Here is a 72,089-nt window from a genome sequence, read left to right as displayed (position 1 = left end):
TTTTGTCGTTATACGAATTTCTCCTTCCACGTGCTTTTGCAGCATTTGAGCCGTAAGTTAAAGTCTACGAAGGCGCCCCACATTACACAAAGGTTGTTGCCGAGGTTAGTACTGTTTGTCAACCTTATTTTATACGTTTACCATCTATTTTAGTTCTATTTTACTGATTTTTTGGTTGTATTTGTGACTGTAGATGTGGATTGGGTTATATATTGTTGAGAAATTTTTGTTATTTTTAATTTTACGGTTATTTTAACATTAATGTTAGGTACTTTGAATGTTATTTTAGTTATTTTAATTCTTGTTTACTGCTGCGTGTATCTTCAAATTTTGTCCCCTAATCTTTTAATAATTTATAAGTTCATAATTTTAGACAGTGAGTATGTTGGAATGCAAGGAATTCGGAAAAGAAAGAGAATGAACATTGAACACAGTAGAGGCAATAAGAACAAGGGCATTACAATTGCACTGCTGAGAAATCTTAGGATTTGGGAGTTTGAATTAATGAATTAGGTACGGCTACAGGTAGAGGCAATGAAAGCTCAATGGGTGGGAATGGCTGGTAAATTGGTAGATGCTTCCCCATTGGTCTCATTCTGGTGAATACTTAGAATTTTTTTTTGGGTATTTTTGTGTGAGCCACTGTTTCTGCTTCTTCCTTTGCATCTGTCCAAAACTGATCAATTTCACGTCTCTAGCTATAATGGCCTTTTGAATAAAATAGAATAAAAGATTTGGCACAATGTAGTGAGTTCAAATATGGATGACGAAAAATATAATGGATGATTACACTTTTAGTTTTAAATTGTATCCTTATATTATTTGACTGCGAATGTAATCTTGTGCATCTTGGCTAATGTCTCTGAATTAACAGGAAGTATATTCTTGTATCTTCTACAGGTTTTTATATTGAAATGTTACAAGTTTCACGATTGTTGTATATTTTACAATATGCTTTAAAAGACCCTTTGTTCCTTTAACGCAAAGGAAGTTCTCATTAAAAAAAGAAAAGTAGAGACCAAGAGTTAAAAAAAAAAATAGAGAGAAAGAGAGATGCTCAGTTTGATTAAGAGGTGTTTAAAATAACGCTTTATTTATTCTATTAACAACACCATGTTATTAGGTTCTGAAATTCAATAAAGTGAGTACTGGGTGGTGCTATTCCATAATCTTTTGATCTCATTTAGGTTGTTATTATTTTTCAATTTCCAATGTCACAAATATAATTTAGCCATATGTCTTAATATTTACCCATGTGTTGGCATGTAGTTAATTTTAAATGATGTTGATGATCTTTTACTTCCTTATGATAGCTAGGTTTATTATAGGCTTATGTACTATAAACTGTTGCTTATGTTGGGTTTATTATTGTTTGATACAGTGTTTTTTCGTTTGTTCTTTATAGAGAATTTTTAGCTAAGTTTATTATAGGTTTATGTACTATAAATTGTTGCTTATGTTTATGTTTATTTTTGTTTGATATAGTTTTTTTTTCCTTTTTTCTTTGTAGATAATTCTTTTAGTTAAGTTATTCTATATGGATAAGTCATGGATGAAAAGAGATAGAATGTCAATGGAATATAACTTAGGTGTTGAGAAATTCATTGAAAATGGACTACGACATTCAAAAGGGTCAAACTGCATATAGTGTCCTTGTTTGAACTTTGCAAATGCAGTTCTACAAGAGTTGAACATAGTTAGAGAACACTTATTTATTTATGGTATTGATAAGAGTTATAAGATATGGATTTGGCATGGTGAGCAACTACCTAAGGATGAAAGTGGTACTAGTAAGGGAAAAGAAGATTATGATGATGATGACATAAAGAACACAACTAATATGTTTGAAGCTGTACAAGACTATTTTTCAAATAAGTTTGAAAACTTTGAACAACTATTAAGTGCGACATGTTTAAGATAGTGGACCCATCTGAAGTTGTGAAAGAAAGTTATTCCTCACCAGACGAACGTGCAAAAAAGTTGGCTAACATTTTCGCTTTAGTACAAACAAACCAAAAAATAATGATATCTTACAATAGCGGGTAAGAAACAATGTTTTTTAAAACATGTGGTTATCATAATTTAGTTATTTTATATTTGTTTTGATGATGTTAACTTTTTTTCTTATAAGAATCATTGGGCATTATGTGTTGTTGATGTGCATAATAATATGATTTATGCTGTAGACTCTTTGCAACCGTGCTATTAAGGAAGACATTAAATATGTTGTGAATAGGTAAGTATTATCTATATTTTTAGTTTGATACATTAATGTGTAGGATTGATCACTTTTTTTTTTTAAATATATTTAGGGCTCTGAGAAAAAATCCTACTTAGCTTCTTCTACGGGTAAGTATAACTATATTACTTTATGTTATTATTTTTTAATAAGTTCTAAAACTTAGCATTTTTATATATGTATAGTGCCCACGTCAATTAGGATCGGTTGAGTGTAGATGTTATGTCATGAGGAAAATTTGACAGATAATGCATAATCGAGACACTCCAATACCTAATCTTGTATGTCTTTCATGCACACTCAAAACACAACTCTACTTTTCATATTCGAATTATATACTTATATTATTTATGCTTTGTTACATGTAGTTCAATTCAAAAAAGCCGTATACTCAAGCCGAACTTGATGAGGTACAGGATGAACGGATCAGACGCTTAGTTTGGGTTAGATAGTAAATATAGTTTTATCGTTTTAGCCTTTTAATATGTAAAACTTTGAACCATTTATATGTTATTTCAATATGCATTGGTTGTATTTGTGAGCTGCTCAACATTTTGCTTAGTTTGTTCATTTAACACTTCTAAATATTGCTTACTTAATGAATTAGATATTATAGAAGGATTACCGTGTGTTGTAGTTGCTGAATTTCTGAATTCTATTGAAGATGTGTATTAGAATTTCTACTGATTGTATTGGTGGTATGCTGATGATTGTGTTTGTGATGTGCTGATATAGATCTTTTAATTATTAATTTATTTTGTACGATTTTTTGGCTAAAAATATTTTGATACAGGTCTTTTAGGTATTACGGTATGTGGAATATTTTATTCATATTTTTGTTTCAGTAATTTTGAAACCGTGGGGTTGAATGGAGGAAGAAGAAGATGATGGTTTGTTATTGGAAGAGAGAGAGTAATTTTGAAATAAAATTAAGAAAAGAAAAAGGAATTTGGTAAAAGTAAACGGACACGTGAATGAATTGAGAGAGAGAAATTGAAGGGTTGTTGTGGGTCCCACTTTATAAGTAATACGAGAGACAAGAAAAGTGGATTTTTAACCCAGAGAGAGAATGAGTTATTAATTTGAAAGATAATTATGTGATTTATGTTGGAAATAATAATATATTGAATTTTTATTGGATTAAAGCATGAATTAATTTGGATGAGGTGATATTTCAGGTCAGACAAAAATTGGAATAGAGGACGATCCAGTTTAAAGAATTATTTTATCGTTTTAGATATTATTATTGACTTGTGAGTGATTATTTAATTAGATGTTTTCTAGATCTATTAATATAGAATTTCGAGAAAATTATCTATATTAGATATGTTTTAGTATTTGTGTTGAGAATGATATAACTCTGGTTGTTTGAGATTTTAGAGATATTTTAGAATTTGGAGAAATGTTTTGTGATTTAGAAAAAATGTTTGTAGTTTATGTAATATTTGATTTAGAACGAAAGTAACTAGATTGAATTGAGAATTTATAAATACCTTATGATTCCATATAAAAGTTTGAAGTTTATTGAATGTTGTTAGAAAGAATGATTTTAGAAAGGTTGCGAGAATAATTGTATTCAATAAGAATTAGAAATGTTTTATGTTTTTAAAGAATTGTACAAAATTTTTAGAAAGAAAGATTTCAGAAAGAATTTGAGAAACTTTTATGAAATTTTATTAGGACCGAAAGATTTCAGAAATTGTTTTAGAATATTTATGAAATCAATATTTGGAAATAGTTTGAGAAATAGAATTTTATGAAATGTTCTTGTAAAGAAATATTTGAGGAAGTTAGAAAGAAATATGTTAGAAGTGGTCTCAGAAAGGAAAGTTTTTAGAAGAAAGAAAATAAAAATTTCATAATTGTTTACGAGATTGAGAATTTTATGCGGAAAGAAATTTTCAAACCACCATATTATTTTATCCAGGTGATTACATGTTATATGAATGTGTTTCTATATTATAGCCAGAAATAGAAGATCTTTAGAACCATTTTACTCCGCACGTTGAGAGAATTATTCTACTGTGTGTATTGAGATTACTCTATGCCAGTAGACCAAAAATAAAATTATTCTACTATGTGTATTGAGATTACTCTACGTCAGCAGACCAGAACAAGAATAGAATATGGATATATATGTGGTGTTGAGTTCCTTAACCTACTTTATGGTTGAAAGAAGAAATTTTATGTGTGTTTAGAAATTGATTTTAGAAAATGTTTTCCTAGTTCTATTTATATTTCAGGAGAACAATTTACAAATTTATTTAGAAAGGGTGTGTTGTTACAAGATTATCATGAGAAAAAGTTTTTAGTGGTCCAAATTTTACGAAATTTAAATGAGAATGTTTATTATTTTGAAGTTTGTTTGCGGAGCTTCGAAACTTGGTTTTTTTATGAAAAAGTGTTTTACAATATTATTTTCGTATTAACTTCATAACGAACCGACTTTTTCAGACTTAAACTTCTAAGGGACATTACTACATGCATGTTTTCAATATTTTAAAATCCTTTAAAAAAAATAAATGATAATAAATAAAATAAAATACAACCTCATAACATAATTTTATAAAATAAAATTAAAAAAAAACTTTAGGTATCCCATAAATAGTTACATAAAACATAATATTAAGATAAATGACTCCTAATAAAAATAAAAATAAAAACATCAAACTAAAGCAGAAGCGAAAACCCATGGCATAGCTTGCAGATATCCTCGTCACACATCATGTACGTCTTTGTTATTCCCTAAAAAAAATAAGGGGAAAGGGGTGAGTATTAAAAATACCCAGTAAGTAACCTAGCTAACAGGGTCAGACATGCATACACATACAACATGAACATGTGAGACCTAAATATTTATTCAGTCAAATTCTTTTCCTAATCCTTTTCATTTTCCTTTTCCTTTTCTTTCCTTTCTCTTTGGTCAAAGTGAGCAATTAACTCAACCTTACACAGACGATATCAACTCCATTATGGTACATAGGTGGGTTTTCTGGGAGACTCTACCCAAACTGATGGTAGTTGGCACCCAGTCAGCAGAGCCAAGTCTCACCCACCTAGGTCCTCAATTTCAGTCTGTGCATTACAGTAGGGTAGTTGCCACAAACCCTTTATATAAAAAACATTTTTCACATTCATATCATGCATGAGGTCCCATGACTAAACACTTTGTAATGCAGCACAACAATTTCACATAACATTCAATTAACAAACAGCAATGATCATATAGTCATTCAAAACATCATATAAAAATTCCAACCTAGCCCTAAGGCATTCCAAAAGCTGAGCCACTTACCTCAATAGCGACCTAAAATAATTGTTGGCTCAATCTACGAAATTTACTAGCTTAGCTTAAATCAATTTCCCAAAAATTAACAATAAGATTCAATTGATAAAATTAACACGGCTGGTATAAGGATTTCCAAACAAAAATTTATTCCTGACTTACCGGACTGATGTTGGATGCGTGTGCGAGGGTGGAGAAAATATAACAGTTTTGACAGAGTGAAAATTGAGAGGGAGGAAAGGGAACGATATAACCTAGGGTTTTGTGATATTCTCTTTTAACTAATTTTAAGCCTAACCCATCTTTTATTCGTTTTTATTTTAATTTATTTTATCTTTCTTTCCTTTTATTTATTTTTCATCTTTTCATTTTTTTTTCAATTAATTCTATTTTTTTCTTAATCTACTTTCTCTAATCCAAACTTACCTGATAAATATTATTTTTTTTAAAGATAAGAGCACAGAAAAAAAACAAAATTAGAAAAAAAAAAACAAAATCTCTATTGATAAAGAAAATTTTTTTAGAAAATAATTCTCTAGTTAATACATTTAAACTACTAAAATATTATATAAAAAAATACGGGACGTTACAAACTTACCACCCACCGAGCTTTCCAGCTCACTCTTTATCCTTTGTTGCTTCCCCCATGTTGTATCTGAGTTTCAAAGAGATAGTTGACAAGCTTGTGTCACTTCGAGTAGTTCAAGTATTGCATATCATCGTGTAATCTGCATTTAGTTTGATTTGTAAAGAAAATTGGTTCGTAAAAGTTTAAGTTTTTCTTAGTTGTGCATTTAGAGTTCGTCAGTCAAAGTTTGGGTCATATTTAGAAAGAGGTTTGACTACAAACTCCATTGCTAGCGGGGGCCTGTGGTCAGCGCGACTCAGTCTACGACCAGTAGGTGTTTTTGGACGGGTCGTGTCAATTTGTGTCGATAAAGTCAAGTTTAAAAAAATTATATATATTCAAATTTAAAATATTACAAAGTTTAAATAAGTAATTTAATTAAAAATTAAAACTAAATAGTAATTAAAAATTAAAATTAAATTATTTTCGGTAATTGGTACCTGTCTCTAACCAAAAGGTCATGAGTTCGAATCCCCGCCGCACTTGTTGTACTAAAAGAAAAAGTAATTTATCTTGAAATTCTATAAGATCATATTGTAATTTTGATAAGCGTCACGGTTGTTCGGGTTTACAAAGCTAGAGGTTCTTCTAGGATCCTTGCAAACTTTCACAGAAATAGCTAACCTACTGAATGTTTCCAATCAAGAGTAAGGTTAGAAGATGAATCACTCTAAGATCAAACCTAGAATCTATGATGGTCACTCCTAGATCCTAAGACGACTCACTTCAGAATTAGCTTGAACGAGACTAATCCAATGAATCAGTTTAACATCAAACCTGTTGATGCAAAAAATGGCCTCTTGGGATTCCACCAAATTCGCACCAATCTTCAAGAATAAAATGGATCGACGAGACCTGCAAAACAGAATAGCATTACAAACCGGTATGGCTCTTGCCTCACAGACTCTGATGCTTAAGTCAGAATCGGAATAGTTGAGTATAAAGTGTGGGGTGTTGTGAGCATATCTTTAAGGTTTAGCTTACTCTCCTATTTATAAAAGTCAAATCCTAATCCCTTCAGGATTTACATTAGTTGAATCATACTTCCTTTAGGATTTACATAAATTGAATCCTAATTCACTTAAGAGATCTAGACGGAACGAGCCTCATGCTTGCTTTGCATCCGTTCGTTTCACTACGGGCTTAAGGTCGAATCAAGAGTCGAAGCAGGATGGTGCAGGATGAACCATTAGGGTTCTCGGTCGGGGGGCTGAGAACTGCTCGGCGCCAAGGAGGTCTTAATGCCAAGGCCTGGTCGGCCGGGGGCCGGCTCGGGTCGCCAGGTGCCGGCCCCCTTTTGTGGTTCCTGCTCACTTCTTGGCTTTCTTCCCATCTCTTGTCGCCTAGCTGGACCTCGCTTATTTCCCTCTATAACAGTAGCCCCCACTCTCAACACAAAAGGCAAAATATTAGGTCTTCTATATTGAGAGTTCTTTGTCGATTGACCATTCCATGAATGGCTATTTTGTGGAATAATCCCCTTATTATCTTGTCGTTCGTTGGTTGTCATCTCATGGGTTGATCTTCTTAGCCACATACCCTTTTGTCGTAGTTGGCTGTAGTAAAGTCTCTTAGGCTCTACCGTACAGTTATTTTTAACTGTTTAGGTTTTTGCCTTGGGATCTAACTTTTACTTGGACTAGTTGTACCCCCTTGAGTTTTTAACCTGTTTGGATTTTACCATGGGTTTTATACTCTATGGTTTACTATTGGTTTTCCAACCTATTTGGCTTTTGCCAATGGTTTCATACCTTAAGTCCAGTCGATACCCTTTTGTTGTTGTTGGTTGTCGTTTCATGGGCTGGCTTCATAGCCCTCATTCTCTTTTGTTGTTGACTGCAATCAAGTCTCTTAGGCACTGTTATATGATTAATTTTAACAGTTAGAATTTGGCCTTGGGATCTAACTTCTCATCAGGGCCAATGGTACTCTGTTTGGGTTTCTAACCTATTTGGCTTTTACCCATGTTTTATACCCCAGGGTTTACTCTCGAGTTTCTAACCTATTTGACTTTTGCCAATGGTTTTTATACCGTGAGTTTAGTCGGCACCCTTAGGTTTCTAACATATTTGGCTTCTGCCGATTTTTTACCCCAAGTTCAATCAACACCCTTGGGTTTCTAACCTATTTTGGCTTTTGCCAAATGGTTTTATACCTGTGGGTTTCATTGATTGGTTAGACTTGTTTGCTTTTTGTTTTAACCTTGTTGTGCCTATACGCATGCCTTTTTCAGCATCTTGGGATTCTCTTCCCTGGTTTCACTGATTGGCTTCTAGTTTATCGGCTTGCTTCTAGGTTTGTCCCTATTCGAGTTCTTTGACCAGCTGTTGATTTACTTACCCATACCTCCACTTGAGGGATTTTCATTTATAATAAAAGATAAATTCTCAAGTAGTAAAGATTTAATTATATTTCAAATGTCAAAAGTCTTATTTAGAAATAAAGAGATAATTGCTCAAGTAATAAGAAAATAATTAAATTTCAGATGCTATGAGCTTTTTTTAAATCACAAACAGTAAGTATCTTTGGAAACATAATATTTTGCTTTATCAACATGCAGTTACCAAAAAATCAGTCCTTAAATTATGCGATCTACCAAATATGTGATTACCAGAAAATCAAACCTAAACTTTCGTAATTATAAACAACCAGAATTACATAGCAAACTTACCATTGTCTGAAGTTGAAACTTCATATGTTAATCAGTTGCTTTTCAAGGTAGTGTAGTAGCATTCTCGTGATACTCGTCATTTTTTATTATTATTATTATTAGATTCTCATCCTGCAGGTCCTCTTAATATTATCCTTATCTCCCTAGTGGGAAACTTTGTCGTTGTAGCTGTTGTTAAGAGTTACCTTGAAGTTTTCAACGAATTTCTTGAGGTAACCCTTGCAGATGAGATCTTTCCTCTTTTCCTTGAGACCATGATGTCCTTTGTCACTCCATAGATGTCAATCCAGTAATCAGTAGGAACTGTCGAGTCGTCGTATTATTTGATAGCAGAGAATTTTGACCTTTAGAGGGACTATCTTTTCCATGAGTGGTGAATCTACCTAGTAAGCGGAAGAGACTTGGTCGACATAAGAGATCTGGTTGGCCGAAGACACCTGGTCCGCGGAAGAGACCTGGTCAGTATAAGAGACCTGGTCGGCGTAAGAGACCTGGTCGATCGAAGACACCTGGTTCGCGAAGAGACTTGGTCGGTAGAAATGACCTGGTCGGCCGAAGGGACATTACCGGTGGAAGAAACCTAGTGGGCATAAGAGACTTAATCGGTCGAAGAGACCTGCTCAGTCGACACTTGGTTATGCCTTGGATCCAGTCATGCCCTGGAGTCTGTTCATGTCTTAGATTGGTTATGACCAGTTATGTAGTTGCTTGTCAGGTCTTTGCAGTAGCTTTGTTCTTCCGTGGACCACAGATAAGTGTAGGTTGTTTTTTTCTTTTCAGGGATTTGTTAACTCATTTATCTCGAAGTTTGTTTTGGAATCCGTCGATTTACCTCATCCAGGATCTGTCCTAGAATTTGTTAATTCGTTCATTTTGGGTCCTGCTTCAGAACTAATTGATTTTATTTTCTTTTTCTACTACCTTAGGTAGGGGAAACCCCTAAGTCGTATGGTATTTGTCGTTAGAAAGTTGTGGTCTGCCTCCAGAATACATGTCAGTTTGTTTCTCCTGAGATCTCCTTGTATCTAAGCAGTTATCGGTCAATTCATCATCAATCGTCTAGACTTTTAGATCTTAGTCGTCCCCACAGACGGCGCCAATTGTTGATGCACAAATTTGGCCTCCTGGGATTCCGCCAAATTCGCATCAATCTTCAATAATAAAAGGGATTGACGGGACCTGCAAAACAAAATAGTATTAAAGACTGGTGTGGCTCTTGCCACACAGGCTCCGATGCTTAAGTCAGAATCGAAATAGTTGAGTATATAAAGTGAGCAGTGTTGTGAGCATACCTTTAGGGTTTAGCTTACTCTCCTATTTATTGAGGTCGAATTCTGATCCCTTCAAGATTTACAACAGTTGAATCTTATTCCCTTTAGAATTTATATAAGTTGAATTCTAATGCACTCAGGAGATCTAAACAAAGTGGGTCTCATGCTTTCTTCGAGTCCGTTCGTTTCATTGTGGGCTTAAGGTTGAATCGAGAGTCAAGGTGGGATGGTTCGGGATGAACTGTTAGGGTTCTCGGTCGGGGGGGCGAGAACTGCTCGACGCTAAGGCCTGGTCAGTTGAGGGCCGGCTCGGGTCGCTAGGTGTCGACCCCCTTTCGTGGTTCGTGCCCACTTCTTAGCTTTCTTTCGGTCTCCTGTCGCCTAGCTGGATCTCGATTATTTCCTTATAACAAAACCTAAAGCAAGATTTGAAAGAGACAACACCAAATGTGTTAAGGAACAAAAGTTCTTGATTTCAATATGTTAAATCTGTCATAACAAGGTCATTACAAGTATATAAATAGGTCGAAGGGATGTTCAACAAAGAAATACCAAAAGTCTTTAGTCAGAGTCCTAAATTGAAGAAAATAAGAAATACAAACTTAAAAGTTGATTGCACATCAATCTAGAAGCCTAAATACGGATCAGCAAACATAGGCACGCTCTGTCTTAATTATCATCTGTAAGAGCTGCTTCACATTTGGATAAGTTTTGACCAACTTTGACATCACAAACTCTCAAAAGCTTCAATCTACAAAGGCACCCGTTCACAATTCTGCACACTCTTTTGGTCCTCCATATCATCTCTCAAAATAGACAACTTTTTTTGTGTCATCTTTGCTTCATTCTCTTTTTGACTCATTGAAGTAACATTATAAAGAATTTTGGGTTCAAAACTTTTTGTTGGTTCTTGTGTATTGATCAGCCTTTGAAGATGTAGTGTAAAAACCTCTTGAATCCTCTTTGCGTTGCTTTTTGTAATTGCTCCCTCGGGTACATCCAATGGATCATTGGTGGGATTTACATCAAATTCTTTTCGTAGAAACATAATTTAAAGTCTCATCATATTCTTTTCGTAGAAACATAATTTAAAGTCTCATCATAATCTTTCATGTAATAACAAATATTGGACTTCATTTCTAAAATAATAACAATATAATTAATTTGATATTCATCCAGATTTGGAATCACATAGAATCTAAACCAAACATATACTTTTGCATTTTAAATTTTAAAACCTAAGTTAATTGTTTTATCCTATACATTATTAGAAATGTATGGGTGGAAATTCACTCTGTCATTCAATCTCAAATCAAGAGTACTTTTAAAATGGAATAACATAAAATTTTAGGAACAAAATAGAATATAAATCTAAAAGTTATGCCGAAAGTAGACTACCTCCCAATGAAGAGAGAACACATCCATAATAAAGTTAAATATTCCAAACTAGACTTCCATTTTTAGAGAGAGAGGAGAGAGAAAGAGGACAATTTAGAGCCAAAGGCAATTTTAATTAACTTTCTACTAAAAATGGGAAAGATCACACAGAACTTGTAACAGTAGTTTGAAAAGTGGGGTATGGTGGTCATGCATGAGATGCAGCAATAAAGTCTAAAGGAAACTCCAAAATGCTATACAGGTCAGAGCTTTCCCTTATCCCTCCATTCAAAAACACAAAAACATAATATTATTTAAACTTCTCTATTAACAATTTTTAAAATGAATTAAATTCTATGGTTTTCATGTTAGAGCAACCGCCTCGCCGTGGTCATAAATATTCATCGCCGCAAACGCCTTGTTTTCCTCCTCGGCCACCTTCCACGGCGGGTACTGCCCGTACTCCCACGGCGGAGAAGCCACCGGAGCCCAGCTGAAGTTGCACATCATCTTCTCATCATCACAAACAGTTTGATCGATGTCTCTCCAAATATCATCCATGCTGTAATCCTCTTCCTCTTCTGTGTTTTCGACTCGATGTCCCCCGGTGTCGTAGAAGCTTTCTTCTCCGATCTCCACCGAGGGAAGCGAGTCGATGGCCGGGTTGTTCGAGGCCAAGGAGCAGTTGGAGGAGGACGATGGAGAGAGGATGACGGTGGTGGCTGCAGCCGCTTTCTTCTTCTCCTGCGCTATCTTTCTCATGTGGGTTCGCCAGAAGTTCTTTATCTCGTTATCTGTTCGTCCTGGCAGCTTCCTAGCAATCCTCGACCATCTGCAAAACCATAACACTCCATCAATATATATATTATTATATAAGATCGATAATTAAGAGAGAAAAATGCAAAAACAAGTACTTTTTATAAAAATTAACGAGTCGTCAATTTTTCAACGACAACGAGGACAAAATTTGGTCTTTACCATTAAATGAGTCTGAGTATTTTCCTATTATATATATAAATAGTTAGAACGTAAAATTTAGAACGAACCTGTTACCCCATTTGGAGTGCAGGTCGAGAACGAGGTGCTCCTCTTGGGGAGTCATCTTGCCGCGCTTGAGACCGGGGTGGAGGTAATTGACCCAACGGAGACGGCAGCTTTTGCCGGTTCTTTTGAGGCCTGGGAGAGAGAGGAGAAGGAAGTTAAAAAGGGTTTCAAAATGGGATTAATATTAATATTAATTAATAATATATGAATATTGATGTGTTCTAATTAACGAATTGATGAATTTTAATGAAACAAAAAAGAAAAAAAAGAAAAAAGCCCTACCTAGCTAGGACTTGAACAAGGTATTTCTCCCGCCACCTTCAAACCTGATACTTTGGCGATGAAATCCCACCGGCGATCGCCAAATAACCCCACAAAGCACACCAGTTGGAAATCTTCTTGCTCTGTCCATGGCCCTTTTCTCATACTTTCCTCTTCAATAACCATCTTCTCTCTCTCCCTCCCTTTTGTTGGATTCTTCTTGCTTTCTATGGTGGACTTTGGGTGTGTACCAGTGACATTTATATAAGCCAAGTCTATGGACCTAACAATTCTCTCTCTCTCTCCTTAAAATAACAATATAACGCACGCTCTCTTTCTTTTTTTTATGTTCTTTTATTGTGGTTTACATTAACTTTTTTTTCTTTTCGAATCATGTCGTGTGTCTTGTACTAATGGATCTTTATAATTGGAATGTGTTGTCTAGATTGAATAGTGACCCATGCAAGATTAAAACTTGAGATGTTAAGTAGGTATAGTACCTCAAGATCCTAAGCGTTTGAGATTGTGCCATCCTTCATGGAATTCTACTTAATTAGCATTAATTATTCAACTCTACGGACTTAATTAGCATAGTTTGAGATTTTATTAAATATGATGTTGATCATATATATATGTTGAATAGTTAAACGTATTAAATTAACTTTCTAACGTCAAAGCGAGCATAGCTTAGTGGTAATTGGCATATATCTCCAACCAAGAATTTGTAAGTTCAATCTTCCACCTCCACATATTGTATTAAAAAATAAATAAATAACTTTTAAATTAACTCGTGGAAATTCAAAGTGTATACTCAACAAAGATATTTATGTTTTAACAATTAACCATATTGAGATTGAGTTAATAATCACATATTACATCATTTTAATTCAACCTCCCACCTCTAAGAAGCCAGATCAAGATTTTGTTTTAATCGCTAAGCTATGTTCATGTTGACAAATTTTCGTACTTATTTTAAAAATGTAACAACACATATTTTACCATTTAATCTTTAACTAATGACAAACATTAAATAAGCTTTATACAAAATTATGGAGGACAAAAACCAAAACTTTTAAAAGGGTAATCAATCTTTTTTTAGTACAATAATTTGGAGATATATGGAAGATCAAACTTTCAACCTCGAGTAAAGGAATACATGTTAATTACTATGTCACGTATTGGTAGTAACAAAATCTTATTATATTAAGATTAACTTTTTCTTTAATTTATTACCAGATTTAAAAGATGTATCTATGGTGATTTAATTTTGTTTCCATTAATATATTATATATGTGATCTCACACTATTGCGTCCACTTGCCTTATCCTATTATTATTAATGTATGTTTTAAAAAATTTGGTATTTTGATTAATTTAATGGAAATGTCAATGTAATAAGATTCATATAATCTTGAAAACTAATATAAACCATAGGGTTAAAATAATGTGGATGTGTCCCAATGTGAAAGCAGATATTTTTTGTCCATTACAAGAGCCCCCTTGTGTTTATCTTTAAACAGATTGTGCTGTATTTTGTGGAATTCAATAAAAGTATATATCTAAAAGCATAAGGGATAAAGAAAATTTGTGAGAAAAGGACAAATGGAATTAGCTCAGCCACAATTGGATGAAAGGGAATAACTTCATAATTGAACCCTAGACTTCGTCTTTCTCTCTTCCTTTCCTTCTCTTTTTCTTTTCCTATTTTTTTATTAAGTAATATACCATTTAATATGAAAATATTGATCCAATCAATTAATAAAGTATATGCCTTTTAGCATTTGGAATAGCCAGTTTTATGTCAGTTAAAAATATTGAGAGGTTTTAATTTATGGGAATGTAAATGAAAAGATAGATAAAATATTAATAATAATGAATATTTTAAAGAAAATAATTAAATATTATAATAAATATTTTAAATAACCAATAAATATTTTAGTCTAGTGTTAAGGAATTTTAATGTTAATATTATGTCTATATTAACTATTAGTGATATTTTATTATTTTTTTTATATTTTGTCTTTTTTTTTAATAATAGAAATGTAGATTCATCCTGCATGTTCATGTCGAATAATGGACTATGAAAATGTCAAACATATCAAAACAAAAATAAATACTTTAGATAGATTCAGTCCAAAAAGATGAAATTATAATACATACGAACAAATTCATTTAAATTTGAAAAAGAAATAAACGGTGAATAATGGAACCCTTTTTCCAGGTACCTTTGAATGTGAATCTTTTTTTTCTTTTTTCTCTTATAAAAGACAAATATATTATTAGATTCAAATTGGTCTAATATTACTAGATAAATGAATGCATTCACGGACCACAATTTCCAATAATTGTGTGCATTATAGGAAAATATTTCGCTCTTTTTATATATATGTATATTTGTATATGTATATACTTTCTCTTTCAATGTTGAGTAGTAACTTTGTTCTAACTCCATTAAATATTTGACAATGAAGAATGAGAAATGTAAAATATAGATTTTTTTAAAAAAAATAATAAGTTGTCATTTTTTCTAGACGTGGTAAGGACAAGATTTGGTCCTCACCAAAGAGCTAAGTGACCGTTTGTTTCATGAGAATCCAAGATTCTCATTAGACGGACATCTCAATTCCCACATTGTTTCGAGATACCTAAATATCCTAGGATGTTCATACTGGAGGCATCATATGAGTTTTGGATGCCCTTTTGAAACACGGGTTTCCAAGATTCTTGTATTTAGGGCATCAACTTTTTACATTTTCGCCCTCCATTTTTTTTTCTCTATATATTTTATTGTGTCAATTTTTTTAATTTTTCCTCAAAAAATTCTTTATTTTTATTTTTAAATTTATAATTAAAATAAATTAATATACTCATCGTCTAATAAATAATTTTATGCTATTAAGTATATTTGTACATTAGATTTACATGTAAAATAAACTACAATTAAATTATATAACATCTCCATTTATTTTTAATATTTCGAAGGAATTACATTATTAATAATATTTATTATCATAAATATATAATTGTAAAGCAACATTTTTTTTACCGCCAACATACCCGTGATATTTTTCCTCTTAAAGACAATATAATGTGATGATAAGATAAATAAATTTCACCCAAGGTAACATAAATTATATAATTGTCCTTTTAGAAAACTATTAAAGTTGGAAATGAGACTTATATTAAATTAATAATGAATTAATTTGTTGTTCAAAATAACATATAAAAAATAAATAAAAATAAATAAAAATCAATTCAAATAAATATATTATATTATATGAATTTGTAAATTATATAAATATTTGTGATGACATTTTTGGAACATTTTATAAATTTAACACATTCCTGAGAATAAATCTGGAAAACAAATCTGGGTATCCAAATATTCTCGGATATCCTTAAAAATCTATCTACGAAACAAACATGGTTATCTAAAGATGTTGGACATCTAAAATTCCGAGCATCTGAAATTTTGGACATCTTTAGATGCTAGTCATCTATATTCTCGAAAAACAAATGACACTAAAAGTTTTCTATATATATAGTAAACAAAAAAAAATTTTAAAGAAAAATACTTGATCTTTGACAATAAGGAGAGAATCGTATTCTTACCACTATTATATATTTGACAATTAAGAGAGAGAAATACAAGAACCACTTTTTATAAAAATTAATGAATTATCAAATTTTCAATGATGATGAAAATATGATTTGATTATTACGGGAGCCAAGTATTTTTTTTTTTTTTCCAAACCGTTGCAAACAACTCAATTATAGACTAGATTTTAGAAAGGAAAAAAAGTCGAGCCAAAGTTCAGAATTATCCGGCCAAAGTTCAGAATTATATCAAGGTATTTCGAAAAAAGAAAAAATGTATATCATAGCAAGAAGAAATTGTTGATTAAAGATATTTTGTGGTCTAGAGCCCAAGAGCTTACTTTAGTCAACAAATATGATTAGAAAAACTTTGGCCTAAATGTAACTTTAGACTATGTTTTTAAAATTATACCATTGTTAAAAATCAACTATGATTTTACTTTAGACCATGGTCAATTTTTTTAACAATAGTCTAAAAATCAACTTCAAAAAATTGATGGTCGTCTTGAATTAAATTATGGGTTTCCTTTATATTATAAATTCATAGTTTAAAAACACTTTGGTCTAAAATTCAACAACTCGTGATTAAAATGTAAATTAAACAACATAAAAGTATATAAGAGTGAAATTTTTACGAGTGAGACATATATATAGAAGCAAATTGTTCTCTTTTCTATAGAACTTTGCATAATATGAACATATGCTATGGTAAAAAAAAATGTTGATTGCCGAGATCAAATACAATACAACCATAATTCATAACATTATATTGTCAAAGAAGTGCATGTATGATGACAAATTACAAATTTTCATTTTATTATTAATTGATAATTAATGTATAGGTATTGTGGTGGTTGTTTTGTACTAGTAAAAATGTGTCACTGCCTAACTTTTTTTTAATTAGTAACCTCTAACTATTTGATCTATACGTAGTTAGAAATAAAATAATTTTAAAATTATAGATCTCAATGTTCGTATATTGTATTTTATGAACTAATCTTAATTTAAAAACAATGTAAACACTCGACATGTCGCTATCATGTTCTAATTAAAACAACATATTTGTTGGGTATGACCTAATTAACTATATAATAAAACATGCTTGTGGAGTTTTTATAAGTTGGCAATATAAGTAAGCCAATGGCCTATATAAGTAAAAGCATTTATTTATAGTGATCATTTTCTTGAATTTAATTAAATGGATGGTTTTGCTTTACCAAGAATTTATAGGACCACACAGTCACACACACACCATTAATATCTCAAACATATAAAAGTTAAATTTAAAATTAAAATAAAAGAAAAGCCTTTGTTCTTATTTACTGTTGATTTGACTGACAGCTTTCATGGGTCATATATTATAATATGTAGATAGTGGAATTTGGCATCATATGGGGTTATGTGGTTAAATTATATTTGTCATTGTGCATTTTAAAAAATAGTGTTTTTTTAATATAATAATATGAGTAAATGAGCACGATATTTTAGATGGAGATATACTCTTTAAAAAAAATTGTGTTGAATTTTCATGTTTATTTCATTTTTTTATTTTTAAATACTTTATTTTAATATCTAATTTTTACATAAAATTATTTTAGTATATATTATTAAATTTGTAGTAACTTAAATATCTATATGAACCAATATTTAGTGAATCAAAATTATATTAAATAATTAATTTTGTTTTTCTCATACACAATTGAGGTGGAGGATTCATCGTTCTATATTAATAATGGTCTTGTTCACCTAGCAATATTCATATCAATATTCTAAGGATACAACAATTCGTATTTTTGGTAATAAGTCATATAAAAAATCTTATAATAATTTTAAAAATTAAAACAAAAACTTATTTAAAACATAATCTTTAATACACTTTGGAAAATAAATTTCACTTGATCGTGCCCTTGAAACAAAAAATAATTTTTTAATACAACAACTGTTTATGCGAGGTGGGATATGTGTGAGCTACATAGGTGAGTCGAATAAGAACGAGCTAAACAGGAAGACTTGCATGCAAAGAATAAACACTCTGATACTCAAGTTACTCCAAAGTTCAAATTTCGAGGTTGATTTCAGACATAATTGCATACATGATTGAGTGGAGTTATGATGTATTTACAGGGGTTAGGTCGATATGTTTCCGCTATGGCAAGCGTTAGTTTGTTACTAAGGTTGTTGAACTACTCCCAATTGTACAAGAAAAATGTCGGAATCTTAACTTGGATCAGATGAACTATGGATCCTTGACATTTATTTGAGGTTCTAAGTCGTAGGTGGCGATCTTTGCAGGTCGTGATAGACCTCAACTCTTGGTCCACGTGCCACGCTGTAATTTTTCATCCCAACACTATACAAAATCTCTCTCCAAACAAAATGGTAATATTCAAATCAATCTTGACTCTCTTGGGGACTTTTGAAGCGAAGGAGTTCACAAGAGTGAAGTTGAGTGAGAAACTCCACCCCTTCTTGGAGTGAAGAATTTTAAAACTACAAATTTGAAGAATAAATTTACAATTCAACTCCCCCAATTTACTATTTAATTTCTCACTTTATTTTATTTTATCTCTCTTCTCTTTCTTCACGTGTCCCGCATCAAATCATATATTTTTTCTCTTATCTCTATCCTCACCATGTGACCACATCCTCTCAAATTTGGTGGTCCCACCATTTTTTCTTTTTTTATTTATTTATTTTAAATTTTGGTGAGTTAGTACAATTTTTCTCTTATATATTTTTTTACGGAAAATACTTAACATCTTCAGCAATGAGGAGGAACCTTATCCTTCTCACCATTAAATGTTTGATAGCTAGAAAAGATAAATACAAAAATATAAACTTTTTTTGTTAATAATAATGAATTGTCAAATATATTTAATGGTGAAGAGGACAAGGTTCTCCTCAATAAGGAGGTAAGTAATTTTCTTTTTTACTACTCTTCCCTAGTGACATCTCTCTTCTTCTAATTTCCAATTATTCAATTTTATTTTTTTACAATTTAATTGTTTTTGTTTCATCTCCTTCCATACTCACAATAATACATACTGAAGTTTTTTAAATTGTAATGCAAATTTATTTTTTTAATTCATAGAAATATATAATTTTCAATTATTATATATTAAATGAATTATAATTCAATTTTATATATATGTAGTTTTTTTTCCTAAAGATATGTAGACGTAGTCATGTCTCGATGTAAAACAGAATTTAAAATGTCAAGCTTAAATAATTAAATTTAAAAATTTAAATTTAAACATGTGATGAAATCAAATTAATTAAGTACTTAAATAATCTTAATTCTTTATTAAAGAATTATTATTTTTATTTTAATTATTGTTTTCTCTTATACATGTTTAAATAATTATAGTTTGTAAAACGAGTGACTTTAAATTAAGAATAATAGTTTATTTTGAATTTATGAAGATGAAGATATTTAATTTCAAGCGAGCATATATTAAAATAAAATTTTTTATTTATTTTTAAATTAGTAATATTCAAAATAACAAAATAAATTGTATTGTATTTTTAACTTACTCAAATAAAATCTATATTAAAAAAACATTTAATTCTTAAATTAGACATAATAAAAATAAGAAATATAGATGTATGGTATTTCAATTGAAGTTGGTCAATTAAAATAATCTAAATATGTATTACTTTATTTTTAATAGAGTGAATTTAAAAGAGTTAGAGAATGTATTTTGTTTTCAAAGTAATCAAATTAAAATAACAAAAAGTATAAGAAAAATTAAAGTAAGATCATTACTTAAATAAAATTCTAAGACAATTATGTAAGAAAAAAAAAGGAAATAAACAATTATATTATAAAATCTTATTAGGTTCCTTATCTTTTCAATATGAGATCCTTAACATGTCTCCTATAAATGGTGACTCTTTTGGGTTCACCAATCGTGGTCGAATCTCATTTCTTGAGAGGATACTTGTTTTAGCTTTTGGGCTCTAATACTATATTAATATTTATAGAGTTACATCTCAAAACTAATTGTGACGTCTCTTATATTTTCAATGTGCAATCCCTAATAACAATATTGGGTAAGAGTAGTGTGATTTTCGTACCTCTACTGCTTTGGGAACACATATTTATAGGGATCCTTTTGCTTAAGTAAACTTGAAGAGCAAGTTTGCTTGGGAGATTGTACTACACTGTCAACTGTAGATGGATAACTATGATTGATATATATATACACACACATATACCTCTAATTTATTACTGATATACAGTTTATATAACTATGATATTCACTAATATAACTTCTTATAGGATCATATTATCTATTAAATTATTATAAAAAATAAAGAAATTTAATTAAAATTATAAGTTGAAATTATTAATTCATATATCGACAAAAAAAATTTAATCGTATATTTTATGAGTGAAAGCTAAAATTGGAAAATGAAAAAATTAGCCAAATCGGCTTAATTCGATCAGTGGAACTGTAACGGTGATTTAGTTCAATTTTCTTAAACTTATATGTCAACTTTGACAAAAACCAACCTAATCATTTCATTTATACCTATTATAAACTCCATGTTTTAGAAGAATTATAATGATAAATTTATATGCAATAATCTATTTACACACTTTAGTCCGATTTCGAAAAATACTTTTAAAAATTAATAACAAAACTAATTAAATATTGACTTCACACAGTAATTACTAAAAAACATTAGATTAATAATTAGATTAAAAATAACTTATTCATACTCACAAAATAAATATTATTACATTTTTAATCACATATATATAAATAATCTAAACTGTTTAATTTTAAATTCAAAATTCAATCCAGGTCATACAATCTAACAAGTTCATTTCTCTAAATCCATAATTTTATGGAACTCTTTTTACTAGTTAAAAGTCAAATTAGCGTAATTAATTAAAGAAATGTATTTTATACGATAAATGAATTTAACTATTTTGGTTAGTTTATTTTGAAGATAATTACTTTTAAATAATTATTGTTTAAAACGTGTTAACTTTTTAATCAAATACATTAATTATGTAAAAAAGAAAAAAAGAAGTTAAGTTTATTTTTTAATGGTAATTAGCATAACAAGAAATGAACAAAGATTAAATAAACCATGGATAATACTTATTTTCTGATAAATTACATGTCAGATATAAAACAATTATCGAAAAAATTAAGCAAACAAATGTATTATTTTTTTATGCTTCCTAATTTCATACGGAAACAAAAATTTTAATTTAATTTTAATAATTTCAATAAAATAGTTAATATATGAAGTATCTATTATTTATTAAAAATTCAAAATCTACCAAAAAAAACACACTTTTATGCTTAATAAACCCAAATTTAATAACCATGCTTAAACTTCCAACCAAACACGAGGTGACTCAAATGACCTTTAAAAGTTTTTGAAATGCTCAAATGATCCACCCGTCAAGAATGTGTCCAAATGACCTACTTTAAACATTAATGATGTGTCAGAGGAAATGAAATGACCAAAATGCCCTTAATTATAAGACATGACTGCTGGAAAAAACTTCGGTCGGGGTCATATTAATTCTCGCCCGAGAATCATTTAATTCGCAACAACCATTGCCCTTGATTTTGCTGCTTTTGATTTCTTCCTAAGATTGGACTACATTTGAAAAGCAATTTTATTGTTTTGTTTGCTTTTTTTGCTTTGATTTTGAAAGAGGTTGTCATTTTTAAATTTAGTTTCGTATTTCGGCATGATTCTGTGAAGGTTGACTATGAACCTCGAGCGGGAGTTATGGTTTCCCAGCCGAGTTTCATAAGAAACGATGAACCTCGGGTGGGGTTTCGTAGGTTTCGCTCGAGGTCAACGGTTGGTGATAGAAAAAGTTGACTCAACCTCGAAGTTTTTAAGCTTCTGTAGTCATTTTTCTCGGGTTCGACCTCAGGCGAGGTTGAGCCCGAGGTAATTGAAACCCTACGAGTCTAAAGAGGATATTGCTCTCAATCAAAATTGAAGATTCGAATCACCACTCATACACCTAATTCAACTAAAAAATGTAAATATAGTAAAATATAATTAGAACACAAAGATTATCATGTCAACAAAAATATTGACAGAACCGTTGATACTATGAATTCATAATAAAAATCGTACAACTATTTAGATTAATAATTAAGTTTTTCAAATTCTTAAAAATTTTGTAGCTAGTGTCTTTTTTTTTTTTTTAAATATTTTGTCATCATATAAAGCAATAAAAATATTGGTTCATCCCACCTAGGCAATATATTGACACGTCAATGACTAAAACCTTAATTGATTAAACTTTAGAAGATTAAATTTTCACCTTAAACATCATAAAATATTTTTCAAACAATAAAAAGTAATGGGTATCTTTAATATGGAAATGAAATTAAGGTATGTTTCATATGTAATTTAGATTCCGTTTCTTGCTTTCAGTGGAAAGATTTATTTTTTAAAACTATTTTTGAATTCTGTGATCTGAAGAGTAGAAATTCTGAAAACAAAATCTTTTTGACTGTTTTTAGATTTTGAATTTGAAACTTTAAAATATTGAATTACATAAAAAAAAATTTGATAAATATACTATTTTATGTTACAAACTTATCTTATTTCTATTAAAATTAAAATATGTAAGATATATATATTATAAACTATATAATATTGTAAAATAATAATTCTATAAAATTTATAACAAAAATGTTAATAAATTAATTAATATTTTTTAGATTAAACTAAATATTTAGTTTGTAACCCTCCTTAGATTACAAATGTATTGCTGAACACTCATTCAAAAATTTTTTAAAATGAAATTCAATTTCTAATTAATCTGTTACCAAATAAATATTAAAAAACAATACAATTTTATTTTTCATTAAATTTAGATCACCAGTCAAGTACACCCTTTTTAACTTAAAAGATACGGATTCAATGAAAACAGGGTTGCATTCTTTGTTTTCAAATATGTGTTGGGTAGCAGATCTAAAAAATTTATCTCAATAAAAAAAATTCAACATGTTTTATTAATATATTAGGAAGTCATTAGTTAGAAAATATTTAGTTTAATTTAAAATATTATTAATTATTTTTTTAACATAAACGTTATAAATTTAGTTAGAATTAGTATTTTGTAATATTATATAATTTAAAATATATTATATTTTACGTGTTTTAATTTTAACAAAAATGAAATGAATTTATAACCTGAATAGTGTATTAATCAAAAGTCTCTTTTTTTAATATAGCTCTGCATTTCAAAGTTTTGGATTAAAAATCATGAATAGTATATTAATCAAAAGTTTTTTTTTAATATAACTCTGCATTTTCAAGTTTTGGATTTAAAATCTGAAAACACTCAAAACATAAAAAAATTGTTTTCAAAATTTCTACTATTTTGACTACAAAATTCGAAAAACAATCCTACCAAACAGATAATCATTTGAATTCATTTGAAAACAAGAAACATATGATCCAAATTATCTAGCCAACGAAACTCGATATTTTTTTAAGATTTTTTTTTAAGTAATGTTTTCTTTTAAACTTATTTTTAAAATAATGTTGGTGTAAATAAAATCGAAAGAAAAACGTGTTTTTCAAAACTTATTTGAAAAATAACGCGTGAAAATTAGGATGAAGTTGCTAAGTTTCATAATTTTTATCCGCAAACACGAAATTCTTTTGTTGATTCCATTGTTCCCAAAATAAAGTGCTCTCTCTCTCTCTCTCTCTCAACCACCTCTCTCTCTCAACCACTTCCTTCCTCTCACCGACAGTCTCGTCTTGTCGGAGGATTCTCCATCCACGTCGTTTCCTTCATCGTCGTCAACACCCATTCCGACTTCCACCATGTGTTCGACCATGGAATTGGATTTGGAATTTTGTTCTTTGCCACCGGAACTAGCCCCATCATTTCAAATAGGCCCCAATGTTGTTCGAAACCCATGAAAAAACGATCAAAATGCCCATATAGAACCTAAAAAGGGAAAAAAAAACCAACCGACAAAACAAGAAAAAAAAGATGGAATTGGGGGTGGGATTACGCGGGGTGTGAATTTGAAAATTATGAAATCCTAGAAACTATGACCATCTCAGTTGGTCCACGAAGTCACATCCTAATTTTCAGGCATTATTTTCTAAACATGTTTGAGAAACACATTTTTCTATAAATTTTATTTATACCATCGTTATTTTAAAAATAAGTTTAAAACAAAACATTATTTAAAAAAAAAATCCAACGAAACTTAAAATTATTCTAAAATAGAATTCCTAGAGGAGTTGATTTTGAGTGGGACCCCCTTGATGGGAATGATTGAGCTGTCAACTCCTTCCTTTATGTGTCTTTCTCTTATGTGTCTCTTAAATGGTTTGAAATCTTGGGAGCCTCAAGCCCCTTCTCCAATTAGGACTTTCATCTCCATGCAATTATTAATATCACTGTGAAGAAATAAAATATATATATTTAATGAATTTGTCCATAACATTGCATGGCCCAACAAAAGCTTGCCAAAATTTTATTTTGTGGTCCTAATTAACATTACCAATGGTCACCCACTTTTTAATTCTTGAGTATTACCACACACAAAATATATTTAATTTAGATGATAATATAATATTTGTTTATCTTATCAAGACATTGTAATTAATCCTGCTTTTTTTTTTCTTTTGTCTTTTTTACCATATAAAAGTTTTCTAAAATATTCGTGAATATTGATTTTTGTAAAAAGGAAAATTCAGCTTTGTCCTTCCAAAGAAAAATAATAATGAATAGTTAACTTAGATATTGATTTCGATTTTAGGTTTCAATTTACCACCTTTTAGTTAGAATAGGTGTCTTAAGTTAAATATTAATTTTGTTAATTGATACGTAATCCTTTTTGAAAAATATTTAGCTCCCAAATAGCAAGCTTGTGTTCACCCTCATTAAATGTTGACGGTCAGAAGATAAAGGTAAAAATAGAGATTTTTATAAAAAATAATGAGTTGTCAATTTCTTAATAGTGGTGATGACAAGATTTGATCCACATGGTTAAATTGTCTTTATAATTATTTTTATGAGAAAAAGGATAATTTAATCCCTACTGGTTTGAAATATTTTTCCATTACTTCTTTGATCATTTAAAAGTTCAATTTTATGATTCATGCACTGAGCTTCTAAATCAAAAGATTTTATTTTCACAAATCATTAATATTCACTAGGAAAATGATTGTATCATGACATCACAATACACTTAAATAAATTCAGTACAGCAATACTTGGACCTTGCAGTACGTATCACCTACCATGAAGTATAGTATTTCAATCTTTAAGTGAACGTAATACCAAAAATCTTTAACATCCTCTCCATTTGAGCTCTAGAATGGGCACGGGTGTCCTCAATTATAGGAGTAAAAAGATAAAAAGCTATCGATGATGAGTTATAAAAAAAAAGACACCCATAATTAATTGATGAAATAGACATACTCATTCATAAACGTGAAACTTTACCTACTTCATATGACCCGAGCCATAGTAACTTACGCGGGTTGATATGATTTGTTGTTATAAAAATGATCCATTAAAAAATACCCACAAGCACTTTGGAGAAAAGCTAGATGGGTGGCTAGAGATAGAAAGAGAAAAGGCCAAATTGCCCCAATATCATATCTTGGGATCAGTTCGGAAAAGTTTAATTGATTGCAAAGATTGGGCAAAATCTTTGGCCTCTTGTTATTCTCTGTTGTTTGAGGGATAATTATTAAGCAGAAAAAGACTGTATAGAGAGTTAGAAATAGAATGAGATTCTATATTGCCTTCTGATTTATCAATCAGTTTCCTATTCCTCTCTTTCTACTGTTGTTCAGTCAAAGGCAAAGGGTTTTAGCCCACAAATTTGGAATGATTAGCTTTGATCATTTCCCACTTTTCTTGGCCTCGGGCAATCAACTATTATCTATCTATTACATCATTGCATCTAGAATTCAGCTGCACAAAGTGGTTCTATATATCATCAACAAGTGCCATTTCTTGATTCTTTTGTCGTTTTTATCCAATAATTGTATAAACTTTTAGCGTTAAATTATAGATAGATTATTCGATCCACATTCCAACTCTTGTCAGGCATTTATTGAACTAAACAATATTAATGTTTTTTTAACCTATAAGATTTTTGCTGACTAAAACAAAAGTTTAGGATCTGATTGGTATCTGTCTTTCGTTTTCAAGATTCACTGAATCAAGAATAGTTGCTTGACGGATTTTGTGGTGAGTAGAAATTATGAAAACAACATTTTAATGTTGTTAGTATTTTCAGATTTTGAATTTACAAATTTAAAATACATTATTATATTAAGAAAGATAAAGCTTTAATAAATATATTATATAATGTTATAAACTCGTTTAATTTTTAGTAACTCTTAAATTAAGATATGATATACTATCTAAAATATATAATGTTGTAAAATAATATTTCTACAAATTTATAATATATATAATAAATTAATTAATATTATTTTAGATTTAACTAAATATTTAGTTGGTAACTACGTTACTTGAATAATTTTTTAAATTGAGATTCAATTTCAACATCGGATACCAAACAAATATCTACAAACACTGAAAACAATTATTTTTATTGAATCGCTTGTTTTCAGATCACCAACCAAACACATCCTTAAAGATTGAAATAGAATACAAGTGTAAAGTTTTGAAACTAAATTAGAATTTTAAGCCTAATTTCAAAAGTACTCTCAAATGGAGTCAAGATAGAATTGATCATGGTGGATCCACCATGATTCATGAACTAAATGGCAATCAATTTTCAAATTTGAAATTGCAAAAAAGAAAGAGAAAAAGAAAGACAGCTTTTTGAGGAGATAGATTATAAAAATATATATAAATTGGAAAGATTATTAATTTAGAGGAAAGTTGGCATTAATGGAAATTGTGAAGAATACAAAAGGAATGGAAAGGAAAGAGATATTTATATAGAAGGATAAGAGAGTAGCACAAGGCAAGTGGGTGAGAAGCGTGTGTTTTTGGGCAGAGCCAAAGCAAAATATAGTGGCAATGCTTACGAATGCAGAAATAAGGGTTTTGGAGATAAAACGCACAACAAAATGTGTGGGGGATTCATCTGCCTTCTCACCTACTCATATTTCATATTTCCTAATAATAATAATAATAATAATAATTAATAATTAATAATTAATAATAATATTGATTGGCATAAACAAGTCAAGATGAACATGAGGATGCCCCCATTAAACCATTCTCTCTATCTTTCTAAGTTTTTGTCCTTGATACTTTATTCGTGATTTGGTTTCACCCATACACGTCACACACAACACAATATTAGTACTAATAATAGTTTGGTTAAAAATTACAAATTCAAACCCTAAGGTTTATGATTGCAATATTTATTATTCTTTAAAATGATTCAATTGAGTCGTCAAAATTTTGAATTGTGAATCTACCTATGTTGTCGTTATAGTTAGCATTTGTTGATGCAGAAACCTGGCCTCCTGAGATTCCGTCAAATTCGCACCCATCTTCAAGAGTAAAAGGGATCGATGCGACCTGCAAAACAGAATAGCATTAAAGATCGGTGTGACTCTTACCATACAGACTCCGATGCTTAAGTTAGAATCGGGGTAGTTGAGTATAAAATGTGGGGGTGTTGTGAGCATGCATTTAGGGTTTAGCTTACTCTCGTATTTATAGAGGTCAAATTCTAATCCCTTCAGGATTTACATCACTTGAATCCTAATCCCTTTAGTGTTTACATCAGTTGAATCCTATTCCCTTTAGGATTTATATAAATTGAATACTAATGCACTCAGGAGATCTAGACAGAGTGGACCTCATGCTGCATTGAGGGTCGAGACTAAGTCGACTCGGATCGTGCTGCATGGGGGTCGGGGCGAATCGGTGAAGTGCTCGACCATTGGGTCGAGAACTCCTCGGTGCTGAGCACTGCTTGGCGCTGACCTCGGGTTGGCTATGGCCGGCCCGGGTTGCTGGGCCCCGACCCACTTACCTCTCCTCGGGTCTACTCCTTTTTCGGCTCCTAGCCGACCCGGGTTGCTGGACCCCGACCCATACCTCTCCTCGGGTCCGCTCCTTCTTCGGCTCTATTTCCTCTTTTCGGTTGTTTAGTCCGATCTCTATTTTCTTCCTATAACAATAGCCCCCACTCTCAAAATAGAAGGTAGAAAGCATGCTAGGGCTTCTATATTGAGAGTATTTCTCGATGTTAGTTGTTGTCTCTATGGGCTGGCCGTCACAACCCCTATACTCCTTTTTAGTTGACTACCATCATTGTCAGTTGTCGTTTTTATGAGCTGGCTATCATAACCCTTATTCTCTTTTGTTGTAGTTGGCTACCATCAAGTTTCTTAGGCACTACTATAAGGTTAGCTTTTACCGTTAGATTTTGGCCTTGGGATTTAACCTTTCAGTTGAACTAGCTGTACCCCTTTTGGGTTTCTAACTTGTTTGATTTTGCCCAGGGTTTTATACTCTAGGGTTTACTCTTAGGTTTCCAACCTATTTGGCTTTTGCCAATGGTTTTATACCCTGAGTCCAGTCGATACCCTTTTGTTGTTGTCGATTGTCGTTTCATGGGCTGGCTGTCATAGCCCCCATTCTCTTTTATTGTAGTTGGCTGCAATCAAGTCTTTTAGGCATTGCTATACGGTTAGTTTTCACTGTTAGATTTTGGCCTTAGGATTTAACTTCTCAGCAGGGCCAGTGACACTTCTTTGGGTTTCTAACCTATTTGGCTTCTGCCCGTGGTTCTATACCCCAGGATTGACTTTTGGGTTTCTAACCTATTTGGCTTTCGCCAATTGTTTTATACCCTGAGTCTAATTGGTCTTAGGTTTCTAACCTTTTGGTCTTTGCCGGTTTTTTACCCTAAGTTAATCAACACCCCTTGGTTTTTAACTATTTTTGGTTTTTACCAAATGATTTTCTACCCCTGGGTTTCATTGATTAGTTAGGCTTGCCTGCTTTTTGTTTTAATCTTGTTGGGCCTGTACGCATGTCTTTTTCAGCACCTTGGGATTCTTTTCCCTAGTTTCACTAACTGGCTTCTAGCTTATTGGCCTACTTCTAGGTTTGTCCCTGTTCGAGTTCCCTACCAGCTATTGATTTACTTACCCATACCCCCACTTGAGGGATTTTCATTTAGAATAAAAGATAAACGCTCAAGTAGTAAAGATTTAATTATATTTCAAATGTCAAAAGTCTTATTCATAATAAATAGAGAGATAGTTGCTCAAGTAATAAGGAATTAATTAAATTTCAAATGCTAGGAGCATTTTTTAAATCACAAACGAGTAAGTATCTTTGGAAACATAATATCAACATGTAGTTACCAAAAAATCAGTCCTAAATTATGCGATCTACCAAATATGCGATTACCAGAAAATTAAAATTAAACTCTCGTAATTATAAATAACAAGAATTACACAGCAAACTTACCATTGAATGAAGTAAAAACTCCATATGTTAATCAGTTGCTTTTCAAGGTAGTGTAGTAGCATTCTCGTGATACTCGTCGTTTTTCTTATTAGATTCTCATCCTGCAGGTCCTCTTAATATCATCCATATCTCTCTAGTGGGAGACTTTGTCGTTGTGGTTGTTGCTGGGAGTTACCTTGGAGGTTTCAACAAATTTCTTTTAGGTGATCCTTGTGGATGAGATATTTCTCCTTTTCCTTGAGACCATGATATCCTTTGTCACTTCGTCAATGTCAACTTGGTAATCAGTAGAAATTGTTGAGTCGTCGTATTGTTTGATAACATAGAATTTTGACCTTTATATGGACTATCTTTTCCACGAGTGGTGAATTTACCCGGTAGGCCGAAGAAACCTGGTCGACATAAGAGATTTTGTCGGTCGAAGACACGATCCGTGGAAGAGACCTGGTCGGTAGAACCGACCTGGTCGGCCGAAGGGACCTTACCAGCGGAAGCGACTTAGTCTGTATAAGAGACCTAGTCGATCGAAGACACCTGGTCTGTGGAAGAGACCTAGTCCATCGAAGAGACCTAGTCGGTAAAAGTGACCTGGTCGATCGACACCTGGTCATGTCTTGGATCCAGTCATGCCCTGGAGTCTGGTCACGTCTTAGATTGGGTCATGACTAATTATGTAGTTGCTTGTCAAGTATTTGTAGTAGCTTTGTTCTTCCGTGGACTACAGATGATCATAGGTTGCTTTTTTCTTTTATTGGATTTGTTGACTCGTTTATCCCAGAGTCTGTTTTGGAATCCGTCGATTTATCTCATTCAGGATCTGTCCTGGAATTTGTTGATTCGTTTGTTTTGGGTCATGCCTTAGAACTTATTGATTTGCCTTTCCCTCGGCTACATTAGGTAGGGGCAGCTCTGTCGATTTATCTCATCTAGGATTTGTCCTAGAATTTGTTGATTCGTTTGTTTTGGATCTTGCCTCAAAATTTATTGATTTGCCTTTCCCTGGGCTACATTAGGTAGGGGCAGCTCCCGAGTCATATGACATTCGTCGTTAGAGAGTTGTGGTCTAGCTCTAGAATCTATGTTGATTTGTTTCTCCCGGGATCTCCTCGGATCTGAGCAGTTCTCCGTCAATTCGCTGTCAATTGAATTGACTTTTAGATGTTAGTCATTCCCACAGACGACATCAATTGTTGATGCAGAAATTTGAGCTCCTGGAATTCCGTTAAATTCGCACCAATCTTCAAGAATAAAAAAGGATCGACGAGACCTACAAAACATAATAGCATTAAAGACCGGTGTGGCTCTTACCACACAGGCTCTGATGCTTAAGTCAGAATCGGGGTAGTTGAGTATAAAGTGTGGGGTTTTATGAGCATGCATTTAGGGTTTAGCTTACTCTCGTATTTATAGAGGTCGAATCCTAATCTCAGGATTTACATCAGTTGAATCCTAATCCCTTCAGGGGTTACATTAGTTGAATCCTATTTCCTTTAGGATATATGTAAGTTAAATGCTAATGCACTCAGGAGATCTAGATAGAGTGGGCCTTATGCTGCATTGAGGGTCGATACCAAGTCGACTTGGATCGGGCTGCACAAGGGTCGGGGTGAATCAGTGAAGTGCTCGACCATTGGGCCGAGAACTCCTCGACGCCGAGGTCTGGTCGGTGCCGAGCACTGTGTGGCACCGACCCCAGGTCGGCTATGGCTGGCTCGGGTTGCTGGGTCCCGACCCACTTACCTCTCCTCGGGTCCGCTCATTCTTCCGCTCAGTTTCCTATTTTTGGTTGTTTAGTCCGATTTCTATTTTCTTCCTATAACAACATTGTAAAATGAATGATAATGTTACGTGCATATAAAACAGGTGTTAGCTAATTTGGAATGATGTAGGAATAGATGATTAAAGGGGCTAGGGTAAATTGAGAGAGAATTGGTTCAAATCCTATGATGACCACTACCTTAGGAATTAGTGATGGAGAAAAATTAGATCAATCAATACTCACGTAAATTCTTCCAATAGGAACTATTTGATAACCATAACAAATAAATAAGAGATATGGATAGAAAACCTTGACACCATAGAAATTACACTGCTTAGCCCCAATCTTGGGACTACATCAGACCTTTTGCAAAAGGTAGGTTCTACGGAATACTACAATGAAGATCTCACTCAAGTTATCACTATACAATGACCATTTTGCTTTTAAGTACCCATACAATGCTACCTAGGATTACACAATTAAAAAACACCTTCACTAAACCCACATGATAAAGACTCATTTTCACACACTGCCCACAACCACTCAAGTCTCTTTTATTTGGATTATGTATAAATAAAACTTTAACGAAATGACTATTTATAAAAGACTAGATATCCTAATCCTTATAGGAAAACAATATTGTAATCTTTATATGACAAAAATATCCTACTCCTTGTAGGAATTCGTAGTAGTATTAGAAATCCTTTTCCTTATTCATACAGGTGTTTTGTTTTGGCTCCATTATCCCAACAATCTCCCACTTGCAGACAAAACATTGATCTTGCCTCGCACTTCAACAACAGTCTCTAATAATCTTGGAAAACTCCACGGCTTCTTCTACAACAACTTTTGATCTTCTTGAAAATTCTCTAAGACTTCTCCTACAAGTTTAAAAACTTGTAAAACAAAATATCAAAAATCACTTCTCTCATCTATCTTTGCCCTGAGATCGGGTAATCTACATGGTCTTGTCTCCCATATGCAAAAAACATAGCCATGTGCTCCCACTCAAACTAAGTGGCGATATCTGAAACTTCCTTCTTCGTTCTCAAACACTGATTCTTGAAGAAGGAACTTTCCACTGATAACTTGATAACTCTATTTAAGCCTACTGCTAGAATTGAAACTTCACTCTTTACCTCAGCACCTACTGGGTTCATCTTCTCTAATGCAACTGTTTGCTGCTACAACTTCATCAATTCATCCATCCGTTTGACAATTAGGGATAATCCCTGACAATCTAAAGAACCTATTTTTGTTCTCTGATTTCCCAATTGTTGTTCTTGAATTGATGGCAGATCCTCCAGATATATTATGGTTGTCTTTGTTGCTGGCTTAGTCCTACCTCTTTAGAACTTATCTGCAACTTGCATCCATTGTTTCAATAATCCTCTGACAACACTCAATCGCGACGTGTAAATTGTAGATCTTCTGCGGCCAATTGCCACCAACTTGGACCATTTTGTAAGCTTCTATTGGTTTTCGCAAAACTCACTTTGATAATCATCATCGTCAAACTTACCTGTAGAGATAAGATTCATTATGATACTGGGTACATATCTTACATCTTGTAGTAATAACTCAGTCTCACTATTGGTCTTCAATCGTATATTTCCAATCCCTCAAGTCTTGGAAAGCTTTCCTTTCCCCATCTTCACGTGGCCGCAATTGCCTTTTCTGAAAGATGTGAACAATCTCCTATTTGAAGATATGTATACTGAAGTTGTGTTGTCTATTGCCCACTCCAATGATTGGTTTCATGTTTTTGTCTTGCTCTCTACAAAGATGAGGACATCATCCACAACTGCATTTGCCTCGACCATATACTTTTTAAGATCCGCCTTTAATATTCTACAATTTTTCTTGACGTGACCTTTTTTTGTGGCAGTGAAAACATTATGCATCTCTTCTCCAATCCCTCCTACTATGCTTCTGCTGCTTGTCATCAAACACAACTTTCTCGTTACCTTGCAACAATGAACCTAAAGTTCATGAATCCATATAAATTTACTATTTGGCATGACCGATTGGGTTGTCTAGAGTCAATAATGATGAGAAGAGTTATTGAGAATTCACATGGACATCCTTTGAAAAACTAGAATATTATTCAATCTAATGAATTGTCATATGTAGCTTGCTCTCAAGACAAATTAATCATTAGGCCACCACAAACTATAGTGGGGACAGAATCAGCTACATTTTTAGAACGAGTTCTTGGTGATATATGTGGATCTATTAATCCATCAAACGTACCTTTTAGACACTTTAGGGTGTTAATTGATGCATCGGGTAGATGGTTACATGTGTGCTTATTATCAAGTTGAAATCTTGCATTTGCAAGATTACTTGCTCAGATAATTAAATTACGAGCACAATTTCTTGATTATACAATTAAGATTATTCGTCTTGATAATGCTGGTGAATTTACATCCCAATCATTTAATAATTATTGTACGACAATTGGGATAAGTGTTGAACATCCCGTACCTCATGTTCATACCCAAAATGGTTTAGTCGAATCATTTATAAAACGACTGCAATTAATTGCTAGACCATTACTTATGAAAGCTAAGCTTCCTACATCTGTATGGGGACATGCTATTCTGCATGCAACATCACTTGCACGCATTAGGCCAACAACCTATCATAAGTATTCTGCGTTACAAGTAGCTTATGGCCAAGAGCCTTTGGATGTGTAGTATACGTTGATAGACACTCAAAGGTGGTTGGGAATATATGTTGGTTTTGATTCCTCATCAATCATTAAATATCTTGAGCCCCTGACATGTGATGTATTTACTGCACGATTTGCTGATTGTCATTTTAAGGAGGCAAATTTTCCAACATTAGGGGGAGGAATTAAGAAGTTGGAAAAATAAATTACATGGAATGCATCTTTATTGTCCCATTTAGATCCCCGTATAGATCAAAGTTCAAAAGATAATTCATTTTCAAAATATAGCAAATCAATTACCAGATGCGTTTATAGATGCTAAGAAAGTGACCAAGTCATATATTCCAGCTGCAAATGCTCAATCAAAAATTGATATCCCAATATAACAAGTTGTCATTAATGAGTCTGCGGCATGCGAGAAGCGTGGAAGACCAATGGGTTCTGTTTGGGATTTTAGATTTAAAATAAATGAAAGAGCGCAAGTGTACACCCGTCACAAGTAGTAAAACGAAATGAGTATTCCAAGTAGCGATCCTTAGGGACAAATGAAGTCTTTTTAATGAAAATGATGTTGATCGGTGACTTCGCAATTGAATTTGGGGTAACAAATATCAAGAATAATGTTGGTTTTGGTATTTTAAGACTCAATGTAATAAAACCAGACCAGTTACATCGAATCAGCTAAATAGGCAATTTTTTCCAACTAGGAGCCAGACACCTCTCACTATTTTTCATCAGTTTTGCTTTGCCATCTTCTTATGTCTAAGTGATTTTGAAGGTATAAGTACATCCCTAATATGTCTATTAAAAAATTGAACTTAATTTAATAAAAACCAACCATAACCTTAGGTCGAGGTCCTGTGTCTAGGCTACCTGAGGGAAACCTTTATGTCTAAAGTATTTCTCTCCAAAGTTAAATCATTAAAGTTGTGAAAATGTATCAACCCTTTCAATATTGATGCTTGGTTAAAACATTAATTGGCCAAATCAAGTTTTAATTTTATAAAACAACCTTAAGTGATAAAAGAAGAGAAAAACACATTTTGCCTTGTTGGATTTTAAAAACTTTAGCTAATTATGCATAACTGGGCTTGGGAAAAATGAATTTAGCTCATAACTTTAAAGGAAAAACAAAATTGAACGTTGATGTGAATAAGAGACATGATTAAAAGATGAATATAATAAAACAAGATGAAAATGGGTGAGTTGCAACCCGAATGACCCTAACCCGTTCTTTCAAGATTGGGGAGCAGTACTTGGTCAATTCCACAACTTTGTGTGATTACAACTTTGTAGAGATGTTGGGTGTGTTGCCCTAAACTTGTAGTTTGTATTTATGTAAAAACAAATTTATATTCAATAAAGTTATATTCAGTCAATTTGTTGTCGAATTCATATCATTCCATTGTCTAAATCCAATAAACTAAACATAAAAGATTATTATCATGTAACCGGAACAACATATATACTGGGTATAGATCTGATCTACCATCGATATACAAGTGGATAATGTCCCGGAAATAACCTAAAGGGTCTATGGTATATGGATAAGGCTAGGTACCTTACCCAAGTTGTTCTTGTGGAGACATGCGAGTGAGGATATTCTGTACAATGAGTTTGTATAAGATCGGACCGTGATATACCCAATCTTTAGATGTAACGCCATTGACTAACAGATTGCTATTTCATATGATGACCGGACATCTCATTCTCAATCTTGAGGGCGTCCTTTGATTTGTATGGGTAAGAGTGGCTCGAGTCGCCGACTCAACATTCCTACCATTTTGAGGATGAGACCGAGTGGTGAGCTAAGAACATAACTACACAAGATGGAATTCACTCCTCCCCGACTTTAGGAGATTAGATGAGTGTTGACTCCGAGACTTGAACAAGGGACCCCACCCTCTCACTAGCCCGGGAGGGACTTTCGGTTATTGGTTGGACCATAACCAGGTTGTTCATTAGAGGATCAGCGGTAATTAAGGTACAAGATGTAAAACAGGGGTAAACCAGTAATTTGATCTATCTGTGGTTACGAACACTCGTGAAGGGTTGACTTGCGGTTAATGGTCAATATCCCTAGACACATAAATATTCTATAGTGTGAAGAGTTCAGCTGCAGATTTTTAGTGGAATGAACGTATGTTGGTTAAGGTGGTTAATCAGTTTAACCAATTCATCTCGTAACATTGGAGCTTCTGATCTATAGGTCCATTAGGTTCCCTTGCTAGCTCTTAAGGGTAATTAAGAACATTAAGTCTGGAAGAAATTTGAATTGTTCAAATTTAATTTAAGGGAATTTGAGTTAATTGTGTATGACACAATTTAATATAATGTATGATGATACATTATAAAACTATATATTATGAGAAAATAATATGAATTGGATTCATATTAAAACTATAGGTTAAAAATTTACTGTGATTCAGATTCATATTAAATACTATATACTATGAGAGATACGTATATTCGAATATGGTTCAAATATTAATTAATTTAATCAAATGAGATTTAATTAAATTATGTTTAATTAATTAATTAAATAAGTTTTAATTAATTATTAATTAAATACAATTCATTAAATTAAAATAGTTTTAATTTAATTAATTATATTTAAATAAATTGTTAATTATGTTAATGATGTTAATTAACATAATTAACTAAACAACTCACCACTTCCCAACATTTTTGCTCGGAAGTAATAAGGTGGAGATTGGGAGGTTACTCCCTCTCTCTCTCCTTCCTCATTTGTTTTCAATCACACGGAATTTCCCTGTGTTTTGGTAGTTCAATTTTCCCTATAAAACATCTCTCTCTCACAATCTCAAGTATTTTCCTTATACGTTTTCTTTTCCAAGGAGGATCCCACAATTCAGTTTTTGTTGCTAGAGTCATAGCAAGGAAACTACATGGTAGTGTCCATCATTTGGTTGGTACGTTTAGGTTCGTTTGTTTGTGCCGAAACAAATTCCGTGCTCGAGGAAGAAGGGCTGTCAACAATCTTCAAACGTAAGTCGTTCTCTTCCTCCCAAGAGGCTTAACCTGATTTTTAATAGAAATGTTATGTTTTTTAAAACCGGTAACGTGTAATTTCTAAACTGAGTCGAATCACAAGCGTTCAATCGCTTCCGCTTGGAATTCGATCCCATCAAGAGAGAGAGAGAGCGAGAGAGAGAGAGAGAGAGAGAGAGAGAGAGAGAGAGAGAGAGAGAGAGAGAGAGAGAGAGAGAGAGAGAGAGAGAGAGATGAATATCAAGGAACTTGCTGAAATTTTAATTGAATAAGATCAAACTTACAAATTGAAGAATAACAAGCTGGAAAATAAAGGATGAACTTGAAATAAGCAAAGTTTAAAACAACAACTAAAACTTTAAGGGAAAGCGTAAATCAGCTGAGAGTAAAGTGTCTAAAGCCGAACATGATCCCTTGAGGATGATGAATGAAGAGAGGGAGACACTGTAATTATAGGGAGGTTGAAATCGGTTTGGAGATTGAGACTTTCATGGAGAGCCATTCCTTTACAATAACTTTTAGTTGGTTTGTTGTTGAATTAGTCATCATCAATGCATGGAAGAGACGTGGGGGGGCTTGAGAAAGCTTCAAAACACACAAAACTTGCATTTTACATTAAGGGCATTCTCGAAATTGGACAAGAGTGCCTAGCTCGAATTTTTTCTTCACAAAATTGTATTTTTCGTTAGAAATCAACTCTAAATAATGTAAAAATCTTCTATATGCATAACCTACAATAACTTCGAATGAAAGGCTTTGGACACTAAAGTAAGCTTAAAACATGGTTTCTGAATGTAGAACGATAGAAAACAACACCTAACTAGTTCCTTTTTACCCTTGTGAACAAGGGAAATTAGGTTTTAAAGATAAAAATCCCAGTAAAAGAAAAGTAGTCAATAATCAAAATGACTCAATTGAAAATGTGGATATTCTAGAAGAAAACATGAACATGTCTAGTCATAAAAGTATCGAGGAATATCGAATACCTAAAGATAATAATAAGATTTTAATAAATTATGTCACGACAAAGAAAAGATGGAACCGAGCTAATATAGTTATTTACAATATTTTTGTTTATAATGTAGCTCTTGAAATTATATCTGAAAGTGAGGATTCTGAACCAAGATCTATCAAAAAATGTCAACAAAAAAATGATTTACTTAAGTGGAAAGAAGTAATCCAGGCAGAATTAAACTCACTTTCAAAATGTCAAGTCTTTAGACCAGTAGTCTGAACACTAGAAGATGTTAAGCCTGTGGGATATAAATGAGTATTTGTAAGAAAAAGAGATGAAACCAATGAGGTCACAAGATATAAGGCAATACTGGTTGCACAAGGTTTTTCACAAAGACCTGGTATTGATTATGAGGATACATATTCACCAGTGGTGGATGCGATTACACTAAGATATTTAATTGGTCTGACTGTATATGAAAGTTTGGACATGCATCTTATGGATGTAGTTACTGCATATTTACATGGATCTCTTGATAATAATGTTTATATGAAAATCCCGGAAGGATTTAACATACAAGAAATATATAATTCAAGTTCTCTGGAATTGTATTCAATAAAATTACAGAGATAATTATATGGATTAAAACAATTAGGACGAATGTGGTACAATTGCCTAAGTGGATATATGCTTAAAGAAGGATATCAAAATAATCCAATTTGTATGTGTGTTTTTATAAAGAAATCACAGTCAGGATTTGCTGTTATAACTGTGTATGTTGATGACTTGAATATGATTGAAACTCTTGAAGAACTTCCAAAGGCAATAGAGTATCTTAAGAAAGAATTTGAAATGAAGGATCTCGGAAAAACAAAATTTTGCCTTTGCTTGCAAATTGAGTATTTAGCAGATGAGATATTTGTACATCAATCAACTTATATAGGAAAACTTTTAAAAAGATTTTATATGGACAAAGCACACCCATCAAATATTCCAATGCAAGTTCGTTCACTTGATGTGAAGAAATATATATTTCGACCTCGAAAAGATAATGAAGAACTTATTGGTCCTGAAGTACCATATCTTAGTGCAATTAGTGCACTCATGTATCTTGCTAATAATACAAGACCAGATATAGCATTCTCAGTTAATTTATTAGCTGGATATAGTTCTGTTCAAACAAAAAGACATGGGAATGGAGTTAAGCATATATTCTGTTATCTTCGAGGAACGATTGACATGGGCTTGTTTTATTCAAACAAATCAAATTTTTGATCTAGTAGGTTATGTAGATGCCAGATATTTATTTGATCCATACAAAACTAGATCTCAAACAGGTTATTTGTTCACATGTGGAATAACTGCTGTATCATGACGATCAGTGAAACATACCATAACAGCTACCTACTCAAATTATACTGAAATTCTTACAATTCATGAGGCCAGTTGAAAATGTGTATGGCTAAGATCAATGACTCAACACATTCGTGGAACATGTGGCTTATCTCCTAATAATCTTCCAACAATATTATACAAAAATAATACAGTATGTATACAAATTAAAAAAGGATATATTAAAGGGGATAAAACAAAACATATCTCACCTAAGCTCTTGTACACTCATGATCTTGAAGAAAGTGATAACATCACTATTTAAGAAATTTGTTCAAAGGATAACCTGGCAGATTTATTTACAAAGGCATTATCTACTACAACCTTTGAAAGATTGGTACACGACATTGGAATACGGTGGCTCAGAGATCTCAAATAAGCCTACGCGTCTCCTCCACTTGCTCGTCCGATGGATGCACCAAAATCTCATTACATATGGCATTAATGTAACGCCCCAAGATGTTATATATATCACCCTAGGCAACGCCAAATAATTCACCTGGCTAGCCTTAACTCTAAACACGAGATAAGCAACTCCTTGGGAAATAATTTAAATGAATTAAAGCTTCGACTCCCACACGTTCTACCAGAAATATAAATGTTATAAACTGTCAGGACTTCGCCCTCCGTGGGCAATTTAAAAACAGAAACAGCTCATATTCGCCTCAGTGGCAAAAATTCTTAAATAAATAAAAAAACCGTACACCTAAACTCCAACGACAACAGTGACGCATTTACCAGCAACATCCATAACAAACAAAGTAGTTCTAAAGAATACAAAATTTCACCTCGGTCCACACCTAGCAATAACATAAATCTCAATGCTACTCGTACCAAACGACCCTTCCCTCTATCCTCACTAACTAGGCTAGTGATCCCTCCTCGGTCAAGCCCTCTCCACGTCATTACCGCGGTCGACCCTGTTCACACCTGAAAACATATAAGGGTAAAAAGGGGGCTGAGTACGTAAGGTACTCCGTAAGTAGCACTTCCTAACTAGCACAAAAATCATGCTCACAGTCACGGCATATAGAATAAAACGATAGCAAGGTAATTAAATAGGCAGCGAGAGATAGCGAACAATAACTTGACATTTACATACAACAACCATGCGTCGGAACTACCAAGATTATAACCCATGATTCACTAGCCCTTGTCTCATAGTACTAAACCTTCTTCTATACTCCCCTGTGTTACTTCCCGCTTAACTTCTCGAGGCACGACGGCTCTTGACATTTATTCCCAAGTTACCGCACCCCCTCCTTTTACAGTACTTGATGTTCGACCTTGCCATTTATTCCCAAGGCCTAGCACCACTACTTCGCAAGCACCATTCTACTTTAATCCCTCAAGCCTAACTCCTCGAGTCGCATTGACCCTTGACATTTATCCCTAAGGCCTCAATACTGCTTTACAGAAACTTGACGTTCGGCCTTGCCATTTATTCCTAAGGCCTGAACTGTGCACCGATCCTTGCCGTTTATCCCCAAGGTACCGATGACTTCCCAGCGTATTGGTCCTTGACATTTATCCCCAAAACCCCAATACTCATTTACAGAAATTTGACGTTCGGCCTTGCAATTTATTCCCAAGGCCACTACTCAAGGCTTTGAACCTCCAAGCGATTTATATGCATTTTCAGGTCAGAACACCCATAGTTAACGGACTATCAACCCGTCCCTTTACCCTTCGCCCTTCACCACTTCACTAACCCTCCCATGACCACCTACAGGTAAATTTCCCACATTCTAATTCACTGCACCGTTTACAAGCATGCTTTTCCTCGTAATAAACGAAATACACCCAACAGCTCACAACTAGAACAATATAAACTAAATTATCAGTTTAACAACGCGAGCATTTCATTTACATCACATTTGCAAAACGTCATGAGCCAGTTACTTCTAACTACAACAATTCAGAACCAACTAGTCACCTACAACATTAAGAACAGGAAGCATGTTTCCTCAAAAGTGTTCAATAATAGAAAGACGGCAACCAGATCACTAGAAATTCACAAATCAAAACTAACAATCCCTACATGCTCAATTTAATTATTTTAACAAGAAAAACAGCATCAAAACCATTCCGTTAACGCTAAATAATGCACGCACTCGCCCCCTGGTGCTACTTACACAACCACGTCCCTAAATCTTGCGTCGATCTCACACCTAAGCATAAAAACAGAAAAAAACAGCAAGTTATATTTACGATTCAGCCTCCGAAATCAACTCTAAGGGAGTTCAAAGGGCTCATTACCACAAAAACGACTTCGTGTAGGTGTGGGTAACTTAGATCTAGCTTGCAAAGGTGTGGGTAGCGTAAAACGGGCTTCGAACGGATGAGGGAAATCGCCGAACACCACAAAAAGCTGCTGTCCACGTTTTTACAGCAGAGGAATGCGCCGAAACGACTTCCAACGTCTTCGTTTTGATGTCTGTTACCACAAAACAACTTCGCTTATGAGTGGGTATCCCAAAATTAACTTCGAACAAAGGTGGGTCAAAGAAACTTGCCGCACTTCACGGATCTAAGCTGTTCGAGGTCGTTGGGGCTCGTCGGATCGGAGAGAAGACACCACGAAACCAGCACCTACGTGCACTACCGCCGCCTGCTGCTGCCGACGCCGCGCGCCGCCGCTGCCCGGAGTCGCGCGTCACTGCTGCTCGGAGTCGCACCCGCTGCTGCCTGTCGCGCCGCCTGCTGTTGTCCGCCGGAGGGAGCCGTCGTCGGTGCTGCTTCGTCGGAGAAAGAAATCCGGATGGGGGGGGGGCTGGCGGCTTGAACAAGAAAGGGAAGGGAGGAAGAAGAAGAGGAAGGAGAACAAGATGGGCTAGGGTTGTTTTGTTTTAAATTCCCCTTTTTCTTTTGTTTTGAAACATACAACTCACTTGGGCTAGTTTCTTTTGTTTACGGCCCACTTACCCAATCACTCCTTGTTAACAAAACCAATAATATAATTTCGTAGTTGGTCCAATGGCCCAGAACAAGTGTCACATAGCGGAATCCGTACTAAACCGTAACTTGATAAATAACTACACGCTACTAACTCACCACTAAATCTGTAACAATACACACTAGCCGAGATGTCACACTTAAATTAAATAAAGATCACTGATGAATCAAATAAAATAAAAATTAAATAAATAAATAAATCAATAAATAAAATCTATTTTGTTATAAAATTTCCCGGAACTCGGGGCAAGCTAACATGAGTAACGCGGGGCGTTACAGACTTCCCCCCTTAAAAAACTTTCGTCCTCGAAAGTTCGTTGCTCGAACAATTCAGGATAATGTGCCCTGATTTTGTCTTCTCTCTCCCAGGTAGCCTCTTCTATTTGGTGGTTCCTTCACAAGACCTTCACCAAATCAATCACCCGGTTCTGCAGCACCTTGGTCTCTCTTGCTACGATCCCAATGGGTACTTCTTTATAGTACAATGTTTCATCTACCTACAGTGGTTCGTAATCCAAGACATGGGAAGGGTCATGGACGTATTTTCTCAACATGGACACGTGGAACACGTTATGCACTGCGCTCAACGACGGTGGCAAAGCCAACCGGTAAACGACCGGTCCGATGCGCTCCAAGATCTCAAAAGGACCAATAAATCTTGGACTGAGTTTTCCCTTCTTACCAAAACGTAGGACTCCCTTCACCGGTGCCACACGAAGGAAAACGTGGTCATCAACATCAAATTCCAATGCTCTTCGCCTAATATCAGCGTAACTCTTCTGTCTGCTTTGGGCTGTCTGCATTCTCGCTCTAATCTTTTGGATGACACCATTAGTTTCTTGTACCAACTCTGGTCCCAACAGGACTCTCTCACCGACCTCATCCCAATGCACCAGCGACCTACACTTTTTCTCGTACAACGCTTCATATGGGGCCATGTCAATGGTTGCCTGATAACTGTTGTTGTATGCAAACTCTGCTAAGTACAGGTGTTTGTCCCAAGAACCACCGAAATCCAATGTGCAAGCCCTCAACATATCTTCCAGAACCTGGTTCAGACGCTCGGTCTGACCATCGGTCTGGGGGTGGAACGCCGTACTGAAATCGAGTCGTGTCCCCAGAGCTTTATGTAAACTCTGCCAAAACGTTGACGTGAAATTGCGTTAGGCGCAATTTCTGCCACTGTCTTCTTCTTTTGTGTTTTCTTCACCACTTCGGTCAAGCTCACTTATTCATCTAAGGTCTCTGCAGTAGCAACCAAATTTGGGTAAGAAATATTCAAACTCGACAAAGAAGGGGTCTTACCTTGTGAAGAAGAGGAAGATGATTCCTCCATAGCCTCACTAGGGACATCCACAGGACCGGGTGCTCTTTCTTGCTCTTGTGCAGGGGCTCCTCATCATTTTGCTGAGATTCGTGCACCGGAGTTCGTACTCTCACTTCATATTGAGAGACATGGTCATCGTCTTCTTCATCTTCATACTCATCTCCATGTACTTTTTGAGGTAATTCTCCAAGATCTCCATCCTTTCCACCAACATTCAATTTTCCTTGTGCTGCCCCACTATTTCCATCATCCTTCAATGGATCCTCTCCCCTTGCTTCATTCAACGCCACCAAAATTTTGACAATTTTTGGCATTGTATTTTCCTGTTCTACATGATAAAAAACTAGGGTCTTTTTAGTCAAGATAAGATCTGGAAAAGATGAGGACAAAATACCTTGTAGAGTGGTGGGTGGAGTCTCATCCAAAATTGCACCAGGCGCAATTTGGTATTGAATTTCGATCGTGGCCAAATCTGAATGCTCCAATGGCTCCGTGTCGTGTCCTGAGTCTCCACTAACCTGTTCTTGACCTTCGACATGCACAACAACAGTAGTGGAAAGAGGGGGAGGGATAGACAGTTCCAAAGACTCGGAAACGGGATTATCTTGAGAAAGATTCATCCTACGACGTATGCTCATGCTATTTAACTCAAACTGAATCTCCTCACTCACTTTCTTTGAGTTTTCCATGAATTCTTGCCATTTTATGTTTAATTCCTCAATTTTCGCATAAACCCTCTCATTCTCTTTATCCCTAATTTCTTTATTTTTATTGCACATTTCCACTATCTCATGAAGTCTAGTGATTTCCTCATCTAAGGCAGCACCTTTTTCCTCTAAAGTTTGATTTTTTCGAAAAGAGACTTTACTAACTCCTCGTAATTTTTTCTCACTATGACCATCATTAGATTCCATGTTAATTTTTTCAGAAGTTGTACCACCTATGGATAGATGTCTCATACGGTTCATTCTTATAGCTTCCTCATATTTTCTTCTTTCTTCCATAGGATCAAAAACTAGCTTTTCATGAGAAATCATATGTAACGCCCCACGTTCTTGAGTTAGTTTTATTTTAAGATTTAATTTGTGCCTTTGGTTTACCCCTAAGTTGATAATTTAAATTATTGGAATTTGTTTCTTTTTGTTAATTTTGGAGTTCTAATTTTGGTTAAGTTAAGATTAAGTTTAAGTCATGGATTAAGATAAATTAAGTTTTCGATTTTTTCGAAAGAGATTTTTAATTAAATCTTACCTCTTTCGACTTTATTATTACGTTTTAGAGTTTAAGTTGATCTCTAAAATAAATTTTCCAAACCTTTTTATAATGAGTTTTCTTATTTTTATTTTTTTTCCTTTCTTAGAGCCAAAGACTTTACCTTGTTATTTCTTTTTGGATTATTTTTATTTGGAAAACAAAAGGGCAATAAACTAAAAGAAAACAAACACAAAAAGTAAAGAAATAAAAATAAGGAAACCCTAAGTTCCATTCTCCCTCTCTCTCTCTTCTTCTTCTTCTTTCAAACACACGAGCCGCCCCCACTGGTTCCTCCTTCGGCAAAGCAGCAGCGACAGCGTCCTCCGGCTATGGCAGCAAGCAACACGAGCATTGGCCGGCGTCCTCCTGCAGCAGTTCGCGGCGGCAACCAGCGATCAACGACGACACGCTCCAAATCGCCATATCTCGCCTTCCTCGAGTAGTAGCAGCCCGATTCCGGTGAGTCCAACCATGAATGACGATCTTTGAGCATCGTGGACGACTGAGACTCCTAGTTCGGCTTCTGCAGCAGCCCGCGCACCCAGACGGTCGACGACCCACGACGTTGATTGAAGAAGTTCGTGGCAACGCAACCCTTAGCCGGATCTTGACCTCAACAACCCGACCCTTGTGCAGATAACGCTCGATTTGTAGCAGCCAGCAGCGTTAGAAGTGGTTTTAGAGCGTTTCCCGTGCTGTAAAATGCAAAACAGCTTAGTTCCTTGGCGTTCGGTGATTACCCACTTCCGTTCGAGGCCCGATTCACGTTATCCATACCTTTTCGAGCAAGATTTAGGTTACCCACACCTAAACGAAGTTGTTGTTGCGGTAACGAGCCCTTCGAAGCCCTTAGAGTTGATTTCAAATGCTGAAACATATAACTAACTTGCTGTTTTGATGTTTTAATGCTTAGGTGTGGGATTGATGCAAGAAGTATGAACTTATTGTTGTGTAAGTAGTACTAGGGGTCGGTGTGTGCGTTGTGCTGTGTTATTGAAATGATTTGTTGCTGCATTCTAATATGAATTATGTGTCATTTATATTTAGGGTCATGGTTGGAGAAATTCTAATAGATACGGTTGGCTTTGCATCTTGCTGTGTTCCTATAAATTATGTATATCTGTTGAGTCATGATCGTTGGATGTAGTTGGTGGTTTCTGATTTAAAAATGGTTGGAAGTGGTTATGCTGGTTGATTGAATGCATGTTCTGAATCTAGATGTATGTGCTAGCTTTATGATTACTGGGATATGATAATTGTTGAATTAGGAGACAGGTACTTTCTAGTTTGAGAACTGTGAATTTTATTTCTCTCCTTGTATGAATGAAAAGCATATTAAAAAGGGTGTTGCCAATAGAGTGTAAATGACTTGTCGATGCCCTGAAGAGATTGGTTGTGATTTAGCTGAAGTGATAGGACGGACTGGTTGCTTTGTTGTTGTGAGTTGTCTGAAGTAGTAGACAGGACTAATGATTTCGTTACTGGGAGAACTTATGGTACGTGGCTTGAACGTCACGGGATAGAATCTTAGCAGGAGGCTGAGAGCTGAATATGTGGTTTATCCTGAAATGGAAAGCGAATGGAGACATACATAGACTTGGTGGCAAATGGCTGGGGCTGGTACGTCACTACTGGGTGTTGAGGCTCCGAGTGCAAAAGGTCGGGGGTCGATAAGTCAGTCTTGGTAGAGATGAGTGTCGAGGCTCCGGGCAAAAGGTCGGGGGTCGGCATGATGAGTCTATTTGATGATGAGTATTGGGTCTTGACGTGGTGGCGGTCAAGGACCAATACGCTAAGTAGTCATCGAGACCTTGGGGATAAATGTCAAGGGTCGATGCATAGTTCGAAGCCTTGGGGATAAATGTCAAGGTTGAACACCAAGCTTCTGAAGAAGAGCATCGGGACCTTGGGGATAAATGTCAAAGGCCGATACGATTCGAAGAGTTAGACTTGGAGGAGTAACATGGTGTGATGTATTAGAAATCATAGTTCAAGGCCTTGGGGATAAATGGCAAGGTCGAACGCCAAGCTTCTGTAAATGAGTGTCGGGACCTTGGGGATAAATGTCAAGGGCCGATATGATTCAAAGAGTTAGACTTGGAGGACTGACATAGTGGGATGGGAAGAAGTAGCTTGAAGGAGTTAGAGACCGGTGGGACTTGAGGACGAAGTTTCGAGAGTCTTGATATTTTGGATGCTGTGTGTGTGTATTGACTAATTGTTACGACCTAGCGATGCATGATTTCTAGTTATCGCATTTTGATGATTGATGTGATACGAGCATGTTGATTTGTGTATAGTTAATGAGGGCTACTAGCGGGCGTATGTGGTTGAGGTTACTTGGATTGCAATGTGTGAATTAATGAGTGTTATGATTTATTGATGCATGAAAGTCAGAGTAATGTTTCGTAATGAATATCGTGTGCTGAACATGTTGCTTGTGTGTAGTTAGAGAGGGCTACTTACGGAGTATTCTTAATACTCACCCCCCTCTACAATTATTGTTGATATGAACCAAGGAGCTACCGTTGTTATGCCTCATGGACCGATTACAAGATCGAGAGCTAGGAAACTTCAACAAGCTTTGCTACTTCATGTCCAAGTGTTCTTGAACTCGACAAGAGAAATAAAGGAAGATGTGCAAGAAGTTAGAACTATGCACTTCAATTTGGTGCAAGTTATGCATTTTTAAGTGTTTTTATGGCAAGTTAAAGTCCACTTGGTCAAGGTCAAAGTCAACTCCATCAAGACAAGTCAAAGTCAACTCATTCAATTCAAAAACCAAGTCAAACACTCACATCCCTCATTATGGACGGGATTGCAATTATTTTGGTTGGCTTTCCATGTTCTTAACCTTTTCATTTGCTTGTCTTTTCATTTCTTGTAAGTTATGTCTTTTCATTTACAAGTCTTTTCATTTCTTGTAAGTTACAAGTCTTTTCATTTGCTAAAGACTTTTCATATGGCTTGCTAGGATGGCTATATATAACCTTGAGATGTCTTGTTGTAACACAATTTGAAGTTGAATGAAAAGTGAGTTTTCTCATTAGCTTGGTTGAGAGATTTATCTCCCATTTCTTGTGCAATTTCTTGTGTCTTTAGAATTTGCATCTTAGGATCATTCAAGCGGTGTTGATCATACCTCTTGTGGAGTGATTCGAATCACGAGTTTAGAAACAAGTTTTCTCTACTCTTGATATTGATCATCAAGGTAATCCGTTCTAAAACTTTTCCTTGGGTTGATTCCATACTTGTTTTCGGGGTTTTTGGGATTGAGTTCTATGGGTCTTGTTCGTTAGCAAGGTTCTTAGATCCAACTCTCAAGGGTTTCTTAACATTTTGGTATCAGAGCATTAGGCTCTTTGATCGGATATATGTTTCCTTGCATTTATCTCTTTGAATTCTGTGTTCCTTGCTTATGTTTTATTATATCTAAGCATATGCATTCTGTCAAAAAAATTACAAAAAAAAAAAGTATCAATTCCATTCATCTTTTCCAATTTTCGTCTTCTGCATTATTATAGATCTGGATCTTATCTACAAATCTGTCTTCTTTGAAGTCTTATGATTCGACTTTCTTAGTGGTGAAATTCGTGCACTTTGCTGATTGATTTATAAAAAAAAAAAAAAAAAAACTGAACGTGAAAGCATTTATTGTTAGCATTATTGTGCTTTTGCTGATCCATAACTGAAAAAAAAAAAAACGAAAGAAAGAAGAAAAAAAACATAGAAGACCCCATTTGTCATTACTTCCTTGTGTAGCCTTGCATTGAAATCTCATGCTACTTCCTTGTTGCTTAATTCCCAACCATCTTTATCTTTAACTCTACTTTCGTTTCTTTCTAGCTTCCATTATAACTCTGTCCATTATTTTTTTTCTTAACTTGTTTCTTTGTTGTTATTCGGGTTACTCCCAAAATCACACTCTTGTTTGAGTTCTTATGTGCTGTCTAAACCACTTGAAATGCACATAGCTTTTAACTTTGCTAGACTCACTTACCGATTTGTTTGAAGTGCATAAGAGTGTACTAAGTTGTGAGGGAGAGATTGTAAGGGAGCGATACATTATTTTGAGTGTTGAGGGTTAAACACGAGTGAACTTCACTAACGAGTGAATTAGTGAGGGAGTGCTTGTGAGGTCCATTTCTTGTCACTCTATTTTGTTTTTACAGCATGGCTAATCTTGGAGATGAAGGCAATATTTCTGATGCCCGGAGGAGAGAGGCGCTAGAAGGAACTGTTGAACGAATGATTCGTAGCATGGAGGCATTGACAGAACGGATAGGAAGGTTGGAGACTCAAAACCAAGCTCAGGAGAGAGTTCCACCACCTCCACCACCACGTGTTATGGATGAGGATGAGTATGAAGGTGATGGATCCGATCATTGGGAGGACGATCAGGCTACAGTTTTAGCGGGTCCAAGAGGGGGTGATAGACACGTTGGTCGTGGCTTAGATCGAGGGAGAGGCCGGGGAAGAGGCTATCATAATTTCCAAAGAGCCCCACGAGCGAATGCTCAAGTTGATCGAAACTTGGGAAACATCAAATTAAAACTTCCGAAGTTCTATGGTAAGACTGATCCGGAAGCGTACATTCAATGGGAGAAAGAAGTGGAGTTCGTGTTTGATTGCCATAATTTCAGTGAAGAAAAGAAGGTACGACTATGTCTTGCTCAATTCAAAGATTATGCAGTAACATGGTGGGACAAATTAATGTCAATTAGGAGACGAAACCTTGAGGCGCCAATCGATTCATGGTATGAGTTCAAGGAGTTGTTGAGGAGGCGATTTGTTCCTAGACATTTCCACAGGGACACAGCGGAAAAGCTCCAAGTGTTGAGACAAGGTAGTAAGTCTGTGGAGGACTATTACAAGGAGATGGATACGTTGATGAATCGGCTGGATCTTGAAGAGGACATGGAGAATCTCATGGCACGGTTTCTTAATGGCTTAAACAAGGAGATTGCGGATAAGGTTGATCTACAACCTTACTTTAACATCGAAGAGATGTTGCACCTTGCCATCAAAATTGAGAAGCAGCTCCAAAGGCGATCTCAAAGGTATTCTACTAAGCCCTTTTCCCATTCATCTTCTACATGGAAAACGGATAGTAAGAGTGCTGATTCTAAACTTAGAAATCGAGAGGCATATGAGAAACCAAAAGAAAAGTTTGAGAAAGGAGAGAGTTCCAAGAAGGGGAAAGAGAAAGTTGATGAACCTAATGTGAGGAATCGGGATATTAAATGCTGGAAATGTCAAGGAGTAGGACATTACAGTCGAGACTGCCCTAATAGAAGAACTATGATAATTAGAGAAGGAGAGTTTGTAACAGAAGATGAGAAGGAAGATGAGGTAGAAGAGGACGACAATGGTGAATGTGAGAGTGAGGAGTATAGTGAAGAGGACCCTACACATATGTCCTTAGTCACTAGGAGAGCTCTCAGTACTCAAATTAAGGAGGATGGCCTAGACCAACGAGAGAACTTATTTCACACTAGGTGTCTTGTCCAAACTGTGCCTTGTAGTGTGATTATTGATAGTGGTAGTTGTACCAACGTTGTAAGTTCTATTCTGGTCAAGAGGCTTAACTTAGAGACAAAACCACATCCTAGACCATATAAACTTCAATGGTTGAGTGATTGTGGGGAGGTAAAGGTGAGTAGACAAGCTCTTGTTTCTTTTGCTATTGGAAAATATGTTGATGATGTTTTGTGTGATGTTGTACCTATGCATGCCGGGGATATATTGTTGGGTAGACCTTGGCAATTTGACCGTCGGGTAATGTATGATGGGTATGCCAATCGCTATTCTTTTACTCATCATGGAAGAAAAACTACTCTTGTACCTTTGTCACCAAAAGATGTGCATGTTGATCAATGCAAACTTGAAAAGAAGAGGCAAGAGGCTGATGCAAAAGCAAAAAGTGAAAAAAAACAAAAGAAAATGAGTTGAGAGAAAAAAAAAGTTTGAGTGAAAAGCAAGGGAGTAGCAATCAGCCTAGTGGGAAAAATGAGAGAAAAGCCAAAACGGTGAGCTTGTATGCTAGTTCAAGTGAGGTTAGGAATGTTTTAATGGCGAAACGGACTGTTCTTGTACTTTTGTACAAAGGGTCTTGTTTTCTTACTAACGAGCTTAACACCTCCTTGCCTAGTATTTTTGTTTCTCTTTTACAGGAATTTGAGGACTTGTTTCCCGAGGAGATGCCCAAGGAATTGCCACCACTTCGTGGCATCGAGCATAAGATTGACTTCATTCCAGGTGCTACCATACCTAACCGACCAGCTTATAGGACTAATCCTACTGAAGCCAAAGAAATTCAAAGGCAAGTGGATGAATTGTTAGCTCATGGGTATGTACGCGAAAGTCTTAGTCCTTGTAGTGTGCCTGTTATTTTAGTGCCTAAAAAAGATGGAACTTGGAGAATGTGTGTAGACTGTAGGGCCATTAATAAGATCACTGTTAAATATCGTCATCCTATTCCTAGGTTAGATGATATGTTAGATGAATTGCATGGTTGTAGTCTCTTTACTAAGATTGATTTGAAATCTGGGTATCATCAAATTCGTATGAATGTTGGAGATGAATGGAAAACTGCATTTAAGACCAAATATGGATTGTATGAGTGGCTTGTTATGCCTTTTGGTTTAACTAATGCTCCTAGTACTTTCATGAGGTTGATGAACCATGTATTGCGTGAATATTTGGGAAAATTTGTGGTTGTTTATTTTGATGATATACTTGTGTATTCGAAGTCTTTGGAAGATCATGTAATGCATGTGCGTGCTGTTCTGACTACACTTAGAAACGAGAAATTGTATGCTAACCTAAAGAAATGTAATTTTTGCATGGAAAGGGTTAATTTTCTTGGTTTCATTGTGTCTAGTCGAGGAGTTGAGGTGGATAGTGAGAAAGTTAAGGCTATTAGCGAATGGCCAACTCCCACGAATGTTGGGGAGGTTCGAAGTTTTCATGGGCTAGCTAGCTTTTATCGGCGTTTTATTAAGGACTTTAGCACCCTAGCTTCACCTCTAAATGAATTGGTAAAGAAAAATGTTCCTTTTGTTTGGGGTACATCCCAAGAGCATGCTTTTAATGTTTTAAAGGATAAGTTGTGCAATGCTCCTCTACTTGCTTTACCGAACTTTGATTTGACTTTTGAAATTGAATGTGATGCAAGTGGGATTGGAATTGGGGCTGTACTAATGCAAAACCATAAGCCACTAATGTTCTTTAATGAAAAGTTGAGTGGTGCTTCTTTGCGGTACCCAACTTATGACAAAGAACTTTATGCTTTGGTACGAGCTTTGCAAACTTGGCAGCATTATCTTTGGCCAAAGGAGTTCGTCATTCATACGGATCATGAGAGCCTAAAGCACTTGAGAGGGCAAAGCAAACTGAATCGCAGACATGCCAAGTGGTTGGAGTTTATAGAGACATTTCCATATGTGATTAAGTATAAACAAGGTAAGGAGAACATTGTTGCATATGCTTTATCACGAAGGTATGCTCTCTTTAATACTTTGAATGCTAAGATTTTAGGATTTGAACATCTTAAGTCCTTGTATCTAGATGATGTGTTCTTTGCTCCTTTTGTTGAATCGTGTGAAAAAGGACTTGTTGTTGATGATTACATGTTGTTTGAAGGATTTTTGTTTCGAAAAGGAAAACTTTGCATTCCATCTTGTTCAATTCGTGAATTGCTTGTAAAGGAAGCTCATGGGGGTGGTTTAATGGCTCATTTTGGTATTTCTAAAACTTATGATATGCTTGCTGAGCATTTTTATTGGCCTAAGATGAAGCATGATGTGCATAAAGTGTGTAAGCATTGTATTGCATGCAAACAAGCTAAGTCTAGGTTACAACCACATGGTTTATATTCACCTTTGCCTGTTCCTACTACTCCTTGGGTTGATATTTCTATGGATTTTGTCCTTGGTTTACCAAGAACTCGGAAGGGTAGGGATAGTATATTTGTAGTGGTTGATAGGTTTAGCAAGATGGCGCATTTCATACCATGCCATAAAACTGATGATGCTAAATTGATTGCTGATTTGTTTTTTAGGGAAGTTGTTCGTTTGCATGGCATCCCTAGAACTATTGTTAGTGATCGCGATGTAAAATTTTTAAGTCATTTTTGGCGTTTGTTATGGGGAAAGTTGGGAACCAAACTTGTTTATTCTACTACTTGTCATCCCCAAACTGATGGACAAACTGAGGTAGTAAATAGGACAATGGTTACCATGCTTCGAGCAATCATAGATAAAAATCTTAAAACTTGGGAGGATTGTTTGCCATTAATTGAATTTGCATATAATAGGGCTGTCCATAGTACTACTAAATGCACACCGTTTGAAATTGTATATGGTTTCAATCCTATCTCCCCACTTGATTTGTTGCCTATGCCTCCTAATGAATTTGTGAGTTATGATGCTAGCACAAAGGTTGATCTTGTCCATAGGCTACATAAAGAAGTTAAGGAAAGGATTGAGAAGCAAAACACTAAGGTTGCTTCCCGCATCAATAAAGGACGCAAGCTCCTTGTTTTCCAGCCAGGGGATTGGGTTTGGGTACATTTTCGAAAGGAACGGTTTCCAACTCAACGAAGGTCTAAGTTGCTACCACGAGGCGATGGTCCTTTTCACGTCCTTGAACGGATCAATGATAATGCTTATAAGATTGATTTGCCAGGTAAGTATGGAGTGAGTGCTACCTTTAATGTTTCTAATTTGTCTCCTTTTGATGTAGTTGATGACTTCGATTCGAGGACGAATCCTTCTGAAGATGGGGAGGATGATATGAACCAAGGAGCTACCGTTGTTATGCCTCATGGACCGATTACAAGATCGAGAGCTAGGAAACTTCAACAAGCTTTGCTACTTCATGTCCAAGTGTTCTTGAACTCGACAAGAGAAATAAAGGAAGATGTGCAAGAAGTTAGAACTATGCACTTCAATTTGGTGCAAGTTATGCATTTTTAAGTGTTTTTATGGCAAGTTAAAGTCCACTTGGTCAAGGTCAAAGTCAACTCCATCAAGACAAGTCAAAGTCAACTCATTCAATTCAAAAACCAAGTCAAACACTCACATCCCTCATTATGGACGGGATTGCAATTATTTTGGTTGGCTTTCCATGTTCTTAACCTTTTCATTTGCTTGTCTTTTCATTTCTTGTAAGTTATGTCTTTTCATTTACAAGTCTTTTCATTTCTTGTAAGTTACAAGTCTTTTCATTTGCTAAAGACTTTTCATATGGCTTGCTAGGATGGCTATATATAACCTTGAGATGTCTTGTTGTAACACAATTTGAAGTTGAATGAAAAGTGAGTTTTCTCATTAGCTTGGTTGAGAGATTTATCTCCCATTTCTTGTGCAATTTCTTGTGTCTTTAGAATTTGCATCTTAGGATCATTCAAGCGGTGTTGATCATACCTCTTGTGGAGTGATTCGAATCACGAGTTTAGAAACAAGTTTTCTCTACTCTTGATATTGATCATCAAGGTAATCCGTTCTAAAACTTTTCCTTGGGTTGATTCCATACTTGTTTTCGGGGTTTTTGGGATTGAGTTCTATGGGTCTTGTTCGTTAGCAAGGTTCTTAGATCCAACTCTCAAGGGTTTCTTAACATTTTTTCAGGTGAAGATCAGGTTCGTGGTGATGGTGCGGTGGAGACTCGAGAAGAATGACCATAACTAGTTTCCGTTTAGTTTTAACTTGTTTAGAATAGGTTGTTACGAGTTCTTGTTGATTTAGTTTATGTCATCTGTTTGAGCATTGATTTGTGTAATGTTTAGGGAGTTATTAGAATGTTGTAGAAGACTTTTCTTTCAAGTCTCAACTCTTATAATGATTGGGCTTTTGGTTCTGTTGAGAAGCTTAGAGGGTACGTTTAACGTTAGGGGATTTGTTCACTTGGAAAGGTTGAAGAATGGATTAACTGTTTTGTTTTGGTGTTATTATCAGAGTGGCGTAGTGGTAGTGTGGTGGATTTATTTGCTTAGTTGATTTGTTATCATCCTGCAGGGTTATGCTTCTGTCGAGTAGGTTGTTGGTCTATCGTCGTTTACTCGATTTAGCTTTGTTTGGGCTTAAATAGGGGAGTTATGTGTATTTTGCCCATGAAGGACAAGTTGTTTCATTCATTTGTCAAGTGTAGTGTTCACATGTTTAAATTGAGCAAATAACAGACTGAATTAGCAAATACAAAGCTAAAATATTTAAGTTCGATTAGTGGCCTTTATGCCTTGGAATAAAGTGTAAAACAAATAAGTTTAGTAACATTCCCCGTTACCCAAAATTCGGGGGCGTTACATCCTAGGAGGTTCAAGAGGAATCATACCCGGTTTAGTTGGTGGAGGCAACAACACTTTCTTCTTCTCCTTCTCTTTGTCGTGTGGCTTGGAGGAAGATGAACCTTCAATGGTTCTCGAGCTTGCTTCATGATCAACAACGAAAAATCCCTCCAATAAACCCTAAGTATGCCGAAAATGAGAGAGATGAGAGAAACTTTGAGATTCTTTGAGATTTCTTGAGAGAATATTTGAAAACAAGTGAGGAAATCTTGGTGAAAATCGTGAATGGGGGAAATTTGAAATCCTAGGGCTTTTTGTTTTATGTTTTAAAACATATTAAAAACATAAGTGAGTTTAACATTCGGCCTTATTTTGATTTAAAAACAATCTAAAGCCCATTTAAACATAACCCACATAAAGCCCACAAAAGCCCTAATACATAACTCAAAAGTCGATTTTTTTCTCTTGAATTGCGCCTGGCGCAATTTTGACTTGGGTTGGATCTTGATCCTGCAAAATTCAAATGCAAAAACAAAAATTAGATTTGGAATCTACACAAAAAAACCCTAAATAAAATGTAAAAATTTTGCAAAAAGAAGACAAAAAATATTTTACATAAAAACACCCCTTAAACTGCCCGAGGGACTATTTTCACAGTTTTTTTTTATGATTAGGCATGCTTAGCAAATAGATAGTAGTTTTAGCAGCAACAAACAAGCCATGAAGTATGATAAAGAGCCTAGGGTCTATAGAATGTCAATGCTTATATGACCCTAACTTGTAGGATTAAACATGATATATGTTATCCGCCAAACATCTCAGCATGCTGTCTAGCTGATGCAAATACTTCTACCTAGAAAATATCATGACTAAGAACACATGAACAAAACAACATTATGTCAACAACGAAACATGGGTTAGAAAAATCCTTCGATTAATCCGATGAGTAAAACAAAAAAAGGGCCACCAAGTGGCGCTTTTTCTAGGCATTCCATATTTAAGTCATGTTTTGTTCCTTCTTATGGAATAATGCTCAGTGCTCTTTGCCTTATGCCTTGCTTATTTTCTTGGGAACTCCAATCCTGTACTAAGAAAATGAAATTATTCAAACGTTAAGGACATAATAAAAAAAAACTGAAAAGTAAACATGACACTAATGTACAAACTTCCCTCCTACTGATTTTACTTTAAAGAACGTTGAATGCTTTCAACTTTCACTCATTTCCTCAAGCTCGTTCGATCTCTTTTCTTCTACTACCCTGTCACAGTTCGCTCCTTCAGAGCACAATATGCTTTAAGGTCTAGCTCGAGGGATAGGTGACTTACTTGTATGCATTGGTTTTTTAAAATTGGAATGTGGGGTGAAACTTTAACGTAGAACCCTTCATCTGAACCTATCTTATCTTTTCCTAGTTCTTCATTTACTTGATCCTTCACAGGTTTTGTGAACTCTTCCTTCTTTATGTCTTGGGTTATCTCTAAAGGGAATCAAGGGAAAGGGAAAAGTGGTCCAACATTTAGAGGTGACGGGTTTAGGTTCATTGCAACCTCGTGCTCAATTACCTCTACCGATTTCTCGTGTTCAACTTCCTTATTCTTCCATACCTTATTTATCACTTCAAAGGTTGGTGGATCATCGTTGTCCATTCGAAGCTCAGGTTCGCCATATTCAAGCTCGCTCCTTTCATTGAATGCCTCATCCTGCTTTTCCATATTGGTAGGCAATGCTTCTGGTGGACTATTCCTCAACTCATCGGCTACTTGCTCAATTTGGCTCTGCAGCCTACGTAACGCTTCATCAGTTCTTACTATAAAATTTATCATTGTCTTTTCAAGGCTAGAAATGAATGATTGCATTTGCTCTAGCATCAGTGGTTGTTCACATTCTTGGTGAGGTTGCTTTGGGAATTCTGGTTGAAATGCATGCTTGTATGGATGGATACTCTCAGCTTGATGCTCTCCACAATAGAAATTTGAATGATCCCTCCAATCTTGGTTGTATGGAGTTGAATAAGGGCTGAATTCTTTTATTTTCTGGCGGACCTAGATAATAAAAAGACGAAGGATTAGATGGACAATATTCTATTGAATGACAAATATCACCACAATATAAACAACATAGTTGATTCACAGGAGCTATGAGCATGTTACTTCCCATTGGAAGATTATACATAAATTGGGACTCCATTTCAAACACTCCTACTGGTTGTTGGCTCAATACAAGTAACCTCCTATTTATTTTTTCATTCCCTTCTCTTTTAAAGTTTGTTTTTCTTTTGTTTTCTTGACCTCTATTCTTGACTTAACCTTCTTAGGGACTTCTGCAAGAAAGCTTTTTTGCGGTAACAAAAATTGGTACTCTAAGGATAGATATAACAATTAATCTCAAGGACATGCAACAATCGCAATATGAAACAATTCACTTGAAAAAAAGAATAGTTTTGAAAAATAAGTCCCCGGCAACGGTGCCAAAAACTTGTTGGGACTTTCTCTACCTTTAAAAACATTAGAGACTCGTGCAAGCGCACACGATCACAAGTAATACTCGGAAGTAATCCAAGGTGGAATCCTCAAGGACTTGTTGCCTTTCAAAACAGTTTTAAGAAGTGAACAGTTCAAATATGCAATTGTAATTTAGGAAAAAAAATGTGATGAAATGTTGTTGTTTGAGGGTTTAACTAACAAGCAATTTAATAAAACTCAACCTCTTTATGCACCGGGTGCAATTCCTGACTTTTCTTGGGATTTCAGTTCTACTCTTCACTACCACTTTTGGTTGCTGTAGAGGCTAGGGTAACCTACAATCATATGCCTATGTGTGATTACAATCCTAGAGAATATCTACCAACTAATTTGCATTATGGGTCAGAGGGCCTATGTCTAGAACCATGTTTTATGCGCTTATTCCTAAGTCACATCCCATAATTGGTTTCCTATTATTTTACCTAACTCACCTTTCTCAAGGTTGGGCTTTGGTGTATAAATCAAGTTCCCACTGGTCAAATAGAAAAAAGACGTAAAGAGAAGTTTTTAGAAACCAACCCAAAAAAGTGCCAGGCACAATTCTAGACAAATCCCGTGATACGAATCCATTTGTGACCAATTACATGTACCAAAGGAGCAATTACTGCAAGACAAGAAGATTTAAGAGGCTTTCACACTGCACCTTTAAAAGCTTGTTAATGCACAATAATCAACAAAGAGTTTTGAGCCCAAATTTGTTCATAATGTTACTTCAATGAGTCAAGAAGAGAATGGAGCAAAGATGGCATGGGAAAAGTTGTCTATTTTGAGAGATGGCACGGAGGACAAAAAATGTGTGCATAATTGTGAACAGGTGCCTTGGCAGATTACACCCCTTGGGAATTTGTGAAGTCAAAGCTTGTCAATTGTCATCCAAATGTGAAGCGTCTCCTACAGCCCATAGATAAGACCATTTGAAGCGTGACTACGTTTTCTGATCCGCATTTAAATGTCTAGAATGATCTGCAATCAAGTTTTAATTTGCATGTCTTATTTTCTATAATTTGCATTAAGTAGTATTTTGAAAAACTTTTGGTGTTCTTATGTTGAACGACCATTTGGCCTATTTAAAGGCTTGTAATGCTCTTGTTATGGAGAACTTAAGATTAAAACATATTGGAATTCAAGAACTTTTGTTCCTTAACACATCTGGTGTTGCTTCTTTCAAATCTTGCTTTAGGTTTGATGTTAAACCGATTCATTGGATTAGTCTCGATCAAGCTAATTCTGGAGTGAGTCGTCTTAGGATCTATAAGTGACCATCGTAGATTCTAAGTCCGATCTAAGAGTGATTCATCTTCTAACCTTACTCTTGGTTGGAATCATTCGGTAAGTTAGTCGTTTTTGTGAATGTTTGCAAGGATCCTAGAAGGACCTCTAGCTTTGTAAACACGAGCAACCTTCGCACTTATCATTTGGTATCAGAGCATTGGTCGACATCCTTTGGCCGGCTCTAGAGGTGAAATATCTTTACTTTGTCTAATTTTATATTCTGTCATTTTTTCTTTTTTCGAAAGTAGTTCTTACAAAGTGTAACAAGACATACTACAACTTTCCTTGAAATTCTTGTATTTTTGCTCTCGGATTATTAGCAAAGAAAAAAAATAGAAGCAAAAAGAGAAAAAAAAAACAGAAGCAAAAGAAACAAAAATCAGTAGCAAAAGAAAGAAAACAGTAGCACAAAAAAAAAGCATTCGAAGATCCGAGGCACATGAAAAGTTCTTTTCATTATGTTGTGTTTTGTTTAAATTATCAAGTTTTTTATCCTAAGATTGAGTTGCTGTAGTCTTAGTTTGTGAGAGTTGATCATTGAATTAGTTATATCAAGCTTTAAGCAAGATTGCACCAAAATTTAAGCCAACCCTTACATCTTTGACCTAGTACCAAAAGCCTACCCTCGAGTGATAAACACGAGTGTCCTTGAGTGAAATCCTAGTGAGAGGAGTGGAAAGGTCCTTATTTTGTTATTTTATTTTTCTAACAAAATGTCACAGGGAGTACCGCAAGATCCTACTATGGCTATTCTTCAATCAATTCAAGGTATGGTGGAAATGATGAGGGAAGATAGGCAGGAAAGAAGGGTGCAACAACGAAGAGAAGAACGAGTCTTACAGGAAGATGAAGGTATGTTTGACTTCGATGTCCAAGAAAGACAAGTTGGAGGAAGAGGAAGGAATAACTTTGCCAACATTATGCAACCGAGGAGATTGGAAAGAGTTCATGAAAATAGAGATGGCAGAGTTAAACTCAAAATTCCAGCGTTTCGTGGAACAGCGGACCCCGAGGCTTACTTACAATGGGAAAGGAAGATAGAGCACGTGTTTGATAGCTATACATATAGTGAGAATAAGAAGATGAGACTTGTCATTGCCGAATTCATTAATCATGCTAATGCATGGTATCAACATCTCAAATCCGAGAAAAGAAGGAAAGAGGAGTTTCCAATAGAAACTTGGGAAGAACTCAAAGAAGCCATGAGAAAGAGGTATGCTCCCAAACATTATAAAAATGATTTGAAAACTAAACTGCAAGCTTTGAGGCAGGGAACAAAAAGTGTTGATGAGTATTATCAAGAGATGGTGATTTTAATGGAAAAAGCACACATTCGAGAAGAAGAGGAAGAAACCATGTCTAGATTCCTTGGAGGTTTGAATCTGGAAATTGTTCATCATATTGAGAAAAATCCACCACCTTACTTGAAAGATATGTATCACCATGCTATCAAAATTGAAGATCAATTGAGGAAAGAAGAGGAGCATTCCAAATGGAATGAATTCATGCAACCAAAAGGGAATTTTGGTGCTGTCAAAAGAGTGAAGGCCGAGAGCTCCAATGCCAAAAACAATGAAGTTCCAAAGGAGGTAAGGGAGAAGACTAATTCTCTTACATGTTGGAAGTGCAAAGGGTTTGGACACATGAGCAAAGAATGTGTCAATAAAGAAGTCATGGTGATAAGAAATGGTGTTGTTGATTCAAATGATGCTTGTGAGAAATATGATGCAAAATTTGAGGAAGATTCTAAAGCACATGTTGATGAATTTATTGAACAAGATCGCAAAGATTCTGATTTTGATAAAAGTGAGTTCAAAGAAAAGAGAGAAAGAGAAGAGTTAAGAGAAAGGAATTCAAAGGAGAAAGAAGAGGAAAATAGCAAGATCCAATCCATTTGTCAATATAAGTCAAATCTTATAGCATTGTTGCATAAGGACCCTTACTATCAAGCTCACATATTTTATCCTAGTCTTTCTACTTTTCTAAGATTTTTGTAGGAAGTTCCAACTTTTCAATTCAAGCATGATCGAATACAAGAAACAAAGGAAGCTATAAAGGAGCCAAGAAGAGTTATCCTATCATCTTCTCATGATCTTGAGATTGTCTTACAAGGTAAGTATAAAATATATCTTGATTTTCAAGATACTAACTTGCTTCCTTATTGTGTAGGTAACCATGGACATAAGAAACCTAAGGTGAAAGGCATTGTGGAAAACTACTTATCCAAGAATTTGTATAAAGAATTCCATGGTCGAGAAAGCAGAATGTTATGTTGGAGAATGCAAATGCAAAGTACCAAGTGGAGGAAAAATAAATCTGAGCACAATTTCAACAAACCAAGTGATTGGGTTTGGAAGCACCTTTGGAAGGAACGAAGAATTTGTCCAAGTCCAAACATAAGAAGACTAACAAGGATGATATTACATGAAGACTTCAAGATTGCACTTCAAGGAAGTCAAAAAGTGGTGTTAACTCAAAGAAGGCAAACAAGAAAGGGCCATAGAAATTTTCAAGAAGAAAGAAGTGACATGTCCAACGAAGAAAACTCATAAATCTTCAAGCTCCAATATACAACTCACAAGGTAAGGAACAAGTTGTTAAGGCTTATCATTGGACTAACTTGATTCGTTTTGATGAAGGAAATGAAAACCTTGATTTGAGGACAAATCCTTTTAAAGAAAGGGGGGATGATACGAATCCATTTGTGACCAATTACATATATCAAAGGAGCAATTATTACAAGAAAGGCAAGGAAGATTCAAGAGGCTTTCACACTGCACCTTCAAAAGCTTGTTAATGCACAAGAACCAACAAAGAGTTTTGAGCCCGAATTTATTCATAATGTTACTTCAATGAGTCAAGAAGAGAATGGAGCAAAGATGGCACCGGAAAAGTTGTCTATTTTGAGAGATGGCACGGAGGACAAAAAAAGTGTGCAGATTCGTGAATAGGTGCCTTTGCAGATTGCACCTCTTTGGAGTTTGTGAAGTCAAAAGTTGTCAAACCATATCCAAATGTGAAGCGCCTCCTACAGCACATAGATAAGACCATTTGAAGCATGACTACGTTTTCTGATCTGCATTTAAGTGTCTAGAATGATGTGCAATCAAGTTTTAATTTGCATGTCTTATTTTCTACCATTTGCATTAAGTAGTATTTTGAAAAACTTTTGGTGTTCTTATGTTGAACAACCATTTGGCCTATTTAAAGGCTTGTAATGCTCTTGTCATGGAGAACTTAAGATTAAAACATATTGAAATTCAAGAACTTTTGTTCCTTAACACTTTTGGTGTTGCTTCTTTCAAATCTTGTTTTAGGTTTGATGTTAAACCGATTCATTGGATTAGTCTCGATCAAGCTAATTCTGGAGTGAGTCGTCTTAGGATCTAGGAGTGACCATTGTAGATTCTAAGTCCGATCTAAGAGTGATTCATCTTCTAACCTTACTCTTGGTTGGAATCATTCGGTAAGTTAGTCGTTTTTGTGAATGTTTGCAAGGATCCTAGAAGGACCTCTAACTTTGTAAACACGAGCAACCTTGGCGCTTATCAGTGTAGTACACAGGGTGTTGCTTTTTGGCCTCCTCATTTACTAGTGTCGAGATGACAGCGCTCCATGAAAGGGCTAAGTAGAGGTATACTTCGTCCCTATGTTTGGCTTGGCCAGGAGTGTGGCGGACGCAAGATATTGCTTCAGGTCCTGGAAGGCCCTTTCGCATTCATCGGTCCATTTGAACTTTCCTTCCTTTCCCAGCGTATTGGAGAAGGACAACCACTTGCCGGTCGATCAGGACACGACCCGAATTAGCGTTGCGATCTTTCTATTCAGGCTCTGGAGCTGTTTTAAATTGGTCGGGTGGACATATTCAAGATGGCCTGGATCTTTTATGAATTGGCTTCATTCCCCCGTTGATGCACTATGAAGCCGAACAACTTTTCCGACCTCACACCGAAGGCACACTTTGCTGGGTTTAGCCTCAGGCCATGATGATGCATGACTCGTAAAGCCTCGGAGAGGTCATCCTTGTGTTGCTCGGCTGTCCGGCTCTTGACCAGTATGTCATCGACGTACACCTCCATGTTCCTTCAGATTTGCAGGGCAAACATCTTGGTCACCATCCTTTGGTAGGTTGCTCCGACGTTTTTTCACCCGAAGGGCATGACCTTGTAGCAGAACAGCCCTTGCTCGATGATGAAGGAGGTGTGCTCCTGGTTGGTCGGATGCATCTTCATCTATTTGTATGCCAAATAGGCATCCATAAATATCAATAACTATTATGGGTAGCATCCAAACAGGACACACGTCCGTCCCTCCTCAAGCGCGGGTCCACGGAGAACCACGTTTTTAGAGGAGATGTCGTCAAGCAGAAAGTGTATCTGCTAAAAGGGAGACAAAGAACAGTAAACGGTTACCCCGCACACACAGCCATAATTGGCAGCGCATGCTGTCGATACGATAGGCGCATCTTGCGGCCTTGGACGACACGTCTAGAAGGCATAGATGGCGGAATTACCCTGCTACTGTCGAGAACGCACCTCCTTCTGTCCAACCGTACAGTGTGCAACATCCCTGCCACTTCCAACCGTCGTTCTTCCTAGTCGACCCGTCGATGCTATAAAATGAAGGACGATCATCCTCACCAAGTAAGTGAAAAACTTGTCACTTATATCTTTGGTGTCTTATTCATATTTCCATTCAGATTATTAACTTGATCGTCAGAGTGTATTAGGCGGGACACCGCATCGGTGTTGAGTTCTTTAGTTTCAGGTCCAGTGGATCCAAGACCGGACTGGTCGTCTAGGCACCACATGTGCTTCTATCAAAATTCACCGTCGACAGTTACAAATGGCTTAATCCAAATCATTCATGTGGAGACATGCAAGTGGGGGTATCCTATGTAATGAGTTTGTATAAGACCGAGCTGCGAAATAATCGATTAGTTGTAACAAACTAATAGATTATAATTTCATAGGAAGACTAGGCAACTTAATCTCGATCCTAAGTGAGTTATGCACTCCTGCCTATAAGGGACCGTCCTTTGATTTATATAGGTGAGAGTCGCCCAGGTCGCGACTCAATATTCCTTTCATTTTGGGGGCGAGATCGAGCTTGGTGCTGGAAACATAACTACACATGATGAAATTCACTCCTTCCCGGCTTTAGGGTAAATAGGTGAGTGTTCTCTTAAGTGCTGACTCAAAGACTTGAACAAGGAGCTCCGCCCTCACATTGGCCCAAGATGGATTCCTGTTTAATGGTTGGACCATAAACAGGTTGTTCATTCGAGGATCAGAAGTTGTTTAGGTGAAAGAGGTAACTCAGGGGTCAAACGATAATTTGACGTAGTTGTAGGTTGATAAGACTTGGTTTAAGGCTAAAAAGGGTAGGTTTGCATGCTTAGGTAACTTATATTTGGGATGAAAATGTATGTTCATGCATATAATTTAGGAAAAATGTGCATAATTTGTGATTGGGGACTTTGGAATTCAGTTATAGGTAAATGAAGGCTAATTTGTCTAAATATGCTTATTTTGTAAGGAAAAATGAAGATTTATGATCACAATGCGTCAGGCACATTGCAAGGCCATAATTTTTCCAGCTTCACAATGCTTCAGCCACATTCGATGCCTAGATTGTCAAAACGAAAATAACCACTTTTGACCAAGTAATTGGTCCAAGATTTGGTTTTACTCCTAATATCTTTACAACAAGTGGTTGTCAACTTCCCTTGAATTTCTCAAATCTTTGTTACTTCCATAGCCTATAAAAGGAGCCTCCAAGCATCACTTCTACACACCTCATTTCCATGCCTTTGCTTTTCCCTTTCTAAATTCTTGTCAACTTTAGCTTTTAAGTTTTAATTTCAGCTTTAAGTTTTGTTCTTCCTTTATTGTTTTTACAATTTTTTGCTTATTTTATTGCAACTCTAGTTATTCTAATTTATGTTCTTCTTTCCCGATTCAATGAAAATGAATTCTTTTGTTATCTTCTTTTGCTATTGCATTTATTTTAATTCCATGAGTAGCTAAATTAATTTTTCCAACCCTCTTACGAATGACTTAGTTTCCATCATTTTAATTACATCTATCAGATAGCACGGCGTTTACGCTCAAATTGCTTATCTTGATTGAGTTAATTAATCTAGTTGATTTTATTTGCTGGCCACTTGTTTAAATCACAACAGTTGAGTTTAATTCTGAAAAGGTTAGAGTCAACGGAGTTCATCAAGATAAAATGGGAAGTTACTTAGACATAAGAACTTAAACAAGATCCTAGACATAGGCTCTCTTACCCATTAAACGTAAGTTGGAGTTTTAATTACTTAGGATTCTTCAAGTATTTTACAGACATGTTTTAAATACTGGCCTAATCTTCTAAACAAACCAAAAGCGGTATGGAATAGGAGTTGAACCAGTTTACAATTAGAGAGTAAATTTAGTGTGAGATTCTGATAGGTGTAATTCATTTCTCTTGAAACTAGTTAGTAGTATGAGGGTTGGTTTCAAAATTCTATTTTATTAAATTATAAAACGTGCATTTCAACCAATCAATTATTTTTATTCCCAAACTCGATTGCTCATTCCAACAATTTGCAAAATCAATTTTAAAGGAAAACTAGTCCCTGTGGAGACGAACTTGGAATATTTCCAGATTATTACTTGTGACAGTGTGCACTTGCACTCGTCCCTCTTGCTATTAAGCAAAGGCGCAAGATAGGTACAGACACTCGTGATGGATTGACTTACTGTTAATGCTCAATATCCAAGGACACAAAATATTCTAGATTGAGAAGAGTGCAGCTGTGGGTCTTTAGTGGAGTAACCAATAGTTAACGAATGTTGAGTAATATGGTTAATGAGTTTAATCAATTAATCTCGTATTTTTGGAGCTTTAGATCTGTATGTCAATTAGGTCCCCTTGCTAGCTCACAATGACTAAAACGAGGAACAAGAATTTGTGATGCATTTGAATCTGATTCAAAATATATGGTCTTAATTAAATATGTCGTATTTAATTAAATATTAAATAATTAATTACTAAATTATTTATTTATTCAATTAACTTCTAAATTTAATTAATCAATTAATAATTATTATTTTGATTTAATCAATTAAGTAATAATTAAATTAATAAATTTTAGGGACAAGAGATATGGAAAAAAAATTTTAGCCATCATATTTTGATTTTTCGAATATAACACTTCTTTTTCCAAAAAAAAAAATAAAAATAAAAAAAATGGAGTGCCACATATTAAATGACAACTTTGTCCTGCAGGCCCAATCCCAAGCACAATAACCAAAAAATTAAGCCCAAAATGCGGAAGCCCATAAAACCCTACATTTCGATTTCCCTTCCATTTCCACTAACATATATATATGATATATACTTGATATACTTTTAATTTTCCACTAATATACAATTAATATACTATTGAAATAACTATGATATCTACTGATATAATTTATTATATGATTATGTGATTTACCACTAATATATTTGTGGTATATATTTCATATGTATTTGATTTACCACCAATATACCTCTAATATAAATATGATATCTACTGATATAACTTTTTATATGATTATATGATTTACTATTGATTGATTTACCACTGATATAACCTTGATATATGTCTAATACATATTTGCAATGCATCTAATATACAATTAATTTACTTGTGATATAACTATGATATCTACTGATATAACTTTTGATATGAGATTTGCCACTGACATAATAATGATATATGATTTATCATTGATTTACCAGTGATATATATTTCATATGTACTTGATATACATCCAATTTACCAATGATATACGTTTGATCTAACTGTGATATATGTGTGCTGGTATATATATTTATTATATGATCATATGACGTTCCACGAAAAAATTTGTTTTTGAGATTGAAGTTTTGGTTCAAAATGAACAACTGATATGATTACGTGTTGCTGATATATATAACATGTGACTACATGTTGGAATTGTTGGTAAATACAACTGATATACCACTTATATAACTTCTTATATGGCTATATGATTTACCATTTATTGATTTACCACTGATATATTGTCATAATATATGTTAGATATAACACTGATGTAATTAAAATATATCTTATATTTTGTATATCAGTGTGATATACTCAACTGATATAATTCCGATCATAAAAGAATGAAGAACATAAACACTCTACTACTTTAGAATAGAATAAAGAACAAGATGAGCAGAAACCTATAAAGTATAGTATGATTTTTTTGGAATTCTAAAAAATTTAACCCTAGATTGCAAAGAAGAATCCCAACAATGAACAAAGAACCTATTAAATACGGTATATGTATGATATACGCTGGTATACTGCTGATATAGTACTCTGATATCCCTAATGTGAGTTTCTATGTGATATATATCTAATATACTATTGATATGTTATTCTGATACACCTGTATATGTATGTCATATACTACTGATATAAATATTTGATATGTTTGAAACATAAATATATGATATATTACTGATACGAGTGTTTGATATACTTGCAATATGTATGTTTGTAAAAGGTAATTAGGGAATACTGAAATATTCAAAATAAAAAATCTAAAAAATTTGCTATATTTGAAAATGTAAAAAATTGGTGATATATTGTTTAATATATAAAACTAATTTTGCTATCCAATGTTGTTCCATAAATTTTAATTAAATTAATTAATTTTTAATTTTTAATTGAATTTGTTAATTAAATTAATAATCAATTTGACGTGTTGTGACGTGTTGTTAATAATTGTTAATAATTGCATGGGAGTGGGAGTTGTGACGTGTTGCACCAAGTCACTCGTCATTAAGAAGGTAGAAACTGTTCAGCACTTCAATTCCGCTGGTATAAATTATAGAAAAGTCTCTCTCTCAAACTGTTCTAATCCCTGCAGTGTGAAGGGCCCTAATCGTCACAATGTATTTTTTGTAAAGGAAAACCTCTCATTTCATTTTATACTTGAAAGGTGAGCCTACGACTTTTGCTCAATTGACACACCTCACACACCATTTATTCTTTCTTCCAAATGATCACATTGATTAAAAAATAATCAAACAACAAATGGAGTCATCCCTTCGCCATGACCTTTTCGAATTTGTTCTTTATCAATAGTTCAATAATATAGAAAGTAGTGGAACAATCATGATCTTTAGTAGGTTTACTTATAGACAATGGATTATTTTTTATTTTTTAACTACAAGAACATCTTTAAGACCTATTAGTTTAGTGTCAGTATTAACATTGCAAATTATAATGTGAAATACATTTAAAAGACATTTCCAACCTACAATTTTTCATTTCCATAATATTTTTTTCATAAGAGATTTTACATGGATGAGTTACAAAATGAGCATTGGCACCTGCATATGCATGTAAATTAGTGTCTGCTTCAGAGCAACCATTAGATAATATTCAAGGCTTTGATTTCCCTTCTTCAAACTAACAAGAACTTCATTCAAGTGAAGTTCATTCTCTTTGTTTAAGGTTAAGAGCTGTTCTTTCTATTATTTATAAAGCATCTTTTGTGATTCTCCCGAGCAGCCATGAAATGTTTAATGTGTAGGAATTTTATAGATTTTATATTTTATATTTTATTTTATTATGTTATAGTACTCCTTTAACTTGGCCAATCAACTATTCCTAATAAATAAGATGGACCGGATGCAACGCGTTAAACTTATACACCCTAATAATAGGGGGTGCTCTCTTATAAAAATAGCATCATCTAATAGTCTAAGAGATAGAGTACACTGTGTGTTCCAACATAGTTCCCAACAAATTATTTATGTTAAATACAAAGTGTTTGTTTCAAGTTTTATGATTTTGAGCATACAAGCAATTAGGGATTCGTAAGAGAACTGTACTGCGACACAAGGTCTCTTTAAGGGTTGTTGTATCTTCGGAGTGAAGTGCCATATAACTTAGTGCAGTGGAGGCACATCTTCTCTATGGATAGTGTTTTACGAACGTGCCTCAATCTATAATTTACAGGCATTTATTATCTCACCATTTTAGTGTCGTTTTATTAAATTAATTATGTGTTGGATTATTTTAGAAATTTATATTCCCTAGCTATGTTTCCAACAATCATAGAGAAGATGTGGATGAAAATTTCTAAAATTTTATACGATGTTCACAATGTTCTTTGATGTTATATAATTATTTACTAAATTAGAGGTAAGGCTATGATAGTTTGCACTAAATGTAAAATAGAGTATTGTTAATTTTCTTGAATATACCATGGTGTACGTAGTGTCGTTCAATTTTCTTCATTAACAAATTTTGTGTGAATTTGTTTATGCAAGGATATGCACAACAGTGTATTTCAGATTGCAGCTCGAACTCGGCCTCCGGACCGACCTGAATACTTGGGCGGACCTGCACAAAAAGGTGAGCACTCCAACGATCAAGTCAGTATAGGTCGGATTCCCAGTTTAGTTCGAGGTCAGAAATCATCGCCCCTGATCGTGGAGTGAGGTCCTCTACTTATGGGTGGTAGTCCCGCTAATCTCGCGACGGTTACACTCGGTAATCTCGGGACCGTCGGTTACACCCGGTAATCTCGGGATCGACGGTTACACCCGATAATCACGCCGCTGACAGTAGCTCACATCGGCCCCTACTGAGCTTCCCGGTAGGTCGGACCTCGGCCAGGATCACCTCGGCCCTCATACTTAGCATTTGTCGACGCTAGTGGTGGTGATCTCGGCGGTCCGAGCTGGGCATGACTCATGAGTCATCTTGGAGCACCAATAGGGGTCCTCCACGTGTCCAGGGTATTCTCTTCCCCAAACATTTGCCCCCTCTCTGTCTGGTCCGATCTCGACCTGGCAGAGAAGTTCATTCGATTTGCTTTGGACGTGTGGCGACTTCCTATTCGTGGGAAAATATGACCGTTGCGGTAGATTTATCGTCGGAATATTCAAATATTCCGACACTTCGGATCTTAGGGAGGATCCTAGCCGCTCGTTGATTACACGTGTACGGTGGGGAAATTTTTCCGACGGGCTATAAATGCCCCCAATCCTTTAGGTCATACCTTACGTTCCCTGAATTCTTGGAGTTCGATCTGAAGGCAGCTCGAACCCTTGGTAGGTCGGTCTCTTCCCTCACTTTCTCTTTCAAACGTGGTTGCCATGTCGTCCTCTTTTAGCAGCAACTTAGGATCCGATGAGGATTTAGCTCGTAGGTTAGAGTCCGAGCTCGAGGAGATAGAAAACTTTAGATTCTCCGATGACGGGGAGGATAGTGACGCCTCCACCTCGGGTCAGGGTTTGGAATACCCTTCTAGGATACCTGAGCACTACCTCGGATCCCTTCGTAGAGGGTTCGCTATCCCTGAGAACATCCTCCTCAGGATTCCGGAGGAGGGTGAGAGAGCTGACAATCCTCCAGAGGGATGGGTCACTCTCTACTTCAAAATGTTTGAGTACGGCCTCAGACTTCCCCTTCACCCTTTTGTCCAAGAATTTCTCTTCCGGACTGGGTTGGCTCCGGCTCAAGTGGCCCCCAATGGGTGGGGCGTCATTTTCGCTTTGGCCATCCTTTTTCTACGAGCTCGGGATAGCAAAGAGGCCGAGCTGTTGGACGTAGACCAGCTCCTCGCGTGCTTCGAAGCGAAAAGGATAGCTAAGAAGCCTGGTCGGTTCTATATGTGCGCAAGGAAAGGAGCAGGCGGTATAGTTAAGGGGCCGACCTCCATCAAGGGATGGGTGAGGAAGTGGTTCTACGCTTCTGGGGAATGGCTTGCAAAGGACGAGTCAGGTCGTTCCTTCTTTGACGTCCCCACTAGGTTTAGGAACCTAGGTACGGAGTAGTTCTTGCTTTTTGTGATTTTCTTTTCTGTCATTCAGGTCTAACTCAGATTTTGTCTTCGTACAGTTTCAATCCGACCAGTCCCCGAGCTTACGCAAGCCTCCTTCGACACGTTGAAATATTACAAGGAGCGCTCTCCGAGGGGTAGGAAGGTCGGAACCTTGGTGACCGACAAGCTGTTGCTTGAGTCCGGGTTGCTAGATTACAACGCCGCAGTTCGTCCCATTGAATCCTCAAGGCCGAACTCCGAACTTGGTATGCCGAGCTTGCTTCCCTCCTTTTTCCTCTATCCTTGTGTTGACCCCTGTTTTATTTTACAGCCATGGTTTGCGGATTTGCAAGCAACGTGAAGCGCAAGTCCAAGGGCCGAGCCCATGCTCTTGAGGTCGCCCAGAGTTCGAAACCTGCCACTCCTACTGTGGTAGGGCCTGCCTCGGAAGATCCAGCCCCGGTGATCGAGCTGGAGTCTTCTAGGGGTCCTTCGAGGGAGCAGCGCCCAGGGATCAGACCGAGGCGGTGGACGCCTTGCCCTTGGGCGAGGAGGTGAGGGAGGAAGTCCCTCTGAAGCGAAGGAAGAAGAAGAAGAAGACGACCTCCCCCTTGGAGGTCGGAGCTCGTGGGGTCTTGCCTGCGAGCTTCGCAGATCAGGTAGACGATCCTGAGGCCAGGATAGGCGGGACGTCCGACGTGACGGCACGGTTCAGAGTCCAACCGTCAAGTTCTGGGGTGAGGGACCAGGTGTCCCGCATCTCGGCCGCAAGTTTGGACCGCTGCCTAAGGAGGGCGTCCAAATTTGTGAGCGACCCAGGGTCCGTTCTGCAGAGGACCATCGACTACGCCGCTGAGGTAAGATTGGTGTTTTTGCTCGATTTACCTAACAGGTAGCTCGGTCTAACTTCTTTTTTGTACCTTTCCTCAGGCATTCGTTGCTTCCATTCAATCGGCTCTGGCCATGAAGGCCGAGCTGGATGGGAGGGAAGTTATGGCAGCGAGGGAGAAATAGG

General features: G+C 35.3%; 2 protein-coding genes and 1 long non-coding RNA gene across 4 annotated transcripts; 1 reads left to right on the top strand and 2 right to left on the bottom strand.

Annotated features, from left to right (window-relative positions):
* Positions 1–11,585: 11,585 nt before the first annotated feature.
* Positions 11,586–13,045, bottom strand: LOC111024889 (transcription factor MYB48). Its single transcript, XM_088121323.1, has 3 exons — positions 12,843–13,045; positions 12,519–12,648; positions 11,586–12,304 (listed from the first exon to the last, which is right to left on the bottom strand). Exons 1-3 carry the CDS (start codon positions 12,961–12,963, stop codon positions 11,836–11,838), a joined length of 720 nt encoding a protein of 239 aa, XP_087977449.1. The 5' UTR covers positions 12,964–13,045; the 3' UTR covers positions 11,586–11,835.
* A 26,742-nt stretch (positions 13,046–39,787) lies between these two features.
* LOC148212314 (uncharacterized) lies at positions 39,788–42,431 on the bottom strand. Of its 2 annotated transcripts, XR_015789846.1 has the most exons (4): positions 42,129–42,431; positions 41,872–42,049; positions 41,748–41,783; positions 39,788–40,542 (listed from the first exon to the last, which is right to left on the bottom strand). It is a non-coding gene; the product is annotated as an uncharacterized LOC148212314 (long non-coding RNA). The 2 variants fall into 2 exon arrangements; XR_015789845.1 differs by having other exon boundaries at positions 39,788–41,783.
* Positions 42,432–48,371: 5,940 nt separating this feature from the next.
* On the top strand, positions 48,372–51,100 carry LOC148212313 (uncharacterized). The gene has a single exon (XM_088122050.1). It carries the CDS (start codon positions 49,322–49,324, stop codon positions 51,098–51,100), a length of 1,779 nt encoding a protein of 592 aa, XP_087978176.1. The 5' UTR covers positions 48,372–49,321.
* Positions 51,101–72,089: the final 20,989 nt, after the last annotated feature.

This window comes from Momordica charantia (genome assembly GCF_013281855.1).
Source record: "Momordica charantia cultivar OHB3-1 chromosome 3 unlocalized genomic scaffold, Mcharantia_2.0 BLBB01000003.1, whole genome shotgun sequence".
In the NCBI taxonomy this organism is placed as follows: domain Eukaryota; kingdom Viridiplantae; phylum Streptophyta; class Magnoliopsida; order Cucurbitales; family Cucurbitaceae; genus Momordica; species Momordica charantia.
The sequence above is the reverse complement of the archived record's forward strand: the minus strand, read 5'-3'. Positions and strand labels throughout refer to the sequence as shown.

What these genes read in the sequence shown, in the direction of transcription:
- LOC111024889 (XM_088121323.1), bottom strand. Translation starts at nt 12,963, where the DNA reads ATGGTTATTGAAGAGGAAAGTATGAGAAAAGGGCCATGGACAGAGCAA. An exon ending in TTTCATCGCCAAAGTATCAG is followed by an intron (nt 12,649 to 12,842) that starts GTTTGAAGGTGG and finishes TCTCTCTCCCAG; the next exon opens with GCCTCAAAAGAACCGGCAAA. An exon ending in CACTCCAAATGGGGTAACAG is followed by an intron (nt 12,305 to 12,518) that starts GTTCGTTCTAAA and finishes ATGGTTTTGCAG; the next exon opens with ATGGTCGAGGATTGCTAGGA.
- LOC148212313 (XM_088122050.1), top strand. Translation starts at nt 49,322, where the DNA reads ATGGCTAATCTTGGAGATGAAGGCAATATTTCTGATGCCCGGAGGAGA.